Genomic DNA, 66086 nt, shown 5'->3' on the forward strand with positions numbered 1-66086 from the left:
ATTAGGACCATTAGGCTGACCAAAGGCAACAGTTAAAATTCTTTTTTTAATCAGGATATGGAGGCAAGGTTGTACAGTCCCAAATCTGGTCTGGTCCTATTCAGTGGTGGTTCAAGTCTGCAGTGGATCTGGTTCCAGGTGAAGCTTCATTGTTCTGCTCTGATTGTTCTCCAGGTTCTATCGGGTGCATCTGGTCCTAGTGAAACCCGACCACCTGCTAATGTTCAGCCTCACTGTTTGTCAGAGGGGGATTCCCTGGACTGTGAAACCGCCGGGAAACTCCACAAAGACTAAAAGAGTAGAAGGGCACAGAGTTTACATAGGACAGGGGTGGATGGTTTGGACTGAAGTCATTTGTATTATCTGGAGACTGGGACAGTTCTCTGTGATTATCTGTAATCTGAGGCCGTGAAACGTTACTACTCAGTTATCTTCACAGTTTGAATCCATCTGAAATGGTTATTTAAATGTGTAGTCATAGTTTTCACACATTTAATTTTTCTTTACAACAAATTTTTAAAAGTCCAATTAAATGGGATCCAGCAATTTCTGAATTTAACTTAATCCGACATGTTAAGAATTCTTGTGTCAGGGTTTGACATGATGGGAAAAGAATTGGACACATCCAGTGTCAGACATATTTAGACAATTAAATCTGGTCACAATTTGTGTAGGGTATCATTTTAATTTCACTAATAATATCAGTGTTACTGTTTCAATTAACACTACTCTCATTACATATGTGATTACATAGCCTCTACACAAAACAAGTCATTTTATTTAAATGTGTGTACCATCAGCAATGGACATGCCCATTAAGGACTCACCAAGCTCAGTTTGTGAACAGAATAAAGTAACTCAGTAATACAATACATAGTGATAGAATCAGTTCATCACTTAGTTATTAAGTAATTTGTCCGACACCATCAGTTAAAATCAGAAACACTCATCTGTGTGGGAGTCTTATTTACCTGCTCTAAGTCAGAAACCTGAAACTGTCTCTCCCACACACACTCTCTCTCTCATCCGTCCTCTGTCTCTGTGACATTTCGGCTGATATATAAACCACCATCAGATGCTCAAAGCCAGAAGATTCCTGCAGTGAAACACTGTCAGACCCACCTGTCTGCTCACCTGTCGTATGATCAGGGACCTGTCTGACTTCACAGCATCATGATCACCAGGTACGTGCCTTTAAAAAAGTACCACAAGCCAACAGAAACATCTGTGGATTTATCTGTCATGTTTAATTTGTGCAAATGTGTCTAGTTGAGAATCTTTGCAGACCATTTTGTGTTGCAAAGTGTTGCATTTTAGGACAGCAGGTATCAGTCTACATTCTGCTATATTTTCATACTTTTGATGATTTTTTCTGATGATGAGTCAAAAACCTCAAGTCAAGTTGTCTTTTAACTTTTTGTCATGGGGTTTAAGCCGAAACACGGTTTATCATGTAATTTTTTAAGAAATTCTCCATGTTAGTGTAATGTGATGCACACGTAGTATTTAGAAACGTGGAACATGTTAAATCTGTTTTTTACTCACTCCAACCACAGGTGATGACAAATGCCTTATTAATAATCTAAACTTAAATTAATTCAAATATTAATTTCTGTCAGAATAAAGCTAAAGTTTTTCCACTTATAATAGATGTATGTGTGCATACGTTGCAGGAGGGTTTTTCTTCTTTTCTCTCTGTTTGTCCTGATGGTGCAAGGAGACCTTGACTCCAATGGTAAGTTTATTACATTCCCCTCTTTTTATGCCCCTCACATTCAGCAGCACTGAGCTGAAAAGCTTTGTGTGAGCTCGGCATCAGTATCTGCTGTTGGAGTAAACATTGGGTGTTGGTTGTGTTGTGTTTGCAGATGTTGGAATTCAAACCATGTCAACAGGTAAATCACTGTCTGTCCTCTCAGTCTGTCTGTCCCACCTGTCTCTGACTCACCTGTCTGTGACATACGACTCTCTCTCTGTGACAGATAAAGACTCCACATCTGATGAAGCTCCTACAGGTGAATCACTTTGTACCTAGTGTGTGAAGCTCATCATTTACTCTACTCTCTGTTACTGAAGTGATTAATATTTTGATAAAACTGGTGTTGAAATAGAAAAAAGTGATCAGCAGCTTAGTTACATTCTGCCTACTTACTACAGTAATAAAGAAAAAACAAATTTAACTTAACATTTATAAAATGTTGAATGATGATGATGATGATGACATCCTTGTTTCAGAGAGCATGAATGCCGTCTCACCTGAGCAGCTCGGTAAGACTAAAACTCTTCTGTCTTCTTTATAGAACTAAAAATTCAGCAAACATTTAGTGTTTCTATAGTGAAACATTTTCCTTTGGTACTGTTTCGCTTTTCCATGTCAGTAAAAATGATGGGCAAGACCTCAAGTACTATGGACATTTGAAATGTTTGTTGAAATGGCCTATAGGGGTGTGTCTTGACAGAGTCCCCCTCAATGGATGGAACCACTGTACATTTACCTTCTATGGGAAAGTCCCATATTTTCCCATACCAATCCATCCCAAAACCTTTAGTCTGTGTAAATGTCAGTGACATGTGAGCTGACTAACAGGTGATTTAAAAAGCAGCATATATGTGTGACAAGCACACAGCCGACTGACTTTCTGCGTAGACAGCGTAAGATGCTGCTTTTATAACTTTAAGCTTTACAAAGATCTAGTCTTAACTTCCAGGGCAAACTTTATTATTCTAAGAGTTTTCTTAGAGTGCTGTTGCTGGGAGCAGCTCTTAGTGGAAGCTTAATTATTTTAAAGTGTTTATTCTAAAGTGCTAAAGTGGCTCTATGGAATAATTTAAGTCACCAGAACCTCCACCTCCTTATGCAACACTGACATCTAGTGTCCATCTTGACGAACATGAACTCTTGATGTGAATCACTGACCGACTGAGAACATGAATGAATCTGTTGAAGTAAACCATGAAAGTGACTCAGCAGGAAATATGCCAAGAAACTGTAACTGCATTCAATTACACCTGTGATTTACCTGCTCTCAACTGTCAACAGTTCTGATTAAATCATTGCTGTAGTTTTTTCATGAGAAACTTTGAGTATTTTGTAATATTTGGAAGTGATTCTAAAAGGAGCTCTATCTGTTTTCTTATATAAGCATTGTTTTGTTTTCAGAAGAACACTTGTACCATGGAAGAGGCCCGTCAGGTATGAACACAAACACCTTTGGTGAAGCTTTGACCGTCTGTCTTGTGAATAGTCTTAGAATAAAAACGTATGTGAATATCTGCTGCTCACCTGTTCACACCTGTTCATGTGGTGTTTAGAACAATAAATAGCTGCTTCACCTCGATGTGTTTCAGACACAAGCAGCTCCAGTTCAGAGGTTGCAGATGGTAAGACTGGGACATGAACACACAGAAGTTTTTTGGTCATCACTGCATGGGCTGGGATTCGACCCTGGACACTTTTGACTTGTCCTATCCTTGTTCCCCCATGTCCTAACATATTCATCCTTTCATTCACTCATGTTGTCATTTGCTCATCCATTAACATCTTCATTCATCTATCGTTTCTTTTAGTATTTGCTTTAATGATAAATACTTCATGCACTTATTCATTTAGTGTTGTGTTTGTTCGCAGCCCCAGCAGCCAATCAGGTGACAGTACCAGGTATTTACCTTTACTTTGATCCAAAGTGACTTACTGGTGAGATACAAGGCAGCATTCAATCAATCAAAGTCAAAAGTCAAGGAGGAAACATCATGTTTCCTTTTCATGAAAAAAGATTTAGGTGCATAAGAAGAGGTACAGAAGTCCTGTGTTCATTGATTGATTAAATGATCCATTCATTTATCATTCAACAATTTCAGAACCTGCTGCAGCAGCTACCAACAGTGTGGAGGAACAAGATGGTGAGACAAAGTATTATGTACATTATGATAAAGTATTGTGTTGTACTCTGTCACTGTTAATGTGTACTTTGTTTATTACTTCATACTTCACACTACCACATGTTACAGAATTTAGCTTCGATTTTGGACTATTGTCCACTTTTTATTGAAAATAACATTAGATACATTTGAATGAAATCACAAACAGCTGAGAATATTCATGACACATTATAAACAAACATGACTAAAAAACAACAATGGGAAGGTGGACACTTTATGTCTGTGCATCACCCAGAAAGTCACAGGCCAGCTCTACAGGGGCTCTAAGAACAGCCAGACCAGGCCCCAGTAGACCTGAGCATAATAAGAACAGATCCAAACTGTGATCCAAACCCAGTTACAGAGGACGGGTGAAACCCGAGTTATTGGAAAGTCGCATTTACCAAAACAACCCAATATAGTCCAGATATTATATTTCATTTTTAAACATATTCAAACACATTTTCACATTATGAGTGGGGGCAATGAACTAGAAGTACAGAAGTAGGAGAACATTAAGTAATGTTGCAGCCAACTGGATCTGGGCCTCATTAGAGACAAATTGTATGAACATACTTGTTCTGACTGAACACACATAAGCAGAGCAGTGTAGTATCTGCAGCCACACCTGGTCCCATGGTGGGAAAACGATACACAATTCTGTATGACAGATAGAACTAAAGGAATATGTTCATGAAACTCAAACATGTGCCATTCATCTCCAGCACAAGGCAGAGATTGTTGAAGTCAGAATTCTCTAAAATTATCTCTCCTTCATCTGAACCAATGAGATGTGATGTTGTCACTGTCCCTGTTGCTTTACACCTGAGCCGAGCTGGACCCAACCCGACTTAGGTTCTGGGTCAGGTCTTGGTTCTCTAGTGGACTCACAAAATCCTTTACTCAGCTTATTATCATAAGTAGCACAATCTAAAGTCAGCAGTGCTAGAAAATAACCATGTACATTTACTAATGTACTGTACAGGAAAACAGTTGTGCGATACTTCATTTCTGCTACTTTGTACTTGTGGCTTGATGATGACTTGATGTAGTGGAATTTACAGCATCATTGTCCAGTGAAACCCATGTGTGGTCACAGGCTGTTCTGAACAGGGACTATTCTGTGTACAGTTGACCGATAACACTTTTGTATTTTGAATTCAGTAAAACAAAAACAAACCAGGGTGTTTCATGAAACCAGTATCTGTAATTGTTGTTCATGCAGACGAGAGCGCCGACTCTGAAGAAGGGGGGAAAAAAAGGTTCAGCTCTCGGTCGTCCAAACCTCCTCATAGACCCACCCATATACAACGGAACCCCTCTCAGGCCATACCACACTCCTTCCTCTCCGTTCCAAGCCCTGCACTCAATCCTCAGCCAATCTTTCCCCAGTCAAAAACTCAGCTGAGGAGTCGGATGACCAAGAGACGATCCAGAACCAACCGCCATCAGATTTAGACATCAACCCAGTAACACACACACTTATTTGTCTTTCTATAGTTGTGAGGACACTCAGCCTCTAGTCCAAGGTGTCTCCACGTGTCAGACCACTGACCTGAGGATGGCAATGCGCCCTGTTACTCCACTGTACTAAATAACTGCTGAGGCTCACTCCAGTTTACCATCATTATGACCAAGACCATCAGAACTCAGTCTGTTTTGTCTCTCAGTGGAATTAAACAAATTGAACCACATCATCTGCAAAAAGCAGAGCAGAGATTCTGAGGCCCATGAACCACATGATCTCCTACCGCCAGTTGCACTTTAAGACACTGTCCATGTGAACCAGGTCAGTGACCTGGATTGAAGATACAAACAAACTCTCACTCTGAGAGTTCTAATCTCATTCCAAAAAGCTGAACCCTCAGACAAACATTTGAAGGTGTGACAACCAACTGTGTCCTCACAGTGTAGAAACGTCCTCACAATTTGTCCACACAACTATAAAAAGACATGCACTTAGTAACACAACATGTATGTAGGTCTAAGATGTGACGTGTCACATGACAGGTTCACACGTAAACATTTACTCAAATTAAAGGTGTACTGTATAAAAACGTGTGGAGACAGACATGTTAACCTCATATCAGTGTCAGAATGGTTTCTGTGTGCCACAACCCTTATGTTTGACAGATCACAGGAGTTAAAGAATTTATCCTCTGCTTTATTGGATCTAGCTGTAATATTGTCCTGATAAAGTCAAACATTTTGTGACTTTAGAGAAAAAAAGTTTGTCTGGTTGGAGCTTCCAACTCTTAATTCTCCTCTTCACCTTTTTATGTGTTTATCATTTCCCAGCTGAAACATTTAAGCAACTTTCTATTCACATATGCTGCTTGTTTCTTTTGTTTTATTTTAATAAAGTTTATTGAAAGAGAAGGAGTGGGTGATGTTTACACTACTCAGCCGGGCCCTGTGGGTATGCATTAACCTGAAATCACCACATCACCACATCACCTTTTCTGCAAGTTTGACTTACACTCTGTACTGACCCAGAACTCATCACTAAAACTGCACATGAGAACTTGCTTCACTAGTACGAAGACAAATGAAAGGCAAAGATTGAGAAACATTTTTTACCACAAAACACACACTGGAGCGAACTTATAATGGGGCTTTAGGAAAACCTGTAGCTACAATAAGATCAGATAAGTGGTTACACTTTTACTGGACTATTGTCTTCAAATGGCACCTGAAGTACCTACAGTTACCAGTAGAGGTTGCTTCACAGAAGTAAGTAACCAGTTGCCAGGGTGCCCATGGACTAAGTTGATGATTTTCTTCACTTGTACTGCTGTGCAGTACCGGTCCAAGCCCGATAGAAATTGGGGATGGTTGCTTCAGGAAGTGCATCCAGCATAAAAACTGTGCCAAATCAACATGGACACAACAATAACAACAACAATAATAATAATAATAATAATAATAATAATAATAATAATAATAATAATCTGCATGGATCCAAAACCCAATTCTTATTCACTTTCCACTCCAGATGTCATTTGGCTGTAAAGTAGGAGGTTTGACTTCATACTGGACATCAGAGGATCAGATAGAAAAGTACTTTACTTGTTATTAATGATATTAATCATTTTAGGAATCATATTTAAATTTATGATTAACATAGTAAAATAATCTAAAAAGCATGATCTTAAACTCTGAGCTTCATGTTGTCTTCTGCCTACTGCTTATGTAGGAATGAACTGAATATGCGCATTGCACCACCAATGCTCCCCAAAAATCCCCCAGTGGAGTCTTTTTTCACCCGCTTCACTTACTGTCCTGGACTTCTATTTTGAAGCATCTTCTCCCCTCTTCCTGTCCTATTGAGCTTTGGGCCACTTCACACACCTCAGTTCTGAGTAGTTTCACGGCTCTACATATCCCCACAGTCCCCTGAGAGATTGTCTCTCTGTGTTCTGCGTGCATCTGTGTGGACTCCTAATCTTCCTGATTTTGGACTGTGTTTCCCTTTTTTTTTGCTCTAAGCTTTGGTCAAATGTTTACCCCGGTCTGTTGGCCTTTGTTCATGTTTCCTCTTTGTTTTTTTATGTTTTTTCTGATCTGTCCCTATATGTGGTTAACATTTATTTCCTTCTCCAGATCATTTTGTTGCACACCTGACACCCCCTCATTTGTGTGCATCCTGTAACTGCTGTGTTTACTTTTTTCATTACCCCCTCATTTGTGCACTTTAGGATGTTAACATTTACATTTAGTCATTTAGCAGACGCTTTTATCAAAAGCGATTTACAAGTGAGGTACAAGGCAGCAAAAATCTAAGTCAAAGCAAAGCAAAATCCTATTAGAAAAGTGTTCACAGTTTACGAGATGCAAGTGTGAGAAAGAATACAAAGGAATTTTTTTTTTTTAAAGAGATTTAAGTGCATAGGAATTTTACAGTTTGTAGGTTGAAGCTGTCAGAAAGGTGATCATTCTACTCTTTGTTTAGGTCAAAGGTCAAAGTTGATTGTGGAGTTATACTAGAGTGAATTATAAGAATGGGTGTTTCTAATGTTTTGGGAACCTTACCGAAAATGAATTCATTCCTACTTGAGCTTATAATCTGTTTAAGAAACAACCAGGCCCGCTCTTATGCACATGGTTTTTTGTGTGTAGTTGTTGTGCATGTCGTGTCCTCTCTAAGTTGATTTCATGTAATTTATGTTGAATGTTAACTTTATGTTGTTCTGTGGACTTTATTTATCTGTGCTGCGTGATGTTGTTTCAATAGCCGATGAACAGGACATGTTTTAAATGGAATCCCTGATTTAAAAATATAATCAAAAAGACTGGTAGGAATTAATACTTTTTTATCCCCATGGTAAAATTGCTGTTACAAGGTAAATATTGATCGGGGCAGGGTTATTATGATAAACTAACAATGAAACTAAAATGATACACATACAGAAATTACTATAAATACTAAAACAAGACTACAAATTTTTACTAAAAACCAGTCCAATAAAACAAACTCACTCTGTTTAATGAGACTGGAAGGATATGTCAACCAGGGTGCTTGACACACATGGGTTTCAAACAATTAATTCAACGCTTCACAACAATAAAATTACTTTAACTGATTTCAATGAAAATTGTTGTAAATTCAGAATGACTCCAAAAGTACTATCCAATAAAAAGTACTTTGAAAGTGTGAAACTATAAGAACCTTGTTTCCAACTGAGCCACAGTTACTGTGTGTTGGGACATGGTTGTGTGGTCAGGCGAGTTGCTGCAGAAACACGACACCATTCAGAACAGAGAGACATCCTGGGGAAGATGGGTGTCTTAAAGTTACGTCTTCGTGAACATTTTAACAGAGCAAATCACTCATGACTATTTCAGGACAAAAGGACCCAACTGAGGATGAGGGTAGACACAGTTCAAGGAAAAACAGGTATCTGGTCCAAATGTTGAAATATAAGAGAAAGGGACAGCATATGCTAAATGTGTGTATGTACTTTAAAAAATAGTATGACCAGTCAGCATCACACCAATGACCCCTGTATTTGTGGACAACTGATCCTGTTGCACACATTATGAAAACACCACAGTTTCTGATCCACCACAATAATGTAGTAAAACTACTACGTATTTTATTAATATAGGTTGTGATTTAACAATGGACTTTATTTCCACACCCTGAATAATGAATAATCTTAGAAGCCAGTTTTTTTTTTAATGTTTCTTTGAATGCTTAAGTGGGACGTGAAGCTGGAGGATAGAAAAACACAAAAACGTGACTTGTGTCCATATTGTATTTCATTTGATTTTCAGTTCAAAAAGCTGAATGCAGGTAGTTTAGGGTTAAACCGGGGTGTGTTTGTCTTTAGGAACAGCTTCTGTTGTTCCAAGTTCCTGAGTCCGACTGAAAACACATCTCATTAGAGGCTGTTAGCATGCTCAAACACAGGTTGTCCAACAGATTTATGTCTGTGTTTTCCGTCCTGAGTTGACTTCTCAGAACTTTGTCTGAATTCAGGTTTTATTTTCACATTCAGTCTGATCCAGTTTGATTCATCTTGACAGTCAGTACAGCACAGGCCACACAGCCTACTGTCAAACAGCAGTCCACCTGAGAAGCAAGGTGAAGACAGCCCATGTCCACATTCTGACTGAAGCCCTAGTAACTCCTGGTGCTGTGTAAATGGGTCAGTGACAAGCAGCATTTGTTCCCTGCCGCCTTAAATCTGGGAGGCACACAGTTGGTTTGTCTAGAGTTAGAGTCGAGGAAAGATGAGAGGTCAGGGTAGACTGGTTTGTTCTGGTGGACTGCTCCCCCCAGTCTGGGCAGGCCTTAGTGCTCTATGAGCTGCTTGTGAAGGAAGTGAGGGGGCAGTGGGTGTAGGAACAGTGATCTAGTTCACACTTAACCCTGTCCTCATGTCCCTCATCTTGTTACATCCTTTGCTTTCGTCTGCCCTTTATTGCCTTTTCAAACATCAAAGCTAATTTTTAACTCTTTCCAGTGCACATATTGTTATATCAACTTAAGGGTCTTCAAGGAAATCCTAGATTTCCTAGATTTAGATCTGAGTGCAGGAAGAAAGCATCCATACAAAACTACCGCTCTATTCAAAACATTAGTCCTATGAATAACATATAGGTGTTACTGACCATTTAAAAAGCCACAACATCAATAAGGACATGTTGAGATGGAGCCCATGGGGAGTGGTTGGATGGTTTTCTCTCTAACTTTAACTACTTCAAAACTCCTGTAAACACAGGAAAAGTGACAGACACTAGGATGAAACTCTGGATATACCCACTCATGTTCCTTATGTCCCACTGAACCCATTGTCATAGCTCAATCACCACTCACACGCCAGTTCTCATTGTTTAGCCCAGATCCGGTCATCTCTGCCTCTTGTTGTTAGCTGACCATATTTACCCAGTTTTAGTCAGGGTAAAGTTGGTAGAGCAGCCGTCCATGAACCAAGGGGTCAGTGGTTCGACTCCTGGTCCTCCTGGGTTCATGTCAAAGTGTCTAGTGTTCTAGACAAAAAAACAGTAAACTTCAGATTTAATTAGTCCCTTGGGATTAAAAATACCTCTACAGTAAATCAACATGTGCCATTCATCACATTTTCATACATGAATGCTGGGTGAATGCTTGATGAATGCTGGGTTTTATTAAACAGCAATCGAGCAAAGAAACTGAACTAGGACCATACTGAGACTATTTAAGAATACATGCTGCTGTATTTTGGATCATCTTGGCGCATTTAATTGTGCTGTTGCTGGCACTGTAGCAGGACACTGCAGAAGACGCGTGCCTATTCAGAAATGTACAGTCTGATCTTTATAATGTTGTAGAGGACAAATCTGCTGCCTGGGAGAAAGAGGAGCTGTTGTCAATCAAGGTCAGTCGGCCATCAGTGATAACTCTCAGAGTTATGGTAGACTTTGTGGAGACCATAACTGAAAACCAGTGTTAAGTTGACGCTGATGTTGTGTTATATTGAAGGTCTGGCTGGGAATACTGGAACTTTGTTCTTGGAGAGGTTGAGCTGAAGATGTCGTTTTCTCATCCAAGCAGAGATGTCTGAGAGACAGGCAGAAATGTGTGGTGAGACAGTGGAGTCTTCCTGTGGAAAGGACCGGAAGAGCTGTGTGTCATCAGCATAGCATTGATAGGAAAAATGGTGAACGGATGACAGAACCCAGGGATGTATTATAGATGAAAAAAGAAGAGGACCAAGAAGTGAGCCCTGTGACACACCAGTGGAGAGGCTGTGAGAGTTAGAAATGTGCACCTGCCAGGAAACCTTGAAGGTTTGTCTAGATAAGTAAGAACTGAGCCAGGCCAGAGCTGCTCCACAGATGATCCAGAGCTGATCCAGAGGTGACCAGGGATGATCAAGAGATGATATAGAACTGAACCTGAGATGGCCAAGTCAGAGACAGAGCCTGCAGATACATCAAGTAGGATTGGACTGAAAGACTGAGCTGCAGCTTTTGCAGCTTTTGCAGCTCACAGCAATTCCATTACCATCAGGAGTTCAGTTTCTATAGAGTGAACACTATTGAAGCGAGACATGGTTGACATAAAAAAAGTCATTCAGAGAAAGGAAATCTAGGATTTCCTTGAAGACCCTTGAATGAGACTGCATGTTCAAGGGTCTTAGAAGAAGAGAGATATTTCTGTAACTCTTCACAAAGGAGGGGTTGACAGTATTATCCTCAAGTCGTGGGGAAATCTGGGCCTGTTTAAATGAGGTGGAGGGTGGATGTGTCGTCCTCGGTCATAATGGAAAAAAAAGCAATTTGGTCTCCACAACCAGTATAAGTCCCAGTCTTTAGAAACTAGACCAGATTTTGTGCTAAGCCTTAGCCTTAAGCCTTAGCCTTAGTGTAAATCTGATTTGAGTAATGTGATAAAATTATGTTGTTGTTAACTGAACCACATCAGTATATTTAAACTGGACCAAAGATCAGAGGAGGAGGAGGAGGAGGAGGTGGAGGAGTGAACAACAGCGAGAGTATAAAAAGCTGCTGCTTTCTTTGAGCTGAGTTCAGAAACTCAACAAAAACTGAAGTTTGTTCACATTCATTCAGTTTCCTGTGGACCTGCTAAAAGACAACATGTTCCATCGGTGAGTTTACTCTTCACTTTTTGTACAATTTTAAATAATTCACTGTAGTAAACTCTCACCGAAAAACAGATTATAATACAGATTTCTGTAAGTACATGACTACCCAGAGACAACTCACTGCTAATCATGGGCTCTTGCAAAACACTGGAAATTTTGTGAATGACGTTAAAAGATGATACTGTGGTGACATAGGGAGCTGACCAACGTCTGGATTTGACCATAATGCTACTTGATTAACTGCTGTCCGTGATGTTGCTCTAATTTTTTCACTTTTTTAATTAACTTTTTCTACACATTTCAAAAGATGAGAATTTGTCTCTGATGGTAGAAGCACTTTTTATTTCTGTGTGAAAGCTGCAGCATAAAGGAAACAACATGAAAATGAACATTCTGTTCTTCAATCCTGCTGACCGCAGCATTCAGCTTTTATTGGTTGGACTGTCTGTGAGCTGAATAAATCCTCCAGTGTTTTAGGATAAAGCAGCAGTCTTCTCTGGCTTTTCACCTGACACTCGACTCTCATAATGAACCTTAAAGCTTTTCTGTCTCTCTGAGGATCTGAGCCGGTTTTCTCTTGCACTTTGTTTCTCTCTATACGTTGGAAAAAAAGAGATGCTTTGTTTTTTTCTGTGGTGGAAACAAAGAAAGCAGTCATGTAACCCCTAAAGCTGGTTTCTCCCCCCACCCCTCAACGTACCTGACATCATTTGTCACTTTAGCTTCTTAACAATTGTCATACTATTTATTTAGTTCAATGTTCTTTGTGTTTCTAGTTGTTTGACAGAAATGTACAGTTTTTGGAGCCTGTGTAATGATTTGTATTACTTTTATTTTTAATTAACTTTTTATTACATTGCTTATCTGTTTTATAATGTGATGTTTTGTAATTCCTCCAGGTGATCCCTGCTGACAAGCAAACTTACCTGTTCACTTTGCATTGGAAACTAATAGCAGGTTTGTTGCAGGTGTTTGGTTCTGATGCTGGTTGCTGTTGCCGCTGTTTCTCTGGCTGCTCCAACCCCAGGTAACCTATGCATCAATAAATGAATATTATTTAGATTATTAACGGTTCAAATATCATTTACCTCTATAACAGATTTATTATTTATTGGAAAAATCAAAAATATTTTTTTGCAATCTATTTCACACAAGTGTGTTTGGTGTTCTGTTTATTTAAGTTAAGGTGAAGAATTTAAAAAATAATTGAAAATGTGTATATTGTGTGTATCAATTTTTGTTTCCACATGAAAATCTACTTCATGCTGTTAATCATATTATCACATCACATAATCCCATAACATAATGGTTATTGGTATTACTACCTCAGTGAGATAGGTACCCAAGTTTAATGTTTTTAGAACATGTATTAAGTGCAGTATTTGAATCTTGTACATACAAAACATCATTAGACTTAACTAATAACATTTAACTTTGTCAAATTTATGTATTTCAAACCACTCAATTTTTACTATCACATTTAACATAAATCAGTGTGAATCAGTAAAAAAAAGACAAATTTTACTGTAATTAATTGTGATTATTGAAACTTAAACATTTTATTTGGAATTACCAAATAAATATAAAATAAATACACAAGAAGTCTGTTTAAATCAGGATTTGTATTTTAATTTAAACTATTCAGTACGATTATTCTAAGAAAAACACCAGATGTACAACTGTAATGACTTAAAAAATAAGGTAGAAGCTAATCTGTTAATGTATAAACAGGAACAAAATGTTCAGTCTCAACAGTTTTTTCTTTCTGTTAGCACTCAGAGATTTTAGAGTTATCTTTCACTCAATGAACACCTTCGATATCAAAGGGACAGGCCAGCCTGTTGACATTATGAGAAGACAGAACAGTTGTCTTTGTTTGGATCGCCTTTCATTGGGGACTCTAATCGCACGTTCTAGAGCTGCTCGTCTACAATATGTGCCAGGTCAGGAACTAGTAACATATGTGTAATGAAAGGGACATTGATTTCACTAGGAGTTATCTGATACACTGAGTTACTACTTCCTTTGCAAATACAATGTACAATACACACACAGGTTTGTATTTCTATCTTGTTAGGACTCTCATTAATGATCTGAAACTTGTACTTATCCATTCTACAATAATGTTTAAAAAAGGAAAAAATCAAGTATAAATAAAATAAAATACATTCAAAATACCAGTTCAAAAATACTAAAAATTTACTGATATATGAATGAAATAACTAGGAGAATATGATGTCTGTAACTGATATGACAACTCACTGTGTGTCTCCACAGCGTGTGAGTCCGTGTAGCTTTAGCTCAGAACTCTTTGTGTCGCTCTGTACACAACCCAGCTACAGAAACTGGTTTAACCAGCAAGTCAGAGAAATTTCAAATTGATTAGTAATCAGTGTGTAGAGTTAAGCAAAAATAGCTTATAGTTTGACAGCAGAGGAGACCTCTGGCTACAAACAAGAACCTGCTGCTGAATGTCAGTGTCCAATGATGCTCATGCTGGGCTAAATAGTTACCATGGGTAGGTAGCAGGTTAGATAGCAACAATAGTTACTGTGTCATGTGTTTGTTTTAGACGTGGCCCCATTCGATTCCCACACTGTAGTGAGACATTTGCTCTCAGACGATAAAATACTTTGATAATTTAGTTCATCTTTGCAAAACGTGTATATTTTGTCCAAAGAGCCCGATTTAGAGTTTTTCCACTCCATAACTGATGGCAATATGCACTATTAGCAACTAGATGTTCATAAAGATAGAGGAAGGGTTAGGTAACAGCAGCCTATTGGGTCTGTAGGATCAAATCCCAAATCTGAGAGTAGGAGTAAAAAGCCTTATGAACATAAATTAACTCCTGCAAAAATAATCAAACTGGAGTTGGTAACACATTGTTTATTTTTGTTGTAGGTGAAACTACAGGTGCCCCTGTGACCTCACAGCCAGGTGACGGCCCTACTTACCATATATACAGTACACTGTGCACTCACTGTATACAAGTACACACACCATTACACTGTACAACACTAAATTATTTGCGTGTATAGGTACTACTGACAGCACTGACTCTACTGAAGAGATTCAAGGTAACGTGTCTGTTTGTATGAAAAACTGAAATAATCACAACAGTATCATATCAACATTAATTTATACATTGATTTGTCTCCACAGGTACGACTGATATCACAGACTCTACTGAGACTCAAGGTAACATGTCCTGTCTGTTGGTCTGGATTCAGTGGCATTTGCAAGAAAACACTGAAATAACTATCATCTAACAATATCCCATCACAGCATTATACATTTGTCTACATTAGGTACTCCTGAAAGCACCGACTCCTCTGAGGACACTCAAGGTAAACTGTCCTTACCTGTCTGTCTGATGGACTTTGAAACCTGAAATTTCAGTTCTATTTTTGTGCTGGGTGGGAATGAGGTCCAGCTTTGTGGGCTAGGGGAGCGGGGACCAGAAGAGTGCACAATCTCATCACAGAAGTTCCCCAGCTGGTCCAGTGGTTAATCACAATCACATGCAGTGTGTTTACATGGACTTAAGTAACCAGGTTACAGTTGACTTTCTTTGAAAAGCTGCTTTCTTAACTGTCATGTAAACTGGAAAGCTGGTTTCTGAAGTCGGGGTGGAGGATTAGGGACACCTGGTTTTCCCAAGTAGATTTCTGTTTGAGAAGGATGATTTCTCTGCCAGGAAAACTTCCAATCCAGCTCTTACCTCCTCATCCTGATGAGGGAGGCGTGTGAGAAAAGGTAGAATTGGTGTAGAGTACAGCTGGAGTGGTTGTTTTCTATGGGGGTATCCAGGTTTCTGTAAGAGCAAGCAGCTGAACAGCTAGGATGAAGTCAGAACTGCAGACTGGGAGAAAGAGGTGGGGAAGATGTCATCTTCTGTCTTGCATTTGTGGAGGGAATGGGGGTCTTCACAACACAGTGAAAATGTTTTTTAAGGTAAAGGGTGCATAGCAAAAAGATAAAGGAAGTACAAAAAGATAGATGCTTGTTCCAGCTGAAAAAGTGGAGATCTGGGTTTGAAATAGTCTCTCCACTTAATGCTGCCCCCTGTGGAAATCCAACTAAGTTTGATAACATCATTTCATGTCTCCACAGGTTCTCCTGACAGCACTGATTCTACTGAAGACACTCAAGGTAACATGTCTGTCTTTGGACTGGCCTGTTGGGTTAATGTCAAGATAGATTTGAGGTTCAAATTTTAAATTTTACTTAAAAAGGAATTTGCATCTTTTTATGTTCAGTAGAACATAGTACCAAATTTTAAAAGAGCAAAAGTATTGTCTCCCCAGGTACATCCTTTGATACCGACTGTTAAAATTAATTACTCTTGGTTTTAGCTGTGAAGACTGGTTGTTAAAAAGGAGAAACCACCACAAATCCAGAGAAATGTTTGTGGGACAAAAGCAGCCATTTAAAACACTGATCACAGCCAATACAACAACTGAGCCACGTCCACAGAACAGGTCAGCAAGTAAAAACAACAACACTTGATGACCGAAACATTATCCACATAGCAGGACTGAAGACATCACAGTCCACCGTCTGAAGAAAACTGAGCAGAAACGCAGAGGGCACAACAGAGTAGAAGGTTTTAGTCAATCAGCAAACCATAAGTCAACTATACATGGATTTTAGCTGCTTAAGAGGAGACTGACAAGATAAACCCAATAACATACAGCTACTAAAATCCTTTAAAAAAAAGGTGCCAGTGAGTCACATGTTTACAGTTAAAGAAATCAAGAGATCTACCACCAAATCTTTTTTTGGCCAAATTTTATTCTTTCAAATCCAAATATCTTCAGCTAACAGTAAAAACTAATGATGTATCAATCATTTTGGAGAGGACTAAGTATAAACTGGGTTTGAAGAAAATTGAAGAAGAAAATACTTATCATATAACAATACTACATCCACTTATGACAGTATTTGTCTCCACAGGTACTTCTGAGAGCACAGACTCTACTGAAGACACTCAAGGTTTGTTGGTCTTTTTGTATATAAAGTGTATTGAATCGCAAAAGCATTCAGTCAATCCTCATAAAACAATCACGTGTTTATACAACATAGATACGATTGAGAGCACGGATTCTACTGAACAAACTGGAGGTAACGTGTCTGTTAATCATCCTAACTGTGCATTTTTCACTAATACAAAGTCGCTTTATCACAAAACACTGGTTTGTTTACACAGACACACCCGACAGCACGGACTCTACTGACGACAGTCACGGTAACCAATCTGTTGTGTAGTATATTCAGTCACATATTAATATGAAACAGTCTCATTATATAACATTTGTCTGCACAGGGATTACTGACAAAACAGAGTCTACTGAAGACAGTCTAGTTAATTTTTTAATCACACTGATCAGCCAAAACATTAATACCACCTGGTGGTTTTAATATAAAACATATCATTACCTGTAAGCACATAGGGGTTACAACCTGCTCCACCTTTAACAACACTGACCCTCAATTTTTGTCAATCACTGTACATGTTTTCACATAATTACCATGATCATTATTGTTTCAAATACACTGTTTTCCTATTTTTTTTAAATGCATTAATGTTTATTACTTGAAGTAAAAGATAATCTGCTTAGTACTTTTACTTGGGTAAAAGATTTGAAGCGGTACTTGTAGTAATTTTTTTAAGCTAGAATTTGCTATTTGACTTGAGTATTGAGTTTGTGTACTACCACCTGTATACACAGCGTATCACATATGTGGCTGCAGACTGTTCAGAGTGGCTATTCTGACCCTGGTCCTCCATCACATTAGTAAGACCACCAGTACTAATGTTGTGGCTGATCGCTGTATAGTACATTAGCACATATAGTACAGGGCGACTGTGGTGCAGGAAGGTAGAGCGGTTGTCCACCAATCTCACAGTCAATCCCCAGCTCCTCTGGTCACATGTCAAAGTGTCCTTGAGCAAGACACTGAACCCCAACTTAGTTACTCCCAGTGAGTGTTGGCCAGCTGCATAGCAGCTCCCCCATCAGTGTGTGAATGGGTGAATAAGAAGCAGTGAAAAGCGCTTTGAGTGCTAATAGGTAAAAAAGCGCTATATAAGTGCAGAACATTTACCATTTACATTTGCTTATTTCACGTATCACCATTATCCAACATTTGTGTCTTTAGATACGACTGACAGCACAGATTCTACAAATCAAACTCAAGGTAACCTTTTTTTGTTAAGTTTCATACCAGTTATAGTATATTCGTATATATTCAGATATTTGAGCCAAAGACTCTTAACATGCACATCCATCACATAACATTTTCATTTAAGTTGTTTAACCAGCTAAGAGCTTAAAACAAAACAACTTATAATTAGCAAGAACATGCATCACAGGGTGTTGGAGTCAATCCTAAACACATTGAACAAAAAGAGCCATGAGAACTGTTTATAGGGACAGAAGGTGTCAGTATGAAAAAAATGCTTAAAATTAAAACTTCACAAAACCCATTACATGATTAATGCCCTTTATTGTTTGACAATAAATGAAGAAAACAAGGACACGCAACACTGCTGGTGCATTTACCTAAATGTACTGTATGTAAGTACAAACAATCAAATATTGATTATTTTGTGTGCAGATACTGACAGCACTGATTCTGCTCATCAAACACACGGTAGGTTTTTTGTCTTTTCACATGTTTGTTCTTAAGTCCATATATAGATAATTAGGGTTATACATATAAGAGAAGCCTGGAACGCCCATTAGTTTTGTGAATAAATACACACAGAAAAAAGACACAAGCCAGGTATTCAGTCATTCAGTGTCCATAGTAAGGAAAACACATATAACCTCAAATTACAATCTGTCAGAAGACATAAGGATTACAATCACTATAGTATTAAACAGCAGAAGTGATCTTCGCACAAAGAAAGTGAGAGAAAGATAAGGAGCAATCAATGTAAAATAATTGTTTAAGGCAAACAGGGATGTGATGATAGAGGGCTTGTCAGGTGACTCAGGACAACAATAGTAAAGTGAGTAAAACCTCATATGTCAGCAGTACTGGTATATTGTATCCATCACTTGGATAAACATCACTTAGATTTGCAACACCTCAAAAAGTCCTCCACCAGGTCACTGTACTCCCTGTCCTGTGTCTCCTTGATCCAGCCCACAGTAGGCCCTTTTGGATCAGAGCAACTTTTATAGCCCTTAGAAATATAACCAGATGTTCCCTGTTTTCCATGTGTTCAGACCACAGGAACAACAGAGCCTAAAGTTCTGAGGATGTTTTCTACCCCTTAGCTCTGCCTTGATAATAGTTTTTTGTGCTAATAGTTTTTCCTGAAAAGCATTAGTATGAATATAGTCAACATAAACATAATACACATGGACTTGTCCCCACAGACAGTGCAGAGTCTGCAGATCACACCCAAGGTAACCTCTGTTCTTTTGTTGTATATATACACTGTAGTATAATTAATATTTGGGTATAAAAGACTATTTAATAATTACCATATAACAATAAAACATATACAACATGGACATCCCCACAGATACTACTGACACTGATTCTACTGAACAAACCAAAGGTAATCAACCTGTCTGTCTGTCTCTGTCTTTCTGTCAGTGGTCCCTTTACCATAGTGACTAAAAGAAAAAGTAATGGCACGTTTGTAATTTCCTTTTTCACCACAGTCACAAATAGAGGATAGAAAGAATCACAATTAATTAGAAAATATATAATTTCTCTCTCCTCCTTATAAAAAGTGTTTTAGTACTTGGTTAAATCACTATTGGCAACACTAACCAAAAACAGCCATGGATTAGACCTGCACTGCGTTCAGAACGGATTTTGGACCATTTGCCCTCAAAGTTCTTCAGCTCAGTCATATTGGTAAGACATCTGGTGTTAACGTGTCTCCTGAGGTTATTTTGCAAGATAATGACCCTGAACTTTAATGTTCAGGGTCATTATCCTGCTGCATCACCAGCTTCTTCTGAACTTTGGTTACAAACCCACCCTGACATCGTGTAGGACACTTAGTTAAACTTGGCAATTCATTTTCCCTCCAAAATGGCAGGTGGTCCAGGTACAGAGGCAGCAAAGCCCCAAACCATGATGCTCCCTTCACTGTACATGAGTGTTGAGATGATTGTGTTAATGTTGTTACATGGTCTTTACACGATGTGTAGTGCTATGTCTTCTTCCCAAACTGTTCTATTTTTGTCTCATTGGTCCACATGACCTTTTCCCAGTTCTGTTCTGGAGGGTCAAGAGATCTTCACCAAATCCAATGAATCCGTCAGGTCTGTGTATTGTGTCTTTGGAGTGATCTTTGCAGGGCGTCCACTTCTATGGAGAGCAGCCCCATAACCAAATCCTACACATTAATTGAATATGTCCACCTGTGGAGAGATGTATATCTAAAGTCTTTGATATTCCTCTGTGACCCTCTCCAGCTAAAAATGAACAAATCTTGATTATAGGTCTCCTGAGGTCTTTTTTGTGAAGCATGACTTCCATCAGCTGATGGTGCTTGTGAACAGCACACAGTCACAGTTTGTATGGTCCTGGTAGTGTAGGTAGATCCATAGATGCAGCGAGGAAGCAGGAGGAAGTCCACTGGGGAAGATGTATTGGTCTGGATCTGTAACACAGAGGCAGACCTGGTAATGTGTGTTTGGAATCTCTCCATGGTGAATCTTCAATCTCTGATAATGAAAAGAACTCAAAATCCCTTTTAGTGAAAAATATCAAAAACTCCCAAATCCCTTTTGTGACAGTACACTAGTGCAATAGTCACTTAGCTCTGGATTCCATAATTCTCTTACGTAACAAACTTGGTTTTTAACATTGATACACATGAAAAGCCTTACAGTGGATATTTACTTGGTGAAGTCGTTGACACAGGTAACTATGGAATACTTGAACACATGATGGACACTCTTCTGAGCTCCGTATGTAGTAGTACACATGGCTTGGTGAAAACTTGAACATGACATGATTAAAGCATAGACATGACGTGATAAATCTTCTCCTTACAATCACGTGGTTACAAGGGCCTGTGATAATCTTGATTCCTCATGAGCAGATAACAGTATTCATAATCCTTAGTCATTCATTAGGCTAGTAACAGAGAGTCAATAGGAAGTGGTTACTCACAAAACCAGAGGGACAGATGAATGATGAACTTGATGAGGGCTGGAAAGTCGCAGTGAATAAAGCAGACAATCTGACAGCTTGGTGAAGGAACTGAGTAGGCATATAGACAGACTAGTGACAGCAGTTGAAACAGGTTACCGGTAATTAGTAAAGTGGAGGGAATCGCGAAGGCACCAGGAACAGGAAGTGACTGCAAAATAAAGGTCTTGAAGGGGTAAGTGAAGTAGTGATCCTGACACATTTCTTTTATTGGATTCATGGTTTGCCAACAATTGACTCCTGTTGACATTAAGTGACATCAGAAGCCTTGTGTTGGCATCACTAATACCTCTGTGTTTCATCAACTTAGAAATTTTTTTGTTAATAATTGTGACTTTATTGAGGAGTAGATCACATTTTATTAACAAATCATGAAGAAAACCAGGAATTTGCAAACAGTGCCAAATGTTCGTCAACAAAATTTGTTTCCATTCAGTGTGAGGCATGGCTTTCTTTCATCATGGGCCTTTTTTTTAAATGAGCCATGGTTTTGTTTTGTTTTGTTCCATGACCTTTTTTAATGTGAAGTATGTTTTCTTATTTCATTGTGTGTTTAAATTTCAGACATGTTTTCTTGTAGCTGGACAAAAACAATTGTATATGATGTAGCTAGTGTTGTTCAGTTGTTTATTTCAATCACCCATTACATTAATACCATCAGTTGTTTTAACATAAAAGTATGATATGGTTTTAACACATATTGTGGTTAAAATCAGCTCCACAAATTTATTTTTTATTAATTACTGTATATGTTTTTCCATAATTACCATAATTATTATTGTTTAAAATAGATAGCCTTCTTAGTGGAGTACTTTTATTTTGGTACTTTAAGTGTTGTATCTGTTTAGACTGGTTTGGTTGAATATCTGACTATTTTGGGGACATCCCATAGTCAACAACATCACATCATCATATATTTATTTGTCTCTATAGATACTCCTGACAGCACCGACTCTACGGATCAAACTTCAGGTAGGCTGTCTGTTCATCTGGCGTACAGTCACAGTGGAAAGTATTCACACTCTTTCCCTTTCTGCACATTTCTTTCCATTGTAAATGTATTTGAAAGTGGAAAAAAATCCAGATTTTCCCTGTTAATCTGCACACAATAACACACATTCTACACACAGGTCAAAATCAACATATACATAAAGATGTACATAAAGATGTATACGTTGACATGTGCAAGTGATTTAAAAATTAAAAGCTGGATCCTCGACTCATCTCAGCAGAGAACATTTCATGTTTTCTTATTGTGAACAGTTGTTGCTGGGTTGTTCCCAATCTGCTCCTTGACCAAGTTCCTTCTTGCCTGGTTATACAGGTTGGTCTGACAGCCAGTTCCAGGAAGAGTCCTGGTGGTTCCAGACTTCTGCCATTTCAAAATTATTGGAAACCTGTCAGATATTTAAAAATAATTTTATACCCTTGTCCTGATATGTGAGGTACCACTAAATGTTATTGTTGTGTCATTATGTATTATAATGATAAAAGTGCTTAAACACACATTTACAATCCAGCCAAATGAGCAGAAATTAAAGGGGTTGAATGCTTTCTTTTGTGTGGGCAGTATTCCGTGAGAAAAAGAAGAAAAGATGCAAACAATGACAAATTATTTGAATTATGTCACATTTTACCATTTGTGTATTTGTGTGCATAGACACTACTGACAGCATTGACTCTACTGAACAGACTCGAGGTCAGTTATATATGTGTGTACAGTATATTCTGACAAATAAAAAAGAAGAAACTCATTTATATTGACTAATATTAAATTATGCATTCAGCATCATAACATAACATCATAACACTGATTTGTCTCCATAGATACAAGTGACCACACCAACTCAGCTGATCACACCAAAGGTAAGCTGTGTCTGTGTTGGTCTGGTATATATTCAGGGATATTTGGAACTATGTCACATCCCATAATAATACAACATTGATTTTTCTGCCTAGATACTACTGACAGCACCAAGTCAGCTGATCACACTCAGGGTAACTAGTGTGTGTCTGTTTTGATATACATGGTACAAATTGTTGGTAACCTTCTAAAAAATAAAAAACATACAAGTTAATCAACTAAATTAGTTAACTAATTTAAATTCTGATGACATATGGTAATTTTATGGCTTGGTACAGTGCAGTTACAAATTATTCTTCTAAAGAACATCTCCAAGCAATTTTATGTCCCTGCGACTGAAACCAAGCTTCCCTTCAGACAGCTGCAGCACAGAAGAGTGGGTCAAACTACCTGGTGACAGTGAAATGTTGTGCAACAAAACATTAAGTTAAGGGTTCAGTCGATGTTTAAAATACTCTGCTGAATTCAAGTGAAAAGAAAAGTTCCTGTAGAGAAAACTTATGGGTTATTCTGATTTCATGGATTGGTACCAACCTTTTGGTCCATGTCTTGTATATATAGAGAAACCTGCAGTGAGGTACGTAGTCACAGTCATGAGAATAAATATTTTAGTTTTAGAGACAGGTGCCAGATTGAAAAGATAGAAACTGTTTTTAATGTTGTTTTTTTTAATTTAATTATCATATACCAATAACACATCACTATACAACATTGACTTCTTTGTGCAGACACTACTGACAGCACCACCTCAGCTGATCAGACTGAAGGTAACCTGTCTGTTACTATAAGAAAAACTACGGTAGTTATCATGTCACAATATCACAAATCATTGAACAACATTGATTTGTCTCCGTAGGTTCTCCTGACACCAGTGACTCTACGGAAGAGACTCTAGGTAGCTGTCTGTTATGTTTAAGACATCATCATATCACAATATGGCAACACATCATTATGTATTTGTGTCTTTAGATACCACCGACTCTACTGATCAGACTCATGGTAAGAAGTCTGTTGTTCTCGTATATATAGTAGAGTCAGTGAGATTTGGAGAAAGTGGCAAATAATCATCATATAAGAATATTACATCCTTAAACTAGGTTCTACTGACACTACTGATTCTACTGAACACACCCAAGGCAACCTTTCTGTCTGTGTGTGTCTACCTGTCTCTCTTTACCATTCTGTTGTTGAGGGAAATATAATAATAATATAATAACAAAATCTTGATTTTTCTCCATAGGTACTCCCATCAGCACCGACTCTACTGAAGAGACTCAAGGTACTTGTCTTTTGTTTTACCTCTAATGAAAATTTAGGGGGTTGTGTATTCACCATCTACCCATCATGTCCTCATGCCCTCTCCTCCCTTTATCAAACCTTTCTCATCTGTCTCTCACTCAACCTATGGACATATGCACTGATGACATTCATCATTACAGCCTTCATTCATCATTACAGCCTTCTCTTCCAGTGAGAAGACTATATCTTTGACTATACTTGGCCTTCAGTCTTATCTCTATGCCATGTCTCTTCCTGTCCATGCCACGGTAGAACAGTTTAAAACCTTTCACAATGTTCCTGGCTTTGGTGACCTTCCTCTTGGTTTATTGTACATACGGTATGTCTAAAGTACCTTTGTCCTCTCCATCATATCAGCCTGCTCCCTCCCTTTACCTGTCATAGTGCCAACATTCATGGTTCCTTCTCTCACCTCCATTCTCCTCTGCTGCTTCCTCTGCTTCCTCTTTCTCCTAACTTTGCCGAACAGTTGCTTAGTTTCCACAGGCACACTGGTAGTTAATTAGCATACCAATCTGGTATGGAAATGTGGTTAACTATCCACATATTTGATTTGGTGCATTTTTTACACTGACACCCTTTCTGATGAATCCCTACACATTGATTATTCACACTTTGGGGCTGCACTAGGAGTGCACTGTCTCAAATTGTACACATCCAGTGGATATAGCAAAGAATCAGCCCCTTTGAAGTTTTACGTTTATTCATGGTTTGTTTAATTTGTCTTTTCTGACAAAAGTTGTTTCAAAAATAGAATGTCCACCCTGGACAGGTCTCCAGTCTGTATCAAGGCCAATGCAGAGAGACATATGCAGACAGACAACGATTCACGCAAACACAGATGTATTGATCCGACCCACCAGGACCCACTTTGACACAGAGGAACTGAGAGTTGAAACTGTGGTGTAACAATGACCTACAGCCACCTTCCCCCAGATTCCAGCAGACATTGATACTGCACCACCTCTAACACACAGCTCTAACAAATTTCTTTTGTTAGTTATGTAATGGTTGTGTAAGTTAACCATGTATTGTTGATACTACCAGAAATTTTATTCATACTTCTTTTGGTTTTGGTTTGTTTCTGCAGAAACAGTAACTTTTTACTTTCAGTATAAAAATATTACTAAATACTTTGATACTTTAAACTCTTTAAACTATTTGTTTAGAACTAGCAGAGAGCGAGCAGGAGATGACCACAGAGGACAACACTGATAGGAGTGATGACGGTTTGACCGAAGACAATGACAATGGTGACACAGACAGCAACTCTGACAATGAAACTGATTTCGACAATCAGGACAGCAGTGACATGCTGGACTCCACTGAAGGTGAGATGTCCAATTCAAACAGGATGTTTGCACTGCTCTTTAAAAAGTTCTTTCTAGTATACAAAAAATTAGAAAAAATGTTAGTGTTTGTTAGATTTTCGAAAAGGTCAGGAGATTTTAAGTAATTTGTATAAATTAAGATGTTGGGTGTTAAAATAAAGAATTCATATATATTTTAAAATACATTAATAGGTTGGTTTGATGAATTCCGAGCATTTAATTCCAAAAGAGTGGGCGCTATGTCTCTAAACAAGGTCGATTCGTGAAAAGCATCTCTATAGCTCATTGATTGAAAGGATCTGTGGTCTGATATGACAGAGCCTCCAGTTCTGCAGGGGTGGCCTCATTTTCTTTATTCTCATCCGGGTTCATGTTGTTTCTTTTTGCAGCAACACCCTCTGACCACCCAGATGACAACACCCCCGACACCACACAGGGTAATTGGTCTCAGCCTCTGGTGCCAACACACCACCTCACAGCCAATTAGGCTTGAGATTTAGTCATAACCTTCAGAAACACGTTTAGCACTACAGCATCTTAGAATCACTTTTTATCCACTAAACCCCACCAGACATGAAGTGATGACAGACAAGTAATGATAGTAGTTCATTAGTAATTTCATAAACCAGACCAACAGAAGTAAAACTGGATTTTTTTCTGTATGTTTCTTCTTTTAGGTTTGAATTAGATGATCAGCCACTGATCTGTGGAGGCTCCACGACTCCAGGTTTTACCAAACGTTTTGCCATTACTGACATAAACCAACATTTAAACTTTTTCTTTTCTTTTCTTTTTCTTTTCTTTTTTTATTCTTTTTTATGGATAAGACACAACCACATGCTAAACCACAAAGTGCTAATTATATCTGTTTAATCAGTGATCAGCTCTTACATACACCACTGTGTGTGTATGTATTGTGTGAGGAACCACTTTTTCATTTTCAGCATTTGACTCAAACTTTCCAAATTCCATAACCACAAAAATATTGTTCAGTCAACATGAGTGTGAATTATACAAGGAATAATCATCTCATGAACCAAAAGCCTGATCTTTGTATAAGTGCTTCAAGTACTGTGTACATCTCTAATTAACTCCTAAGTCACATTCATTTGCTCCTGCTGGAAACTGTAGCAGTCTTGTGTGATAAAGACCTGTTGTTTTTACTAGTTCTTAGTGGACTGTGGTTGTCTGATGTTATTGTGTTGGTTTAGTTTCACTTATAATAAAAAATGTTGCACATAGTCACACAGATTTATGTCCATAAACACTAAAAATAATGATTTTGTCAGTTGTGGTTTGAATGCTGAATCCTCGCCCCCCTCCTCCTTACAATGACACAAACCTGACTGGGGACTAAAATATATATCCTGTCGAGGTGTCTGTGTCTGGCTGTCAAGTCTAAAGTCGATTTTGAATGCTGCTAATTTCACAATAAGCATCACCTCTTGTTCAGTTGGGAAAATATCATAAGCAAACACCAAGTCACTTTGGGATGTTTGGAATGAGGTGAGATGGTGGTGGGACATCAAAGTCCTGAATAACAGCAGCGTGTGATGATTTTGTGTTTTCTCTGTCAGAGACCCAGCACTTCCACAGTGGAATTCAGTCGCCATTATAACGACAGCAACAACAAGCTAAACTGCAACTAAACCTCAACCTCCAGCTTTCTTTTGTTTCTCTTTCTAACTGGATGCTGTAGTTCTCATCAAAGGGATAAAATATATGTGTGTGTCTCTGCAATGTCCTTGAACTTTAACCTGTTTCACTCTGCCTGAATGTCTGTCCACGTTCAGTCTAATACAGAAACATGCTCTGTGTCTCTGTGTTTCAACGTTGAAGTGTACATACTATTTTTAAAACCAAGTGATGTCAGAGACAAATGATTGTCTGTACACAGAGCAACTGCTAATAAAGTTTGAACTGTCAGAAACTCACTACTTGCTGAGTCTCTGATTTGTTATTTAATTCAATCATTAATTTCACATACGTATCTGTCAGGTTGTTCACTTTTAGATGAACATGAAACTTTAGAGACAGTTTGTTTCTTACACAACACAGGACATTACAGGACTGAAGACTCTGGCCTGACCACTACAACCTGCACAGTGACATTGCATGTCCCACGTATAATCTCAGATCATTTCTGTTTCATTAGTCATTAACTAATTCTTTAGGAGATGATTTTGTGTTAATTCCTTTGACTGGGAATCATGTGATCTGCGTTATCATTAAACTTTACATAAATGTCTTTGTATGATCATACTGATATGTACCCGATCACTATAATGAAGCAGTAAATGTACTCTGAGGCTATGCAGAGGAAGTAGAGAAGAAAGGGGTCACCTTGCCATGCACATATGTGAAAGCGAGGATCTTCTGAGGTTGGGAAAGCAGGAGAGACAGAGATGTGAAATCCAGATCCTTCATACACCACATGTGTAGTGTTGTCTTTTATGTGACTACTAAACTATTATGTGAGAAAGATTAAACTGTGTTTCACAACATGATGTCAGTAATGGATTTGTTCTCAGCTGATCAAATGTGTCCATCTTGTCTTTTTTAAATTAAAATGCGGAAATCTACATGATCACCTGCTATTACATGAGTGGACTTAGGTCACATGACTACACCTGACCAAAGGACGGCTTCAAAAAAACTATTAAACATAAATAGCAAAGGGACATAAATAGCGAAACAAGAGAAAATTACATTTGGTTCTTGTACACTCTTGGTAACATTCAGCAGCAGGAACACCCGACAGGACAGTTACAGCTGCACCAACCTACACTTGCAGCAACTCTAACAACTTAATAATTCTTGTATTTGTTTAGTAGTTGACGAAGGAAATCATGTGATCTGCATTATCAGTCCCCTCCAAAAGCATTGGAACAATTCTCTTGTTTTTGAGGTACACTAAAGACTTACTGGCTTAGAATAACAAGAAGCTAAAGTTTAGTTTCACCTTTTATTTGATGGTTTTTACACAAGTCACATTTGAAGTCTAACTCAGTTAAAATCCTACTTTTCCCTCTGATGAAGTCTCTTGTTGGGTTGAAACTGTGTTATGGATCATTATCTTGCTGCGTATCTTCCTCTACATTAGTTTTGAGTCATTTCTCTGTACATTTGCAGACAATGTGTTTCTGTTCACCTCTAAATTCATTCTGCTTTTTACATCATGAGTTCTATCAACAGATCTAAAGAGCAGTGAGTCTGATCCCGAAGCCGCCTGTTTTGCAGCATAAGCTGAGGATGAATCAAACTACTGGACATACGCCCCTCAACAAAAATCTGCCTCATTATTCTACAGAGCGACCCCAGTCAAAAAGTTATATACTATTATTTTTGGATGTTTATGGGCACTGAGTGTAGATTAATGAGAAAGAATGAATTTAAACAACTGTAGTACAAGTTTGAAAAAAGTGAAATGGGTCTGAAAATGTTTTGAATGCACTGTATTGATGCAGATCCTTCATACTTCACATTTGTACTTGTACTATACTGTGTATACACACTTCGTTGTGTTATGAGGGAGGAGTCAGGTTACCTGGTGCCACATGTCAGTGATGTGGGAGGCTGACGCAGGTGAAATTTCTCTTAGACGATGAATGAAAACTGACCTGAAGGTTAACCAGCTCACACACACACCAGTGAAGGGGGGGGGGAGGGTTACTTCCTGCCAGATAAAGAGTATTTGTTTTAAAAAACACTCCTGATTGGTTAATGGGGGTTTCTGACTGAGGCCAATAACAGGGGCCACATTAATGCAGTCTGACAAATGACTGTGTGTGAGAGAGATAAATGTAACATAAAACTCTGTTCTGGTGAGTTTCACATGGAAGCAGCTGATAGGTCGATATCTGTGAGAAGAGATTTACCTTTACCTGAGACACACACACCTGAGCAGAGGTAGAAAAGGTGCTGGGGGCAGGATTAGTCAACCTCTTGTAGAACTAATGCCTATTTTTTTTAGTTTGATTTGTGTCACTTGCTGTAGCTCACTGTTAGTGAAGATGAACTGTAGTGCTCTTTTATACAACAGTGAAGGCTGATGAAAAACCAGATGACTAACTACAGCCACAATATTAGTACCTGTGTCCTCACAGGGACATTAATAAACATGTTTTTCGATCTGATCGGAGAAAATGTTGTACAATGTGGTACACTTGACATGAACAGTATGATTATTGTTGACCGTCTCCAGTCTGGATCTGATCTTAAGGGTTTCCATGTTCTTTTTATGTTTCATCAGTATTTATTCAAAGGTTTGTCTCTGCAGTTTCTGGAGTCTTGCAAGCTTCACGTTGCTCAACTGTCCCACAGCTCTTGGTTACAGTTGGACATGAAGATCAAAGGTCCTGGTAAACTCTAGTCATTCAGAACCAAGCTGGACCAGACTATACTGTACCTCAAATGCTCCTAATTCCTCTTCTGGACCTCATCCCAGTGTCCGAAATGGCTCCAGGTGGGTTCTGGTTTCAGGACGTCCTGTTGCAGATGGATGAAGACTCGTTCTGCCCCGGTTCCCACAGACAGCAAGAAACTCACTTCAAAATAAAAGCACAGAAGGTTACTGGGCTTTTATTTTACCATGTGATGTTTCGTTCTGACAAAAAAAGATTTCTCTGAGATTCGTCTGGGTGTGACTACACTGTTTTCTTATTCTAATATGAATACAACAGGGCTCCACTACATCAGTTTTTACCAGTAACATCTTTCAAGATAATGCTATTATTATTATTGTTGTTGTTGTTGTTGATGGTAAATTCAAAGTGAAGAAAGTGTTTTCTGCAGCAGAGTGGGGGAGGTGGTCATGGATGTTGCTCAGAGGAATGTTGGCAGCTCTGTGTCCCGGTGATAAAGCTTTCTTTCTATACGTCCTCTGAACACACTAACACAGAGCTGGAGCTGTGGAGCTTCACTGAGGTGAAACTGGAAGAAAAGCCTAAAACAAGCTGCTCTTTTTCTCCATGAAACTGAATCAGTCTCATCTATATGGACTTCTCACACACTTTTACTCTTGAGTTTGACCACATCTCAATGAACCAGGCAGTAGTTTTTAATGTTGATCTGGTTTGTGGTGATCCTGTAATTCAAACTTCACCAATTTGACCAGTGATAGAAGTATATTCCAGCTGTTCTGTCTGTCTTTATATTGGGGATTGGACATATAATAGATCGGCTAATGCCTTTTTAGTTTGGGGTGTCGTGTACTAACAGCACACGTCTTTAACCGAGATGTTTCTGAAACCTTATATACTGAAGAAGATGAGGAGGAGGAGGAAGAGTTATGATACTGAGATCAAAATGTCATTAGCGTAGGTACATCTGTCTTGTGTACATACTGAGACATATATATCACTTTTCTTCCATCCTCTCTGTTGTGTGTTTGTGAGCAGCTATGTCCTTCGTGTGGCCAGTCCTCAGTCAACACAGTCAAAGCAGACTTTCAGTCAGGATTTAGAGTTCATCATAGTACAGAAACAGCACTGGTAAAAGTCACCAACGATCTTCTCGTGGCCTCAGATAATGGGCTAGTCTCTATACATGTTCTGTTAGATCTTAGTGCTGCATTCGATAGCACTGATCACAATTACAGACACTGGAACATGAAATTGGTATTAAAAGAATCTGCACAAGGTTGGTTTAAATCTTATTTATCTGATAGATTTCAATTTGTTCATGTTAATGATGAGTCCTCCATGCACACAAAGCTTAGCTATGGAGTTCCACAAGGCTCTGTGTTAGGACCAATACTTTTTACTTTATATATGTCTCCCTTAGGCAACATTATTAGAAAACACTATATAAAGTTCCATTGCTATGCTGATGATACCCAGCTATACCTATCTAAGGAACCAGATGAAAAAAATCAGTTAATCAAGCTTCAAGCATGCCTACAAGTAATAAAGACCTGGATGTGTAATTCTTTACTTTTAAACTCAGACAAAACTGAAGTCATATTTGGGCCCAAAAATATAAGAAAATGATGCCCAACCATATCGTTACTCTAGATGCCATAAGTCTGGCCTCCAGTACTGCTGCAAAAAACCTTGGAATTATTTTTAACCAGGATTTGTCCTATACCTCACATATAAAACAAATCTCTAGAACAGCCTTCTTCCACCTACAGAACATTGCCAAATTAGAACCTTAAACCTAAAACCTTCCTCTTTAATAAAGCTTATACTTAGTTATAGTTATGCTGCTATAGGCTTAGACTGCTGGGGGACCCACCTCCTCCTCTCCCTCTCTCCTCTCCTCTCACCCCACAGTTGTCACTACTTTATGACATTAACTCTGTGTGTTTTCTCCCGTAGTTGTCTTTCTCCTTCTCTGTCTCCCTCTCCCTGTCCCTCTCTGCAGGTGTTCCTGGACTTTGAAGCTTTGTGTTTTCCAGTGTGCAGCTACCCATCCTACCAACCTGCCCAATGTTTTGTTTTTGCTTTTGTTGCTCTCTTTCTTTTCTCTCTTCACTTTCCACTCACCCCAACCGGTCCAGGCAAAAAGTGCAAAGTGCCAAAGTGTAAAGTGCTTTGAGATGATTTTGTTGTCAGTTGGCACTATATAAATAAAGTTGAATTGAATTGAATTGAATCAAACAATTAGTCAGTACATGACAGGAAGAGATTTGTTTTATGTGAAATCGGGTGTCTCGTGTCCAGTTGAACCAGCCTGTCCCCCAGTGCATTATGGGATACACTCCAGCCTGATGTTGCTGGGGATAGAAGTTACTACAGGAGTAGTTAGTAGTACTGTCTGTTTAGCTTCAGGTATAGCAGTACATGCAGTGGTAATAATACTTGTAATAGTAATGTTGGTGGTAATGGTTGTAATAGTTTAGTAGTAGTAGTATTAGTATGACCCATCCCCCCTACCACCCCAGTGTGTATAAATATGAGTGTTTGAAGGAGGAGCTGCAGCTCTTCAGTAGAAACACTCAGACAGCAACATGCTGCCACCGTGAGTAATACCACTCTTTATACTACTACTTATAGTACTAGCACTACCCTTTACAATTACTACTTCTTATATATTATTATTTATACTACTAATGCTTCTGTTACTGCTGGTAATTGACAATGTATTTTAAATTTTAATGTAATGCAATGTAATGTTGCAGTCTTCTGAAAACAACAGGGTAGTCTTGTTTGTATTTTAGTGGTATTGTAGTATTGCTGTAGTGCTGTATAATATCTCACTACCTGTGACTGTAATATTTTTCTGTCTGTCCAATCAGTGATCAGCTGTTCAGTACCAGGTGTTTGGTAGCTGGACAATAATTGATTACTGCAAACTTGTCAGATTTAACTAAAATTATTTTTGTCAATGTTTTGATCAGTACACAAAATGTTTACCACCTGATACTGGTTGGGTGTTATTCACTTTTAACTGCTTCTAAAGTGATGATTATGTTTTGATCACTACTGAATATTTTTGTTCTTTAAGGACCTGACCACTGAGCTGTGATATTATTGATTCATATTGATCAGTAGTGATTACTCTATTCTGTCACCACAGAAACCTGCTGATAGTGTCGATGGTCATCTTTCTGGCAACTACTGTTTCTATGGCTCCTGTGGAGGGTAAAAATGCATACATTACCTTTCCTTACTGCTTATACTTAGTCTTATTAGCGGAAGTAAGAATTATTGTTGTGTTTTGCAGAAAAGGAGCAAGAGGAGGTGGAGGCCACTGAGGAGGGGGAGCTTTCTGAGGAGGAGGAGGGTAGGCCTTGCTTCAGAGTTTTATAAAATAAATAGTCTATAATTAATGTTAATTATTAGTGAGCATTACTGCAGTTTACCTGACAAAACATCTGATATGAACTATCCAATCATCAACCAGTCTAAAACCCAGACATATAAAACATCACTGTTTGCAGAACTTACAGACTGGTGATCGGACTGGACCAAACCATACAAGCAACATCTTTTGTTGTGAGTTGGGGTCACACCGCTGGCTCTGATTGGTGGTATAAATATTAGGATTTGTCTATGTGGGATCAATCAGACTGATTTCCAAAGCACAGAAGAACTTAGTATGGTCCAATGTCATCAGGAAATGCACTTAGACATAGCTACAGTGATAATATTAACAGTAAAAAGAGTGTGCAGTAAATATGGAATCATTTAGACTCTGTATACTGGATTGTAGGGAGCCACATGTGGAGGAGTATTGGTGCATATGTACAGTGAAGGTTAGCCATGTGTCTGTAAAGAAGCTGTGGAGGTGTCAGATGATCTTGGTACTGGGGGCTTCAACCCTGGAGGTGAGGTGCAAGGAAAGAAGGAGTGATTTTGTTTATGGAGCAGTTCTATACAGGACAACCACAGATCCATGTAAAGGTTCAGCAAACAGCTCATTGCTCATGGAGCTCCAGCATTAGGCTGTTCAGGTTGTCGTTAGCAGGTTGTAGAAGTCATGTTGCCGGTGTTAAGCTGGAGGTGCAATAGAACAGGACCTTGTATAACTGGCAGCTAGTAGTAGGACTAGTTGAGCCAGATTAGGAAGGATAATGGTTGGACTGTTCCAATGAAAATACCTCTTAAAGCACCCGGGCCAACCACAGCTGTGGACTGTAGGTCTGAAGTGGTCTAATGATGGTGTGGTCTCTTCAGTGATGGCTCAGTCATAGATGAAGCATCTATGGGAAGGGAACAACACATACCTGGAACCACTGAGCAGCCATTTTTGAGCCCCAAAATGCTGGGGTGTGTGAATAAAAATGTCTGCAAAGTTCATCCAATATTTCTGAACAAATACTAAAATTAAAATCAACAGTTTACACTTTAAGCTCATCCAAAATGATGCTCTTGCTGTCCAAAAGTCAGATGAACCATTAGGGTGAACAAATACCAAATAACTAGAGACAACAACAACCACGTGACCTTAGTAAAAAGGTGGATACCATCTTATCACCGATAAAAAGTCTTTAATTAGAGAAATAAATGTTGGATGTTTTTGTCTTTCCAGATGATGATGACTCCCAGAGTCAGGATAGGATTGAGGGTGAGAGGATAAAACACACTGACCTTTAACTTGACTTATAAACCTGCATAAACCCAGATAAATGGAAGGGTTAACTGGAGAGTTGATGAAACCGAGATGGCCATGTTTGAACCTAAATTCTACCTAACGACTTTTTAATGTAGTCATGTTAATGACACTGATCCTTCACAAATCTGTTTTTAATTAACTGTCAAGTTTCTTTTCGTAGTTGGAAACAGAAAGTTTGTTCATTCTGAACACATGATACCTATCGCCCCCCTGTCATCCCCCATCTTCCCCCCTCCTCACCCTGCTAACAGGACTCCTTGGCAGGCAGCAGACCACCACGGCAGCAGCGTCTGGAGGTTCAGGTGAGTCCATCCTGATCGTGTTTTTCCCTGAAGAACAGTTTGTTTGTTCCTGTTTGGTTTCAGGTTTAATCCAGATTTCCTGGCTCGTATTCAGACCCAGATTAACCTGATTCGGTCTGATCCACATCCTGAAGTTTCAACATCGCTCTGCCCGGAAACTCTGATGCTGCAGGTCTCAGGTGTCGAGGGCTGGAGCCACAGCGCAGCCTGCTCAAACAAAAAAAAATAATAATAATGCCGCGACACTTCACCTCTACTTTTGATCAAATAGTAATAATAATAATCAGATAACGATAATAATAATACTCATCATCATCATCAGATAATAATGATAATACAAATAATACTAATAATAATCAGATAATAACATTACCAAACAAAGAGATTCATGAAATTATTCTAATGAATCTCAAACTCTGAAAAAGCTTGATCAGGCCTGCTTCTGATATAAGCATTAACGTAGGAACAGAAAATCCTTTAGAATTCAGTAATGGGGCAGAGATCAACACAACCAACCAATCAATCAATCAACCAATCAATCAATCAATAAATTAATCAATCAATAAATCAATCAATTAAAACTTCTTTTTGGTTTAGCGCTTTTCACACTCTTTAATGCAAATCAAAGTGCTTTCCCATGACTAAAGACGGGGTAACATGGCTAACAATCGAAGGCAATAAAACATATGAAAAATGAGACGCAGATGAATAAAAGAGAAAGAGCAAGAATAGAGGAAAATAGAAGACAAAGTGAATTAATGCAATAAATGAAAAGTATATGAAGTAATTTATTAAAAAGCAGTAGAAGAAGGACGGTTTTAAGTCCTGTCTCATTCATGTGAGGACAATGATCATGTCTCTATAGTTGACTGTCTACTAGGACAAAGGTCTGCACTCATGAACTTTCTGAAGTGCACCCCGTGTTTCTGTGCAGGTGCTGCAGCAGGTGTTTCCTCCAACATCCAGGACCTGAGCCGTACGTTCTTTGTCTGATGCTTGTTTCAGTGTCTCTCACAGAAACACAGGAATAAACACGTTTTGTTTGTGTTCAGGTCCTGGAGCTCAGGCAGGAGGAGGACAAACACAGGAGGGAGCAGCAGGAAGCTCTGCAGGTACGTTTTTAAATCACAGCCTGCAGCAAATGCTGAAAACACGGTGCACCTGAGGCAAGGTGCTGAGCCCAGTATCTGTAGGAACCACAGCATAAATATGCCATGTTCCTGTTGGGACATGAACCAGACAGTTCTCATCAGCAGCTATTTCACAGAATTTCTGTAACTGAACTGTCAGGCATGACCTCTGACATGAGACCAGGTTTTAACACAGTACAAATGCAAATTCCCCTTATTTACTGTGAGAACTGGCTGAATGAAAACACAAAGAACCACATATGACAGAGGTGGTCTGCAGAAAACAAAACCCATGAAGAAGTCAGGTTTCTTCATTCTGTGTTTGTGCTTCAGCAGCTGTAACTCCGAGCAGTTCAGCCGCATCACAACCAACAGGTAATCACTGATCAATATGTCATAACTAATCAATAATCAAGACTGTCAGAGGATCAGAGTATGAACAAAACTGGTTTCAGCTGTGACGGTGAGAAGCAGCCACTGTGTACTCCTATACAACTACTGTGTACTACTATACAGTACTGCGGTTCTGTTCCCTTTCAGACTCAAGGAACATTCTTCTCTTCTTGTATCAGGTTCTCCAGGTTCTGCGGAAGCAGAAGCAGAACACCTTAGTGTGCCTGCTGGTCAGCCCCAACCTGCAGGTAAACTCGTTTTCTAAGTGTAGTTTTTTGGCAGCTTTCAACCATCCCCCATGGCCTTCTTCAGTCAGGAGAATGTTGTCAGCTGTTGACTGTGTTTAATGAAACTCAGAAGGTTGTTTTAATGCAACAAAAACTAAATTTTCCAATAATTAACATCAATTGCATGTCTTCAGGATCTGAAGGAGTCCGTTCTGAGTCCAACTGTAAATAAACAAAACTTCATGAGTAAGCACGTCCGTTTAAGAAATCAGATGGTTTTGTCTTATTGTGATGTGTGTTTCAGGTAATGGACAGAAGCTGCTGAATGGAGGAGGAGGAGGAGGAGGAGGAGGAGGTCAAGCTGACACTCAGACAGGTGATGTGCAGGGGGTGGGGCTACAGAAAGACAGTGACAGCAGTCACATAATTCAAATTGTCTCTCTGTTTACCTGACTGTCTATGTGTTCTTGTCAGTCTCTGGTTACCTGTTTGTCTCTGTGTTCCTGTCTCTATATTTCTGTCTGTCTCTGTTTACCTGTTTGTCTGTGTTTCTGTCCATCTCTGTTTATCTGTTTGTCTCTGTTTAACTTTCTCTGTGTATGTTTTTCTGTATGTTTCTGTTTACCTTTCTGTCTGTTTACCTGTCTATGTTTCTGTTTACCTGTTTGTCTCTGTGTTCCTGTTTGTCTCTCGCTCAGATTTCTTAGGTTTGTTTGGGGGTGAAGATACTCACCTGGAGTACACAGGTAAGAAGCTGGGGAAGGCGTGTATGCAATCTTTTCTTCTTCTACAGAAACATTACGTGTACTGGGCCACATTGAGACATTGACCAGTCCTCAGTTGGTCCTAACTACATTGTCTTTCCACAAATTGTTCATTTCTACTTTGAAGGTGAACTGAATGTGTCTGTCTGCTGGCCACTAAAGAATGTGAATGTTTACAGGGGAAGTGTGTATGGCTGACACTTTGTTCACTAAATATTTGTTTGTGAATCTGACACAGAAATGTTGCTGGTGGGTCTAACAGCCACTGAGACCATGACTGTGTTTCCATTCAAACATATTTTGACTTATTTTCAATCCTAGTTCATATATTTTTACTGGATAGTGGCAGAAAACACTTGTTTTTGACTTTCCTTTGTGAGTGTGTGAATGAGAAACATTGTAAAGCACTTTGGATAAAAGTATTATATAAGCAGAACATTCACCATTTAATTAAAACATTTGGCTCATTGATCATCTTTATTTTCATTCTTTCATTCAGAAAGACAATTAGACACCTGGTTACACATATACATGGCAGAGAATTCTACAACAGAAATCTAACTGGGGAAAGCAGGTCTCCCTAATCCTGTAGCCCAAATTCAGAAACCAGGTTTCCAGTTTACATTGCACCTAAGAAATTAGCTTTCCTAAGAAAGTTTAACCTGGTTACTGAAGTCCATGTAATCACAATGTATGTTAGACCTTCTGCTGAGAAACAAGACTTAAACACATGTAGACACGTGGGTCCCCTGCAGCTGTTCCGCTACATTAGACCCCCTGAATTTGAAGTCTTCTTGCTTTAGGAATCTGATGTCAGACGTGTTTAGTCATGTCAGCTTTATGTCCACCCTGCTCGTCCATCCTTGACTCATGTCGCTTTTCCTGCAGGAACCATGGATTCATCCACTCATGACTTCCTGCTCGGACTCATGGGTATGTTTTTACCAGTGGGGGTACCCTGAAATTGTTCAGTCACAAACTGTAATGTTTAATGTAAATATCACACGCAGCAAGTTTTTTAAATTAAACATGAATTTTATTGTTTTAAAATAAACTTTCAGAGTAAAAGTTTAAATTTAAGACTCACAGCAATAAAACCCTGTCTGTTTGTGTTTCTAGGAGGAGGCAATCGCTTCGGTCCAGAAGTCCATATAAATGTGCCAGGTCTGATCTCACAGCTCTTTCTGCCTTAGACCAGAACAGGATCAGCTTGTTAACTAGCTTGTCATAGAGTGTAGAACACAGAGACCAGAACGACCACAGTCTGACGGGTTTTAAATAACCCTGTTTGTCATGAGCCTGCTTCTTTAAACTGTATACCACCAATTGAAAGTGAACACATGACCCTGTCCACTCACTCAGGTGTGGCTCTTCTGATTGCTTTTCAGTGATCACCTCAGGTGTGACCGCAGGTCCTTATTCAGATCAGAGCAGCAGCTTCGGCCTGAACTCATCTGTTAGTACTGACCCTGCCCCCACAGGTGTCAGATTTTCAAATTTGAACTGCTTTATGAAAGTTTTTCAACTTACACACAATTAAGTAAGGTCAGCTGTTCTGACTCTTTTTCTTTGTTTCATGTTTAAGATCCTGGTCATCACACAGACCAAGCCAGGCCAGGTCCCACCTCTCTGACCTTGGGACCTGACTTATCACAGTCCAGCTCTTTCCCAGGTTCCTCTGACTCTGCAGTAAATGGTAAATGTTGTATACTTTATTTTAAATTACTTTACTATATTGCTTTACATCCACCCCTCCCCACACAGACATTTAAACACCAATGAACAAAGCTGACCTGCCTGACCCACCAGCCTCCCTGTTGGGGTTTCAGACTAAAAGTCTGTTCTCCACTAGTAGAAATTCTTTTACTCTGGAAAAACAAAAAGATTTTAATTCTTAAAATATAAAAAAACCTAAATGTTAAAAACCTTTAACAGTACACATATTGTATATTTTAATGTGTAAATAAGAAGGAGCTTGAAAATTCAGGCTTTAACCTAATACCTGGTATGTGATGCTTGTGTGTTTCTTCATCATCAGGTTCATCTTCTTCATCACACAGTGAAGCTCACAATGAACAGACAGGTAAACTCATGGCTAAACACTAAAAGTATTTTATATTCCAGCATTGACATTTTTTATTGCATTCGTATTTAGTTTTAATAGTGACTTAAAAACATTCCAATTACTGCCAAAATAGCATCAGGTTTCAACTTGTTCAGATCCTAGTTTACTTAACGCTGCAGCCGTTTGTACTCAGCGTCCTCAGCTTTCTTCCTAATCATCTCCCTGACTGTATGACTTTGTTGTCTCCTTTCAGACATAGCCAACTCACCTGATGCTAATTATAGAAGTGTTTAACTCTTGACCTGTAACTGATCTGAGGGCGTTTTCTTTATTTGGGAACATTTAGAAGCAGCACTCTAAGATCTACAGTTTAATATTGATGGTGATGATGAAGTCTGTGTGATGTTTTTTAGGAAATGGTCCACAGACTCACCTGACTGACACGAATGCAGGTAAACAAAAACAAACAAGCAGTGAAGCCTCAGATGTTGGTTTTGGATACAATGTTTGACTCATGTCGTTGTTTCCACAGCGACTGATCGACCAGTTTCCTTCACAGAACTCACAGGTAACACTTATTAATCAGCTCTTCCACTGCATGTGTCACCCAGATGATGATGTAATCAAATGTATAATGATGCCGCCAGGTGGAACAGTGAGCCGCATTCAAGTCGACCTCACAGCTGTGATGGCAGCTGATCGAATAATAAATCAATACATTGATCACGTAAATCTGACTCAGTGTTCTGATTGTTCCCAGCTTCAGGTGGCAAACTGGGACATGATGTTACAGGTGAGACTTCATTTTATCATCATTTTATCAACTACACTTAGGATTCACCGGTGGAGACTCACTTCATCTCATGTGATCATATTGTAGAGTCCCCCATCGTCTTGCACACAGACTCTGTCAATGCTTTCACAGGTACACCTGTTCACACACGTCAGTGCATCCACATGTCTCCCCTTCCTTCAGTCATGCTGGGTTTTTTTCAGTTTCAGGTGTTTATTCCCACACAGATCTGGTCACTGTAGCAACAGATCTGACGGGCACAGAAACAGGTAAGCCCCAACACTCCACTTGGCTTAGCTGGTAAATGTTACATGTAAAACTTGTTGTGTTTGCAGTTTCAGATCCAACAGGAAGTCCACTGGACCACAGTAAGTTTCTTATATTTATATCATTTAACTTTTTCTTTCTGAAATATTCTGTGTGCATTTGAACATGTGTGTCCATTCAAGGTCTTCTAGCTGTGACAGATTACACGCAGACAGCTGGTAAGTTTTATATGTGTTTAACCATTCTGAAACAGGATGTGTTGAGTGGCTCACAGTGTGGTTTGGGTTCACTGGTTTTACTCCCATTTGACCTGAGTCCAGATACTGAATCGGTTCTTTCTATTTTCTTGGTTCTGCTTGTTCTCTGCAGGTTCGGTCACTGAACAGTTCAACACATCTGGTCAGGGTCCTGAAGGTTTGTACTGACTCACTCTGACCCTCTCTGTAAACCTCTGATCCTGTTCAGTCAAGGTTGTGCTCTGAAATATTCTGTTCTCTGGTTAATGTGCTGAGAATCAATTGAGATGTGAAGCTTATGTGAAATGTCAAACAGTCCACAGGGAAAGAATTTATTAGGCTCCTTCACTCAGTATTTAGCAGCAGCTCTAAGCCTGTGTGGTCTCGTCTTTGTAAAACGGCTGCAGCTTTATCAGGTGGCCTGAGGTCTAGATTCTGACTCACAACATGGTCCTTGATATCTTTGATTCTATGGAGCTTGACCTGTGTCCATGGGCTCATTCTCCTCCTGGAAATCCAGGATTCTTCTTGTTGACTTCAGAGCTGGGAGTTAATCTGAGCTTTGTCTCTTTTTGTCCACTCTAAAATTTTAATTAGCAAAGAACCAGGCAGCAGTTGTTGTCAGTACAGTCTCTGTCCTTCAAAGGAGTCAGAGGGGTCTTGGTGGTACGGTTATTGAATTTTTGAGGACAACCTGCTCTGGGCAGATTTCCGTGTGTCACAATGCCTTATTTCTTACTGATGGGTTATCCTGACTTTAAGGGGCTGTAATATTTGACTTCATCATGTTAACATAAAAGTGTTGTTACAAGCACTGATATACAAACCAGGTATATTATTATAAACTAAAATAAAAACATGAAAACAGAAATGAAATACTAAATAAAAACCTATAAACGATCAGTAAAAACCTGTAATAATGAAAAACAGAATAATTGTTGTTATTGTTCTGTATATCCTGTACATGTGTAGTTCTAACCTACCGCATCTGCTAGAAGCCAGATGGAGTCATAGGAGACAAACTCATGTGAAGACATGAAGTCAGGATGTCAGGGACGAGACCTGTGTGGGACTATTTCAGATCAATGTTGATGGCCCAGCTACAGAAAAAGTATCTGAAAGTTAAAGTCAAGCACAGCAGATGAACAGCTCCAGTCAGTACAAGAAAACACACTTATTAGTTGGTTCGTTGAGACTGGAAAGACATCCACCAGGTTTGTTTGACACTCAGGTTTACAAAGAATGAATGCTACACTTGTGAAACGTCAATCTCGCTTTATTTGATTACATTTTTAAAAAAGTGTTTGTAGTTAAGTGCACATGCCTGTTTGTAACGTTCCATTATTCACTTACTGTCTTTTAAAGTGAGATCTGCCAGTCTGAAACCAGGGTAGTGTAGTTTTTAATAATAATGAAGTGCAGTGTTGAAATGCAGATGTGTCCTGATCAGTACATTTACATTTAATCAGTCAAAAATATATAGGAGAAAACATTAAAACAAAGTGCTATTAGAAAAAGACAGATTTGTTTAGCAGCTCGTTCATAGTGAGCTTTGTTTAGAATCTTTTGGGTTTGATGGGACCACTAGGAGTCAGTGGGAGAGAGGGACTGTAGACCTGGATCAGGGAGTTCAGGTAGGAAGGTTCTGTTGTGAGTAAGTGCCAGTGCTTTAAACTCGATGAAGCCAGTGCAGAGATCAGAATAGTGGGGGGGACACATGTCCTTTTTGGCTGATCAGAAATGAGATGTGCTGCTGCATTTTGGATCATTTAGAGGGTTTGATTGTGCTGCAGGCTACCCAGTCAGCAGGTCACTGCAGTAGTTGAGGCAAGACATGACGAGTGTCTGTATTTTCAGTAAGGTGGGATCTGAAAAAGCAAAAACGAAATAAAAACTATTTGAAAGACATTCTCCAGACACACCAATCCACTGGATGACATGTTTCTCCATTCCAAAATCAGCAACATTTCTATTTTTAACAAACGCTGTATTGGAGCTGGTAAAACCACAAACGGACAACATTTAAGGTGGTATTACAGAGACAATTAAGAGTGTGGACAATATTTACAAGGGTCCTGGTTTTTGGAATAAAGAAACATGATTCATTTAGGGCAGATAGAGGCTTCGTTGATTATTGGGTGGCTGCCAGCTGCTCACTCCACCTTCACTTCCTACAGCTGGCATTTAGTCAGTCTGTGAAGTGTAGCAACTGCTGCCATCTACGGGTTTTAGATTGAATCTGGTTACAAAACTAACTGGAAGACAAAGTATCAGTTGTATCAGATATTTCCATCTTATTTTAATATAAATAATTAGAAGTTTTTGTGACTTTGTTTCTCAGGTGCAGAAAATGTGGAACTGGAGGATACCTGCTGACTTCCATATCAAACCACAAGTTCGATTCCTGCGCTATCAATTCCAGTGTACCGGAAAGTCAAATTGGCCAGGGACATCTGACCCCTCCCTCTAACTGTAGACCCCGCCCCCTGAGCATCGCATTGATGTTTGTTTTTTTTAAATATGAAAATATTTAAAACTCTTGTTTAAAGAAGATTTTGTTTTAGAATTAATGAGTAAATAAAGTTTTAACATGATGACATCATACAGAATGTGACATCAAAGTCAGGACTGTACAATGTGATTTTAAACTTCACAAATAAATTTTTGTGTGTATTTTGAACATCAACCTGAGCATCTGTCACGAATAAGTTCATTAGTTCATTATATCATGTTGGACATTTTACAATAAATGTTTCCACAAAATTGAGTTTTAAAACTTTTTATTAAAGTTTGGAGAATATTCTGAACGTTTTCAAAATTTATCATACCACCATTTAAAATTATTCTCACAGTAAACAAGTAATTTGAGCTTTTTTTATTCCTTTAAATAAAAAATATTGATCAAATGGAAATATATTATTGACATTATTGCCATTTTCTACTGAAAGGCTGCTTGCTGTTTACTAAACAGATTTAGTGGCAAAAAACGTCAGGAGGTCAAGAGTCAGTTTATTATTAAATAACTAAACTCACAGAGATATTTGTGAAAATGTTTGGTTCTTATATTTAAAACTAAGACAATGAAACGTGGTAATGTTCAACAGGTTACATCTGCTAATCACTTACTAATAAATATCTTAGTTTTTTAACAGTGGTGACCCAGTAATGTACAAAAAAAAAAAGCAACCTACTGAACACAGAACCTGTTGGAACTCATGCCAGTTAATGGCTGATACTGATTCAAGTGCATGTCGCTGCTATTAGTCACTGGACAATTTAGTTTTAATTTTCTGTCAGAAAACCTGTGCAGCACATCCTGAAAAACGTTGTACTGTTGTGTAGTATCAGTTGAGTCTGAGTTTGCTTCTCTGGTTTAAACAAATCATTTTATTGTTACAGCTGATACAGACTTCAACACACCGTGTAGAAAACGGCAACAGTCCTGTTGCAGTCTGATCTGTTGGTTTATTTAGTCTTTGTTAGGCACTGCAGAGTAAATTGAATATAACTCCCGATGACCTGCAGTTGATTTTAAGTGACAAACCTGCTGCAGCCTAATTTAAGTGGATCTGATGACAGGGATAAAATTTGGGTCTGGAAGCTCATGAAAAACTCATGAACCGCTTTTGAATCTTTGACTCCAGACATGGATGTTTATTAATTGAAAAATTGGTGACGTATAAAAATCAAAGCTGTTACCAATACTTACTGAACAAGGGCAACAGGATATGAAAATTATTCAGTTGAAGTATTCATCATGAAGTGTTCATCTTGGGAACTGAGTTTGTTTAGTGCTGGGCTACAATTATAGCTTCATAATATTCACTAATCTCTGTTCGACATCTGGCTTGACCCTGATGTCGCACAAGATGAGACATAACAGAACAGTGCTGCTTTTTAAAGCTAAAACAGCTGAAAAACAGAACACGACAAACCTTTACCAGCAGTAGAAAAAGAACCCTGACTGCAGGAGTAACAACTATGACCTGCAAAGATCCAAAAAGGAATTAAAATCATTCAGAAGCTAAAAACACTCATGTCTATTGTCACTCATGCAGCCTGTTGGGTGTTATCTCTTTGGAAACAAGGGCTGGGGCCGGGATAACATTATATGACTAATTTTTGATAAACTTTTCCAAAAATATTCTTCATTATCCTTATATTTACTCATGAAAACAGAGACAACCATAAACTCTGATGTTAACATGCAGAACAGAGAGAGAACACCTGGCTCATGTGATCCTGCCTCACCTGTCCAGTTGTGACTCTGGTTCTTTGAATTTTTACAGCATCAAACAAACCAAAAGCTAAAATAAAAGAGTAGAAGAAAAGGGTACAGGTAAATAAACAGGTAATTAACAGAAATAAACATGACCTCTGATCTATTGATGAACCTATTGATCAGACTGTTCTGTTGTTGTTAGGGTTTCTGGTTACATCATCACATCAATTATGAAATCAGAGGCCAGATTCTGTGTGGATGTGGCTTAACAGGTCAGAGCCCAGGTCATCAGTGGGTGGGTCAGAGTTGAAAAAACGCTCAGCCTCCAGCTCCAGGAGTGAGGGCAGGTCAGCCCCCCCTGGCTCCATGTTGATTGGTTCTGTCAAGACAGGTGTGTACTGCACCAGTTGTTTCCCTGGACCAAACAGAGAGACAGGTGCATTTTTGCATGGGTCTAGAAAATGATAAAACTTGACGGAACAGAGAGGCAGGTGCATTTTTGCATGGGTCTAGAAACCTGATAATACGTTTCTGCGCTAAGAGAGCAGCACTCAACATCATTTACCTGTCTGTTGCTACATACAGCTGACATGTTGAGTTTCCATTGAATTTCCCATGAAAACTATGTTAGTGGGAAATAAACTAAACTAAACCAATTGGAATCAACGTTCATCACCAGGAGATTCTAATTTTCAGCCACTAAAAGTAAGCCAAACTACAAACTACAGTGAAGCCAGAGAGACAAATGTGTCAGCTCATTTTTAAACAGCTAGCAGTTACTTAAATTTTTATTTATTCATGTGTTACGCATTATGCCGACAATTCTGTTATATTTATGTTACATATAGTTATTTACATACATAGAGCAAATCAGCAGGAGGTGGTCACACCCTCTGTCACTGACTGTACACTGTGAGCATTAAACGAGTCTGTAAGTCAGAGCTATTCGGGTTTAACTGGCTCAAATTCAGCAGGACAAAACAAGTTCATTTCAGGACTGTGTTCCTTACCTGTGTTGTTGCTGCTTTCATCCCCTCCTTTAGGAGGGTCTTCAGACAGTAGCTGAAATTGACATCACAATGAGACAGGTGTAACTCATTTATCAACTCAGATACCTTTTTATTCAAATATGTATCTAATTAAACCCACCTCTATTAATATTCTGCACTTGATAAGTGGTCTGCATTTATACAGTGCTTTTCTACCCATTGGCACTCAAAGTGCTTTACACTGCTTCTTATTCAACCATTTGCACTCACAATCACACACACTCACACACTGATGGGGGGGCTGCTATGCAGCTGGCCAACACTCACCGGGAGCAACTAAGTTGGGGTTCAATATCTTGCACAAGGACACTTGACATATGACCGGAGGACGACTGGTCTACCTTCCTTCACCACAGTCGCAGGTGCCTTAGAGGCAAATAAAATCAGAGGATAACCTGAACATTGCATGAGTCCACGCCACGCTCTGTGTTGTCTTTGTAGTGGCTGTGTTTATGTCATTTGGCTGAGCTGTGCCGAATTTTAATCTGCATCGTACTTTATGACCATTGCCTCCCACTGAAAAAAAGATGACGTCTAAACTGAAAGTTTTAAAGGTTGGCTCCAAGAAAAAGGAAGATGCTGGTATGTATACTAGATGGAGACCTCTATCCTCCTTTATAGGAGCAAACTGGCGCCGACCCTAAGACCAAGAAGAAAGACAAAGACAAGGACAAGAAATTCATTTGGAACCATGGCATCACTTGCCCTCTAAAGAGAACACGGAAGAGAAGATTTAGGAAGACTGCAAAAAAGAAGTATATTGAATCCCGAGTGAAAAAGAGGTGAAGAGATTGCTGAGCACAGATGCTGATGCTGTCAGCGTTCCATGGGTAGTAGCAGAAGATGAGTCCAAAGAAGCAGACCAGCATGGCTCTCTGGCCAACCTGGACTCCTCACCAGGCACCTCTGGACACAAGATGGTTCATGGATCCTCTGCACAGCATGATGAAGTGTGGGAGATCTTTAGTGACATCAGCAGCTCCAGTGAGGATGAGGTGGACGAACAGGATGATCTGGTCTGACAGCTCTAAGACAAACTCAATGAGTCTGATTCTCGGCATAATGAAAGTGACAGAAACAAACACATAGTTATGGAGTATCAAGTGCAAATCAACATTAAGGCTAAGCTTCAGGACACCCGTGCCCATATAAGCAGCCAGAGAAGCTCATCATGAAAGTGGAAAACCAGGTCCTTAAAAAAAACGTTTCCAAGCCCTGTTGGATTAGATTATTCAGCAGGAGGAGCTGGGACCAGCTGGGACCAGCTCCCAGTTCAGATTCGGGAAGCAGACACCCTCTCTACTTTTAAGTCTAGGCTTAAAACCTTCCTATTTAATAAAGCATATAGTTAGTTATAGTTATGCTGCCATAGGCTTAGACTGCTGGGGGACCCATCCCGAGGCACTGAGCTCCTTTCCTCCTCTTGACCATCACTCCTATCCTCTCACCCCGCAACTGTCACCACTGTATGTCATTAACTCTGTGTGTTCTCTCCCGTAGTTGTCTTTGTCCTTCTCTGTCCCCCTCTCTGTCCCTTTCTGCAGGTGTCCCCGGCTTTAAAGCTGTGTGTCTTCCAGCGTGCAGCTACTGGTCCTACCAATCTGCCCGATGTTTTGTTGTTGCTTTTTCTTGCTCTGTTCTTTTCTCTCTCCCCTTTCCACTCACCCCAACCGGTCGAGGCAGATGGCCGTCCACCCTGAGCCTGGTTCTGCTGGAGGTTTCTTCCGTTAAAGGGAGTTTTTCCTCTACACTGTTGCCTATGGCTTTCTCCAGGGGGAATTGTTGGGTTCTCTCTATACATCTTTATAATCTTGACTTTATTCTGTAAAGTGCCCTGAGATGACTTTGTTGTGAATTGGCGCTATATAAATAAAGTTGAATTGAATTGAATTGACAAGTGACCACCAGGGGGCAGCCTCTTGTCATCTTTAGCCACATCCACACACACATACACATCATGAGGTTCCTCCTCAGGAGAGCCTTTATCCAGGGAGCAGGAAGTTTTTATTAGCTGACTTACTAAGACATACTTTTCTGATTATCATTTTCACACATTACAGGGTTTACTTTAAGAGAATGAATATTGTTTGTTTTCTTTGTCAACTTGAATCAAACTGATTTTTTATATCACTCACCTATGAACCTAATCATTCCCAACAGTACCTTATCACTCCCACCTGTAAGCTATTGCACCTGTTGTGCCTTATTATCATTTATCTGTATCTGTACCAGGGATGTGCAATATGCCCAAATACACACACACACACACACACACACACACAGACACAAATACCCCGATAGTTAATTTTATATCCCGTTAAAGATATATATCACAAAGGAGCATTTTCTGTTAACTCAATGAAATTTCTTACAATTTGAATTATATACTTGACCAAAAGGTACTTTCTCAGTAAGTAAAGGGTTAAATATTGCAAAACACAAACTATTTGTGTTTATTCTTTGCATATCTTGCTTATTGCCATGCCACTTCATGCCATAGTATCACTTATATTGTTTATACGCTTATACTGCTCCTGTTCTGAATTACTACACTGTGTGATACTCTCAGTCTCTTCTGTGTATGTTTGTGTTGCTACCCTGCTGCATTCACACCATGTGGAAGAAAGGCTTGCACTGCCTAAAAAGGGTGACTGGCAATGTAACAACTAAACAATAGATCATAATACAAAACAACAGACATTCACTGCACAATATTTATCGTTATATTGCACAACTCTAATCTGTACCTATCACTCCTTTATATGCTTTTATATATTTATAAAAGTAGTGCTTTTATTCTAAAAGTGGCTTAGAAAGTGCAGTGCAGAAAATTAAGAAGATGTATGGTAAGAGCATGAACTTACAGTGTCCAAACTGTCAAGGTCAAAGTCTCCAGACTGACAGGAAGAACTTAAAAACTAAACACACAGAAATAATAATGCATATATATAATACTGCATAATTCACACTGGATCACATATTGCTAGCATGCTGACTTTAACTGTAAGACTGACCTCGATGAGCGGCGATGTGTCAAAAGTAAAGGTTTGTGTGTTTAACATGTTCTGCAAATTTTCTAGACTGTTGTCAATACTGTCGATGTGATCAGACAGTTCAGACCTGACAAACGAGCAGGAGAGAGATAGACAAACATGATAAGATATTAATTCATCAGTTTAGTGATTTTCTGTATTCTCCTTCTTGGCAACAAACCAAATGTTTCTGACTTCCTGTAATTGGTTACTACTGCACAGTTTTAAACTAGACAAGCATGTCAGTAAACTGAGATTTTAAAAACTGCTCAGTAATACTCATGGGGGACTTTTTTCAGTGGTGGATGCATCCATGTGTTGTTCAGCTCCTGGACACTTTTCCCATTTACATGTTAGCAGAATACTTTCAGGGTTGCTTTAATTTTGCACCGTGACAAGAAGGAAAATACAAAACATCACAAGTTATATGTGAAACATTTATATTCTGTTAATAATAGATTTCAGTGATTTACTTGTCAGATTGTGTTGACAGGAAGCTCCAAACATCAGGTGAGACTCCTCCTGCAGGGGGAAGAGCACGGGGTCTGAAGGAAACACACGGATTATATTGGCACACTGTTCAATGAAACCCTTAAGAAACCACAACAATGATAGCAATACAGAAAGACAACATTTAAATGCTAAATACAATACTGAAGGGGTGAAGTGTAAAAGCCTCAACACAATGACAGAAATTGGTAAGCACAGGTGGGACAGGTGTTAGAACAGGTGGAGCAGGTTTAGAGAAAGATACCGTACAGTTATGGGGACATGTATTGGGCAGCCATTGGCTCAGGAAGAGCAGTAAAGAGCAGTTTTCTACTTGACTGAAACAGGTATAGGAGACTTACCTGTCAATACAGGCAATGGTCTGACATTTTGGCTGAGTTGTGGTGGGGCTGGTGGTGTGAACAGATGTAGGTGATTGGTTGGTTGGAGATTGTTGGGGAGGCCCAGAAGAGGCTGGGCTCATCACTACAATGGGAATGGCTAAAGAGGAGAGAGAATGAGAGGTAAGATCTAAACCAGGTGCGTGGTTGGTAGTAAATGGTAAATGGTCTGCACTTATATAGCGCTTTTCTACTCAAAGCTGCTTCTTATTCACCCATTCACACTCACAATCACACACACCGGTGGGGGAGCTGCTATGCAGCTGGCCAACACTCACCGGGAGCAACTAAGTTGGGGTTCAGTGTCTTGCTCAAGGACACTTCGACATGTGACTGGAGGAGCTGGGGATTGAACCAACAACTGTAAGATTGGTGGACAACCGCTCTACCTTCCTGCGCCACAGTTGCCCTCATAGTGGAGGTGGTAGTGGAGGTGTTGAACTGTGCTGAAGTGTTTACCTGTGCTGGGGGTGGGCATGTTGGATGCAGGCTGTGTCTCATCCTGCAGGATGGAGTTGATGAAAGTGGTAGGGGAGAAGGGCGTGTCCACAGGTGTAGCTCCACCCACCTCTTCCTCAGGACTGGATGGCTCCTCTTTGACGTTAGTTGACTGACTCTCTCTGCAGGTTAAAAAAAAACATTAGTGGCTACTAACCAACCAGCTGCTGAGTAGAGGAACCATAAGTGACAGCTGACTGGTTCTCACGCTGCGTCCATCCAATCACTAGCTATGACTTCAGTGTCGGGTGAGGCCACATCTGTGATATCAGAGATGATTGGTCCAGAGGTGACGGGCGTGTCAGCTGAGAACAGACTGGCCGAAGCCTGAGGAGAGGAGGAGATAGGTTAGAGAGGCAGGAACCACATATAGTGATGCTGGAAAATTTGTGAGCCACCTTAGAATTATTCCTGTTTCTGTTTCTGCAAAAGCATGGAAAAATATGTTTCTGTGTTAGCTTGCTAAATGTAAAAAGAACAATAAAAGTAAAAAGAATAAAACTGAGCAAATGATAATTATCAAGCACAATAATAAACATGCAAAAAGAATTCAGAACTTTTTAAATGTAAACAGTTAATTTTTTAACTGTTTACATTTACAGTTAGAATGTCCTAAACACACACGTCATTCTACTACAGAATCATTAAAACAGACAAAGCAGAGCAGGTTCACTGGTTGTGGTGCAAGTCCTACAGCAGCATTAGATAATCATTTATAGCTCTGTAGCACACTTCATTGTAAATCACCATAGCCGTGACATCTCAGTCATCATAAACATTTGAAGTTGATTATTGTCTTTTAGGGGGGAACAAGAAAGAAACTTTAGAAAGCGATGGGTTCAAATTAAAAGAGCACTGACAGGAAAACAATGGCCAGTACCAGTGTCTAGTCTGCGAGACTCCTAATACAAAGTCCGGGTATTGTGCGTGAACCTGTGGGTGGATAAAGCATGCTGCTGTATTCTGAATTTTTGGGAGGATTTAAAGCAAACAAATGCCCTTGTTGAAACAAATATCTGAGGTGGTGGACACAACCATTTTTTACTCAGAGCTTCAATGTATTGTAAACACTGTTTTCTGCAGCATATTTTTGTTATCATGTTAGAACCTACTGCAAGCAGAGTTTCCCCCTATGTCAGAACGCATCTCACTCAACCAGTCCCCTGCTGTGTGTTAAATGTGTGAAACAACAACTCATTCACTTAATATAATGGGGTGTTAGTCTGTGTAGTCTGAGTCTGTGTGTCGAGATGCCATCAGTGCCTTTACATGCACTTAAGTAACATGGTTACAATCGGTGCAGTCTTGGAAAGCTGATTTTTCATGTAACTGCGAGAGCTGGTTTCCAAAATGAGGGTAGAGGAGTAGGAAAACCTACTCAAGCCGATTTCTTCTGGAGAACAGAGCCTTCTCAGGCAAAGGCTGATCGAAAGGGAGCCCATTAATAGGGCGATGCCTTCTGTTTAAAACTAAGTCAAGCCTAAGACTGGCTGAAAATGAAACTAACACAAAGTGAGGTCAAATTATCTATTTCTCCATCACGGATTAAGAGTTCAGTTAGTTTTTGATTGTCAGCTCACTCTGACTGTTTTGTCCTCTCTCACTGCAGCTAGAACCTAATACAAGTGAGTCTGTTACCTGCTTGTGCTCCAACGAGAAGGGTCGGCTATATTTAGGGACAGAGTGGGCCGAGCTGGAGTCCAGCATCAGAGGACTGCAGATAAAACAAAACTGCATCAGCTGCAATATCACATAATAATAGCCTGCTTCTGAAAATCTGTTGCTTTTTAAAATGTTAAGCACCCCCCACCACTTACAGCTAGAAACTACAGCTACAAAAAAAGTTTAATTTCTTCTGGTTTAACCAGAGGTGCTTAGTGGAGGACATTTTACACTGTGCAGTACAGTGTGTCACATTTAAACTGTATTATCTAAAATATTTAGTGAAATATGAAGTACAATTAGCCGTAAATAGTGCAGAGCTTTGAACATCACTATCTGCTATACATTGTATTAGGATCAATAAACTGTGCAGTACTGTCTACAGCACCGAATGCAGTATGTATTAATATTGGCAGTGAACTTTGTGATTTTGTGTGCAGTACTGTATGCAGTATGTAAACTTGCATCTTCCTCTTGACTCCAAGAATCCTGTTGGTTTGGATGAGCGACACCAGAAACTGGATAAGCTGCAGAGAGACAGGTTATAGTTAGTTCAGGTGCATGCTAAGCTATCATGCTAACTGATACATATTGGCTGATACATGACCACCTGCTGACAAACTTAGATTTAAATACAGTCAGGTTCGTATATATTTGGACAGAACCACAGTTTTCATCGTTTTACCACTGTATGCCACCACAGTGGATATGAAAAGAAACAATAAAGAAATGCTTAAATGTCAGCAATTAAAAAATTGGTTTACAATATTGGATGAACTGTGTAAGAACTACAATGAATGACAGAATATTATTTCCCTGGGAAAGTGAAAACCCCTTTAAAACAGTTGGAATGATCAAAAATAGCATCAAGAAAGGTCAGTATGTTGTGTCAATTTCAACAATCAAGAGAAGAGAGTTTATCACAACGTTAAAAACATTTGGTTAGTCTCAATAATGGGAAGACCAGATTAGTTTTCCAAATAAATGTAACAAGTTTGTAGTGTTCTTGAATAACTTTCTCTAGACAGATAAGACCAAGATCAACGAAGTCAAAATGTGAATATAAGTGTTATGCTGATGATACCCAGCTATATTTATCTATGGAACCAGATGAAAATAATCAGTTAATAAAGCTTCAAGCATGCCTACAAGACATAAAGGCCTGGATGTCCCACAATTTTTTACTTTTAAACTCAGACAAAACTGAAGTCATAGTATTTGGGCCCAAAAATTTCAGAGATATGATGTCCAACCATATTGTTACTCTAGATGGCATAAGTCTGGCCTCCAGTACTACTGCAAGGAACCTTGGGAGTTATTTTTGATCAGGATTTGTCATTTAACTCACATATAAAACAAATCTCTAGAACAGCCTTCTTCCACCTACAGAACATTGCCAAAATAAGGAGCATCCTGTCTCAAAGTGATGCCGAAAAACTGGTCCATGCATTTGTTACCTCTAGGTTCGACTACTGTAATTCCCTACTTTCAGGATTCCCCAGTAACTCCCTAAAGAGCCTGCAATTAATCCAAAATGCTGCAGCAAGAGTGCTGACTGGAACTAGCAAGAGAGATCATATTTCACCTTCACTAGCTTCTCTCCATTGGCTTCCCATTAAATTTAGAATAGAATTTAACACCCTGCTTCTTACATATAAAGCTCTGAATGGTCAGGCTCCATCATATATAGAAGACCTCATAGCACCATATCATCCCAGTAGACCACTTCGCTCTCAGAATGGAGGCCTACTTGTGGTTCCCAGAATTTCCAAAGGTAGAATGGGAGGTAGACCCTTTAGCTATCAAGCTCCTGTCTTGTGGAACCAGCTCCCAGTTCAGATTCGGGAAGCAGACACCCTCTCTACTTTTAAGTCTAGGCTTAAAACCTTCCTCTTTAATAAAACATATAGTTAGTTATAGTTATGCTGCCATAGGCTTAGACTGCTGGGGGACCCACCCCCCGATGCACTGAGCTCCTTTCCTCCTCTTGACCATCTCTCTTCTTCTCTCACCCTGCAATTGTCACCACTGTATGTCATTAACTCTGTGTGTTCTCTCCCGTAGTTGTCTTTGTCCTTCTCTGTCCCCGTCTCTCTGTCCCTTTCTGCAGGTGTCCTCCGGCTTTGAAGCTGTGTGTCTTCCAGCGTGCAGCTACTGGTCCTACCAATCTGCCCGATGTTTTGTTGTTGCTTTTTCTTGCTCTGTTCTTTTCTCTCTCCCCTTTCCACTCACACCAACCGTTCGAGGCAGATGGCCGTCCACCCTGAGCCTGGTTCTGCTGGAGGTTTCTTCTGTTAAAGGGAGTTTTTCCTCTCCACTGTTGCCTATGGCTTGCTCCAGGGGGAATTGTTGGGTTCTCTTTATAATCTTGACTTTATTCCGTAAAGTGCCCTGAGATGACTTTGTTGTGAATTGGCGCTACATAAATAAAGTTGAATTGAAAATTGAATAGAAAAGAAGATGCATGAGCATCTGTAAAGGATGGTGAAGGTGGTGTTGTAGGCAAGTAAAAATGGAACTGGTTCTTTATATTTACTGTTGTCATCATCAAGGCAGTGGCCAAGTCCGTTGTGGAAACTGGTTATATTATGCTCTCATTAGTCTGTGTCTCTAACATGTTTCCATTGTGTTTCTACTGTAACACTAGAAACCAGACTGCGTAGGTCACGTAGGTCATGTTTGTACCTTGTTGACGACTTTCTGCTGCTGAGCGTGTCTCTGTCTCAGACTTGCCATCTCCCTCCACAGAGCCTCATTCTCACTGAAAAAGACACATGGTTAGTGATGTGGATGTGGTGTATCCCTAATGCTGCCAGCTGGTCTACAGGAGAAATGTGCAGGGTCAAGAATCTCGCTGAGTCTGGACTACAGGGGGACTGGGTTTGGTCTTACTGTTTCATGGCAATAATCCTTGAGTCAATGGTCTCCTGTTTTCCCTTCATCATCTGGACATCGTTCAGGATCTTGTGGACTTCGTCTGCTGAGATCTTCACCTCTTCCTGACGCACGGAGGACACCTGGACCAATCACAGCACAGAGACAACATTACTATGGAGACCAGTAACAGACACGGCAGCCCAAAGTTTATAAGTATATTCATATGTGTACAAATGGGGTGTAATTTGTAACCTGCAATACGTTCATGATACTGAGGAAAAGTGGTTCCAGGGTTTGAATCCTATATAAATACATTTTTAGGTTGAGGCTGCAGTGCAGATGTGTTTTGTTTTTGTTTTCTCAATCAAACCAGAATAAAGCTGAGCAAGTTAATCTGAATCAGAACTAGCTTATTGGCCAAGTAGTCTTCCCATTCAAAATATTTGACTCCCGTTTCTAGTGGCTCTCATCATACTCACACATAGTAAAAAGGAAGATTCATGGCAAAAGATGTGAAAGGATTAAGTTGAAACAGTTTGAAAGGAGATAATTCAACTATGTGTTTATTATAAATGTCAACGTGGGTGACAGAGTCATACTGGAATGCATGTCCTGGCCCCTCAATAATTTTATATAGCATGGAATTAGAACAGTTGAACCACCTCTTATATTTCCCTCGAAATCAGTAATGTATCTCTCTATCTATCTATCTATCTATCTATCTATGGTAAATGGTCTGCACTTATATAGCACTTTTCTATTGGCACTCAAAGTGCTTTACACTGCTTCTTATTCACCCATTCACACTCACAATCACACACACACACATGGGTATGAGTGTGTGGGTACACAACTGCTCTATCTTCCTGCGCCACAGAAATCTATCCATCTATCTGTCTGTCTATCTATCTATCCATCTAGCAATCTATCTATCTATCCGTCCATCTATCTATAATACTCTCCAGTTCAAATTCCACAAAAGTGGTTTCAAGGTTTTGTCTTCACTGCTAACAACTTTCTGTTCATCTGACTGTTACCAGTCATTTAGGAACCTGTACAAGAAACCCAGGTTAAGTGAAGCTTACATAAGCAAGACACTTAACGAGTTTGCTTTCAATTAATAGCAATTAATTACTAAAGTAAATATTGATATCAGATGGCAGCATAAGAATAATCTTTGCAAACAAAAATACTGACACTATTTTTTGTTTTTTTCCCCACCACTATTACAGAATTGTTTACATGTTTGTTACATGGACATACATTGGTGACTTTGCGTTTAATGTTCTCCAGCAGGTGTTCTTGCCCTCTGATGAAGAATGGATGCTGGAACTCTGTGTCATCTCGTTCTGGTTTCACCAAACCACCCTGCTCAATGTGGACCACCTTCCGGAATCCATCTGTACAGAATACAATTCACAAAGAGAATATCGTTTATAAAACAGTAGATTTAACATGAACTGGTACACCTTAGATCAGGGTTCTCAATTTCAGTCTTCAGGAAATCCTACCCTGCTTCTTTTACACCTTTTGTAATTACCTGGGTGAGGTGTGTTGAATGAAAAGGAAGCTTGAAGTTTCTAATTCACTTTTTATTCTCTCACTCTGCCCTCCTCTAATGAAATCCTTCAGCTTCTGACTGGCTGAACAGCCTTGATCCAGGTATATACCAGCAGGTAGGACAAGAATAGTTGGAAAACAAGCAGGGCAGGGGTCCTTAAAAAGTAGAATTGAGAACCCATGCTTTAATCTCACACTTCATGTGTCGGGAGTTAATCCTTAAAGGTAAAGCGAAACAGTAGCCCCACTCCCAATATTAGATGAAAAAACAGTTTTTTAAATAACTCTTCCACTCCTGCTGATCTGACCTGATATCAGTTTTTGGTACTCACACATGTTGAGCTGCCGGATGAAGCTTGCCATGTTGTTGTGTTTGAAGAACTTTGGCAGAACCTCTTTGGAGAACCGACCCTGATCAAAAACATGGAAGCTGGTTCCATTCTGACCAGGACACAAAAAAACAGGACATTAATACGCTGAATTTTAAACCAAACTGCGATCTGTGGCTCAAAGGACTGCCGAAGAAAATTATCTGGAACTACAGTCTTTCAGACTGAACAAGGTTTCCTAATTAACCTCCTCTAATTCAAGTAGTGATTCTCAAAATCAAGATCTAATTTTTGAAGCTACACAAAAATGTGTCAATGACAGTGACTGCATCTCTAGCTGCAGCTTATAAAAACTACTGATTTCCTATTTTTGTTATAAGAACTTAGCCTTTTTTTTTTTCAAAATTAAAGTATAATTGAGTAAATTTTCTCATGCATTTATTTTTGTTGTAACCCAGAATATATCATTTGGAATATGCTACTCACTGCAAACATCTGTACATCATCTACACAACCACTCTGCTTATCAGCTGAGTTAGACAAAACACATTGGTCTCAGACAAATCTTCAGGTTATAATACAGACAGCAAAATAAATGAATTTGGAGGTAATATTCATGCTGCATTAGAGTGGGTTTTTTCTAAGAGGAATTCTGCATCTCCTCCACAGACACCTTAATTCTATGTTGTGGTAGAACCAAACAGTTAAAATACACATGGAACTGCAAGGAACCTGTTCACCTACTAAAATCAAGCCTTTGTATTATTATTCTAGCTGCTCTACTAAATACATCCTCTTGTGTTAAGAGTTCTGCTGAGCTCAGCATAAAACTGGTCACACAGAAATCAAAACTACACATACATGTACGAATACACAAATGGTTTTAACTTCCAGGTCACAACAAAAGCTAACTAAATAAAAGCACAGCAAGAAAGAAATTGTCAACAAACATATTTTAATTCTTACTCCACAAATAAAGACATCAAATTTGGATAACAGCTCATTTTATTTTTCATTTTAGTATTAGAATAAAGAGCAAAAAAATTAGCTGTTTGGTGTTTAAGGTTACCTTACTTCTAAAAGAGGTTAAACATGATTGAGTTTTGTGATTTTAAAATAAAACTCTGCAGAGTAAACAATTCTTAACTGCTGACATACATTTTTAAAAAAAGATGAGACAATTTTAGAAGTCTGACAACCTGAGAAAATGTTAAATATTGTTAGAAAATACTGACCCGAACCGTTCTGGTAACACGTTCAGAACTGGACTGGACTGTGAACTGTACGGTGATAACTATCCACCGTCTCTAACTAAAAAAATGCTTAAATTCACTCTGCTGTGTTATTAAATTAACCACAGTTCAGGTAAATGAAAACTTTTGTTTGTTTTAATTTAAACTAGTTCCCCAGGGTCAGTGATTCCTCTCGGTCGGTCTAGCTACAAGCTGAACTGTCCCTGGGCAAGAAGCTGAACCCCTGAGTTGTTCCTAGTGTCTGCTGCTTAATTGTACCTCGCTTAGGATAAAAGCGTCTGTAAATGACTAATTTTAATTGTAAAGACTAAATACTTATCTCTAGCCTCAACCCCCCAAAATATTATTGTCTCAATAACAGACACTGAGAATTATTGGTTAATTCTAGTCAAATTAAGGTTCTGTAGTATCAGTTTGTTTATCGCATTAGCAGTTAGCATGTCAGTTCAGAAGGTAACATTTCTAAAGGTTACAGTTAGCATCAAGTGTCTCGACTGGGCTAAATGCAGACAAGCGAGTACCGGGCTCCAGCAGATGAGTGGGTCTGTGTCCGGATCCTCCACTAGTGTCCACAGTTTGGTGAGGAAGGCTGGGACGTTCCCTCCGCTTAGCACCGCCCCTCCTCCTCCGCCGGGATACTCCATGAAAGGTACAAAATCAAACGCACCAGATTATCACACTGCTGCTAATCGGGACTAACAATGCTAACGGCTAGCAACGCCCGCTGAAGAAGATCAACAAACTAAAGAATAAACCGCGACAAGGAGCCGAACTGTAGTCTATTCTGGATCAAACAGCACTCGGTTCTTATGCTGAACTCTATCGGTCGATAGACAGTTTGATAAAGTTTATTTCTGCTCAAAGTTTGCGGAGCAAAACCACAACAAATCCACCAGAGCAACAGCCTACTGCGTAGCTAGCTGGCTGTCGCCTTCTGTTGACGTCAGTAGGAACGTAACGTGGACGTTTGGTCGCGTTGTGATGCAAAGCATTAGTGATCTGGATTATGTCTAATTTAAATTTAATTTACATAATATATAATAAACTGGGGCAGTTTATTATCTAATTTTTATTTTGCAATACGGTTCTCTTATGCTACTTTACACATCATTGTGTTTTTAAACCATATTCTGTTCTTTCAGACAATCAGCATACAGCCTGCTGCAAGACAGAGAACTCTACCGCAACTAAGTGGATAAGCCTGGGGTCACTGCGAGGACCAGTTTTTTTTGTGCCTTCATCTAACCCTGTCTTCTGTATCCTCTTCTCTCACACCAACTAACTTCATGTCGTCTCTCACTACATCCATAAATCTCCTCTTTGGTCTTACTTTAGACCTCCTGACTGGAAGCTCCAACCTCAGCATTCTCTACCAATATAATCACAGTCTCTTCTCTGAACATGTCCAAACCATCTCAATCTGGCCTCTCTGACTTTATCTCCAAAATATCTAACATGAGCTGTCCCTCAGATGTACTCATTCCTGATCCTGTCTATCCTCGTCACTCTCAAAGAGAACTTCAACATCTTTAGCTCTGCTACCTCCAGCTCTGCCTCCTGTCTTTTCTTCAGTGCCACTGTCTCTAAACCGAACAACAACACCTTTAACTTTCATTCTGGCTGATACTCTTTTATCACACAACCTGACACTTTTCTCCACCCATTCTAACCTGCTTGCAATCGCCTCTTCACCTCTTTTCCACACTCTCCATTGCTCTGAACCATTGACTCTAAGTAATTAAAGTCCTACACTTTTTTCACCTCTGCTACCTGTAACCTCAGTGTTCCACTTGGGTCCCTCTCATTCACACACATCTATTCTGTCACATCTGTGGCTTTCTTTAAGTCAGGTTATGGCTTTCTTTTAACCACTCAGCTCAGCAGCTGAACTTACCTAAAAGCACCAAGGAATGACTCAATGCAAATCAACCTTACAGAACATACACACAGTGGTCAGGAATCTAATTAGCAAGTATCTGAGACTACTTGTCCCCTATCTGTTTCCTGGTGGGACAGCTTCCTGATGAAGCTCTGGTCTAAAGACAGTGCAGACAGGTCTGCTGAGGTGCAAATGTATCATTTGGTCACCATAAACAGACATTTTGCATTTGAAGGAAGACTTCTCTCACACATCCCCCCTTTTTATCCTTCTATTATAAATAAACATGGTCAGGATTCGTCAAGAATAAGCAAAAGTAGGAAAAGTTCATCAGAAGTGTTAAGTCACAAGGATTTTTAAAACATTTCATCATCCTGTTCCCACAATTATGTTCAATTCAATTCAATAGTAAAGATGTGTAGAGGAAAAGGGCATCCAACAAATCCCCCTTGAGCCAACCCTCATCCTGTGCACAGGGAAAAAGGCAACACCCACACAGTGTCAGTGCAATAATGCCTATAACAACATATGTTAAGAGTGATAGGGTATAAGCCTTCCATCTCCAAAACACAATGTCAAATCAGCCCCAGGTGTCATCATAGCCAGAATAGAATGTCTTTTCAGGTCATGTAGCAGTGACCCCAGTCCCTCCAGCCCCCATCTAGGTTGTTTGAAATGAAGGTGCAACATATGTTTTCCAATATTGGTGCAGACTCTTCCCTTGTCAGCAGGCAACATGTCAGTTGCCATTCTGTTCTCCCATGTCATCTGCGATGTTGCTGTGTGTGTAACCAATGAGCCTGTGTTAGCTGCAATACATGTAGTCGATACATTGCATCCACAGGCTGTCAATGTTCCATGACAGAGACCATGTAGAAGAATATTGACCAAGCAAGTGCGGGTCCAGCCACACTTCGCTGACCGATCCCTCAACAGTGCCACAGTTCACTGATCATCCACAGGACCGCTGCAACCATGGCGAAGAAAACAAAAGTGCAAATTCTTATTTTCAGGTTCCACTCCTTCATTCTGAGTGGATGTTCTTGCCGTGCAGGATTCTCAATCGTTGGGCAACATGGTTGCCCACATGATTTCATCATGTGCAAACAACAACAACAAAAACATTGACCATGCACCACAGCAAACGGGAAAACTTTGCAATTCATCTGCAAAATGGTGTCATGCCAAGAAAAAAAAATCATCATTGTTTCTTTAGTCATCTGTTTTGGAATATTTTGAATTCCGGCAATTCATTTTTGCAACAGTTTTTCTTTGGGGTGATCACGTGACCCAGATATGTCACTTCAGTCGGTAAACTTCAGTTTAGAAAAAAATACTTTATGGCCCCAAGGTGTTTTAACAGGTGCACCATATTCATTTTTTGCATGCTTCTTCAATTGACAAATACAAATTAGCAAATCATCTACGTACTGTAGCAAACACAAAAATCTGTCAAGTTTGCTGCTACCAGAGGAAGAATGATTTGTAGATTTTTTACTTAAGCACACACCCTGCATTCACCTCCTGTGAATTTGAATGTAGTGCCACTCAATTGGTTGGTCTCTTAATTTAAAAAGCGATATGCTAACACGCACTAGAGAATTCTCACATGAAATTGTTACATCTGCAGTTAACAGGGGACTAAACACAGGCTTTATGCCATTGATGGCTTCCTGTATTGGTTTTGACATGATCTGTACTCTAATTTTGGATAGACTATCAGAGGCCCTGCATCTTTCTTAAGACTTATGTCATATTTATGGGCTGCCCAAAGATTTTGGAATTTGGTCGAGCTCGGATAGTAAACTAGTTTCTATGATAGTAAAGGCTGCAGCATGTGCAGTCTTATGGCTATCAATGAGCTCAATTCTCCAAGCTTGTCCAACTGATTGCATACAATGTACATCACCCTTCCTGATGTATTCCATCCTAGGATCTGATGCTGGTGATTGGACTATCTGCATTTTAGAGGAACAGAGTGATTTTTATTAAAAAAAAAAAAAAATCTACCACTGACTGAATGAGTCAGAATAGAGCTTGTAGCTCCTGAATCAACTTAAAGATCACATCATGATTATTCAACTAAATAGCAAAGCTCTGGGAATAGCTTAGACTTATCAGAATGACAATACATTGTAAAATAATACAGTTCCTACCTGGATTCTGTTCCTGTGTGTGAGTGTGTAAGTGTGGGTCACCTGATCTGACATCTGTGCCTGTATTGGTGTCGCCTGAACTGGGGTCTGCTCCCCCCGCTCTCCCATCCAGTCAGTCTTTTTCATATCTACAGAACACTCCCCTGCCCAGCATCCTTTCTCACAACACTGAAAACAGGCTTCTTGGTTACAGTGACGTCTTCCTCCTTTGCCTCGTTCCCTTTCTTGTACTTTGCCACAAGTTCTTTGGTTGGTCATGAGTCTGGGCATGGTGTGTTGTGTAGTTAAGCTTCTGCTGATGGAGGAGTGCTGGCTTAGGTCTCCTGTCCATTCACTGTTGGCTCTGGCATGGTGGGGAAGGGAGTGGAGGAGCAGAGTCCAGACCTGGAATCACCTTATGAAACTCTGTTCTGTGCTCTCCTTTTCTGTTTTCCCAATTGACACTATTCAGTCAATTGATTAAAACTGTAAATTTCTCCACACGATTGTAACAATTCAGTTGGTAAACTGTGCCCAGGCCTGGCGCTCACCTATCTCAGTACCCAGTATGCAGTGCGCTGCATACAAGAGTATTCAATAACACAACGGTTCAACTAAAATGACAACGTCTTGTCACCTACCCAACCAAGTAAGTTTTTATAGAGCTCAAGTTTTAGAGTTTTTATAGAGCTCTCTTACCTTGTTCCTTGCTCATGTTTCTCCTTTGCTATTTGGTCCGTATCGCTCCGTAATTGGATCGGTGGTCTGGCCCCTCAGGAGGACAGCATCTCAACCATAGGGAGGAATCAGCTGTTATTTGGTGCGCACCGCTACTGTTTATCACTCAGCGTCCAGACCACTGTCCATCCCACTTTTCTGACACCAAATTCTTCAAATTTTCCTACTCTAAACAGTAACATTCTGGTAATCTTTTTCAAAGTAGGAGTGAGAGTGCTGCATACTAGAGTCTGGAGAGACCTTCAGCCTTTGAAAGGAAAGTTCTGCACATTTAATGACATTTATCTTCTTTTGACTTTTCTGTTCCCTGTCCTTAAAGAGGATAAAGAAGATGGTCATGACGTGAGACGACCAGCAGATGGCGTCAACAGAAACACTGCGGTTGTGACGTGTGACCTTTCTCCACCCGCATGGTCCCACGTGGTCTAATGGCGGAGAGCAGCAGGAACGTGCGGAGCGGCCAGAAAACAGAGCAGATGAAGAAAGCCCGAGAGAAAACAATGAGGAAGAGGAGTAAAGAGGAGGAGGAAGGGGAGCAGGTAGAGAAGCAGGAAAAGGAAAAGGTAAGAGTGGACACACATGAGCAGGACAGGCTTTTCTTGTAAGACTCTGGTGGTTAGCTAGTAGCATGCTAACTGCTCACTGCTCATAGTCTGTTTAACTATCAGGTAAAAGCTAAATATGTTACGTCGGTGACGGGTTAATTTTCAGAGACATAAGACGAACTGTGGACCAAAGCAGACCGAGTCCAGATGTTCAAAGGCAGCGGAGCATCTTAAAATGTTCAGACTCTGAATGGAGACGCAGAAGCCTCTCCTGGAAATAAACATGCTAATCGGAGCTCTCATGCTGTTCTGGGATAATCGTCGTCGGTATTAACTTTACCCAGATAACAGTAAAAAGCAAATGTTCAATGGGCAGAGAAGCTCTGTTCAGGATGCGTCCTTTTTAAAAGACCATAAATGAACCGAGTTAAAACGTCCGAGAACTGTTCTGCGTTAGGATATTTCGAGATTCATTTCAGTTTATATATAATTTTAAGTAAGACTGGTAAGTCTAAAATGTTTATGACTAGGTAATTAGTCGTCACAGGTTAAAACGGGCAAATTCTGAATGTATTAAATGTTTTGCAGTGGAACCTTGGAGCAGCTAATGCTATTCAGAAATAAACAGCTGACCAAAATCATAACAGACAGCTAGCAGGTAGCTAATTACGCTGACGTTTTCAGTGTAGCATCTGCTACGTGTGGCATTACCATGTGTAGATCTCTCAGCAATCCTCACAAATGTGCGGAGGTAGACTCACACCCAACTCCATTCTGTTTAAATTTGATTTTGGATACAGACCAAAATAAAGTTCATGTTCTCGCATTAAGAGCATTTAATGCACTCATCTGAAACAAAGGCCAGTCACTGCCAAAATTAGTAGGTTTTTGAATGGAATCTGTTGTTTGTGATCATTGAAATAAGTGTCTGCTACTTCTTCAGATCTTTGACTTCAACAGCAAGCCTGTTGAGGAGGATGATGAAGACCTTTCAGACAGCGAGGACAGCGTGTACTCCGGCCTAGAGGATTCTGGGAGTGACAGCAAAGATGATGGTGAGGAAGAGGAGAAGGAGGAGGGATCAGATAATGAAGATGATGAGGGAGCTCAGCAGGTAGTGTTTAACCTGGCATTCTGACTTATTTGTTCTCTGTGTTCTACATGTTCCACATGAACTTCATGTGTCTGTTCTTCCTGCAGACCGGGGAAGAGAAGGAGAAGGTCGGAGGAGTGACAGCAGGAAAAAAGGAAAGGAAACAAGATGAGTACAAACAGGACTCCTCAGACGAGGAGGTAAGATCAGAGTAAAAGACAGGTCCTTATGGGTTGTCTAATGTTCCTTGCGAGGTCCGATGCTCTGTCAGACTTTCCAACATCTAATACTTTATCCAGACCTGTTGTGTTTTTAGTATCCTATAGTTTATTAGTACTCTGATGTTCTTGAGGGTTTACCAGAGTCTGTCAGATTCTTTAATGTGCCTGTGTAACATATTTTCAGGATTGCTGATGTGCTGTTGAATATACTTTAGCAGACCCCAAAAAGCCTCATTGAGCCTATATCACATTTCAATCTTAATGTTTTAGGCCAGTCACGTATTTTATTGGATTTATATTTATTCCTCGGGGTAATTTCTAGGTTCTAAACTCTGTCAGGTTCTTGCTACAGCATCCAAAATGCTGCAGCAAGAGTGCTGACTGGAATTGGCAAGAGAGATCATAATTCACCTTCACTAGCTTCTCTCCATTGGCTTCCCATTAAATTTAGAATGGAATTAAAAACCCTGCTTCTTACATATAAAGCTCTGAAAGGTCAGGCTCCGTCATATGTGTGTGTGTGTGCGTGTGTGTGTGTGTATATATATATGTATATGTATGTGTGTGTATATATATATAGAGAGAGAGAGAGAGAGAGAGAGAGAGAGAGAGAAGACCTCATAGCACTATATCATCCCAGTAGACCACTTCGATCTCAGAATGCAGGCCTTGTCGTGTTTCCCAGAATTTCCAAAGGTAGAATAGGAGGCAGAGCCTTTAGCTATCAAGCTAGTTATAGTTATGCTGCTATAAGCTTAGACTGCTGGGGGACCCACCCCCCAATGCACTGAGCTCCTTTCCTCCTCTTGTCCTTCTCTCCTCTCCCCTCACCCCACAATTGTCATTACTGTATGACATTAACTCTGTATGTTTTCTCCCGTAGTTGTCTGTCCCCCTCTCTCTGTCCCTCTTTCAGGTGTCCACGGGCTTTGACGCTGTGGGTTTTCCAGTGTGCAGCTACTAGTCCTACCAACCTGCCTGATGTTTTGTTGTTGCTTTAGTTGCTGTTTTTCTTTTCTCTCTTCACTTTCCACTCACCCCAATTGGTCAAGGCAGATGGCTGCCCACCCTGAGCCTGGTTCTGCTGGAGGTTTCTTCCGTTAAAGGGAGTTTTTCCTCTCCACTGTTGCCTAGGCCTTGCTCAAGGGGAAAATCTTTGGGTTCTCTCT

At 39.6% G+C, this 66086-nt stretch overlaps 5 protein-coding genes and 1 pseudogene across 24 annotated transcripts in view; 5 read left to right on the forward strand and 1 right to left on the reverse strand.

Annotated features, from left to right (window-relative positions):
- Window positions 1–1095: 1095 nt before the first annotated feature.
- si:ch211-133n4.6 (uncharacterized protein LOC797776 homolog) lies at window positions 1096–6287 on the forward strand. 4 transcript variants are annotated; one of them, XM_067476947.1, is made up of 10 exons: window positions 1096–1184; window positions 1674–1735; window positions 1869–1895; window positions 1983–2015; window positions 2236–2268; window positions 3164–3193; window positions 3349–3381; window positions 3629–3658; window positions 3859–3900; window positions 5144–6287. In XM_067476947.1, exons 1-10 carry the CDS (start codon window positions 1174–1176, stop codon window positions 5374–5376), a joined length of 534 nt encoding a protein of 177 aa, XP_067333048.1. In that variant the 5' UTR covers window positions 1096–1173; the 3' UTR covers window positions 5377–6287. The 4 variants fall into 4 exon arrangements, with proteins under 4 accessions (XP_067333048.1, XP_067332197.1, XP_067334643.1 ...); XM_067476096.1 differs by having other exon boundaries at window positions 3161–3193; window positions 5144–6285; XM_067478542.1 differs by lacking the exon at window positions 3349–3381.
- Window positions 6288–11874: 5587 nt separating this feature from the next.
- Window positions 11875–27631, forward strand: stm (starmaker). Of its 11 annotated transcripts, XM_067480537.1 has the most exons (27): window positions 11875–12014; window positions 12980–13038; window positions 14916–14951; window positions 15053–15091; window positions 15177–15212; window positions 15323–15361; window positions 16128–16166; window positions 16971–17009; window positions 17100–17138; window positions 17224–17262; window positions 18177–18215; window positions 18636–18671; window positions 19406–19435; window positions 19555–19590; window positions 22137–22175; window positions 22864–22902; window positions 23031–23069; window positions 23163–23201; window positions 23796–23834; window positions 23924–23962; window positions 24037–24066; window positions 24165–24203; window positions 24308–24346; window positions 25536–25697; window positions 26087–26134; window positions 26375–26424; window positions 27275–27631. In XM_067480537.1, exons 1-26 carry the CDS (start codon window positions 12004–12006, stop codon window positions 26383–26385), a joined length of 1080 nt encoding a protein of 359 aa, XP_067336638.1. In that variant the 5' UTR covers window positions 11875–12003; the 3' UTR covers window positions 26386–26424; window positions 27275–27631. The 11 variants fall into 11 exon arrangements, with proteins under 11 accessions (XP_067336638.1, XP_067335809.1, XP_067339906.1 ...); XM_067479708.1 differs by having other exon boundaries at window positions 26375–27631; XM_067483805.1 differs by lacking the exon at window positions 24165–24203 and having other exon boundaries at window positions 26375–27631.
- A 4991-nt stretch (window positions 27632–32622) lies between these two features.
- On the forward strand, window positions 32623–43627 carry si:ch211-80h18.1 (uncharacterized protein LOC555593 homolog). Of its 6 annotated transcripts, none has more exons than XM_067490961.1 (24): window positions 32623–32660; window positions 33219–33283; window positions 33366–33425; window positions 34674–34709; window positions 35009–35059; window positions 35994–36035; window positions 36112–36171; window positions 36762–36830; window positions 37114–37185; window positions 37508–37555; window positions 38462–38506; window positions 38693–38737; window positions 38962–39054; window positions 39159–39269; window positions 39612–39656; window positions 40052–40090; window positions 40171–40206; window positions 40399–40431; window positions 40519–40563; window positions 40635–40700; window positions 40767–40799; window positions 40881–40916; window positions 41068–41112; window positions 43276–43627. In XM_067490961.1, exons 1-24 carry the CDS (start codon window positions 32650–32652, stop codon window positions 43308–43310), a joined length of 1221 nt encoding a protein of 406 aa, XP_067347062.1. In that variant the 5' UTR covers window positions 32623–32649; the 3' UTR covers window positions 43311–43627. The 6 variants fall into 6 exon arrangements, with proteins under 6 accessions (XP_067347062.1, XP_067347500.1, XP_067350042.1 ...); XM_067491399.1 differs by having other exon boundaries at window positions 40659–40700; XM_067493941.1 differs by lacking the exon at window positions 40519–40563.
- A 70-nt stretch (window positions 43628–43697) lies between these two features.
- hsf1 (heat shock transcription factor 1) lies at window positions 43698–59235 on the reverse strand. 2 transcript variants are annotated; one of them, XR_010911973.1, is made up of 16 exons: window positions 58828–59235; window positions 57057–57165; window positions 56428–56564; window positions 55180–55304; window positions 54973–55048; window positions 52753–52814; window positions 52264–52339; window positions 50834–50952; window positions 50587–50747; window positions 50089–50227; window positions 49711–49782; window positions 49220–49325; window positions 49070–49123; window positions 46473–46571; window positions 46167–46218; window positions 45484–45571 (listed from the first exon to the last, which is right to left on the reverse strand). XR_010911973.1 is itself a non-coding variant. In XM_067489233.1 (15 exons), the coding sequence occupies exons 1-15, from the start codon at window positions 58948–58950 to the stop codon at window positions 45393–45395; spliced, it is 1590 nt and encodes a 529-aa protein (XP_067345334.1). In that variant the 5' UTR covers window positions 58951–59235; the 3' UTR covers window positions 43698–45392. The 2 variants fall into 2 exon arrangements, 1 of the variants encoding a protein (XP_067345334.1); XM_067489233.1 differs by lacking the exon at window positions 46473–46571 and having other exon boundaries at window positions 43698–45571.
- Window positions 46782–47632, forward strand: LOC137130323 (transcription initiation factor TFIID subunit 7-like; annotated as a pseudogene).
- A 4221-nt stretch (window positions 59236–63456) lies between the features above and the next one.
- bop1 (BOP1 ribosomal biogenesis factor) overlaps window positions 63457–66086 on the forward strand; it is a 9570-nt gene continuing 6940 nt past the window's right edge. The window contains exons 1-3 of the mRNA XM_067498448.1: window positions 63457–63621; window positions 64547–64717; window positions 64804–64896. Coding sequence (XP_067354549.1) covers window positions 63469–63621; window positions 64547–64717; window positions 64804–64896 — 417 coding nt within the window. The 5' untranslated portion in view covers window positions 63457–63468. The remainder of the gene's footprint in view (window positions 63622–64546; window positions 64718–64803; window positions 64897–66086) is intronic.

This window comes from Channa argus, chromosome 1 (assembly GCF_033026475.1).
Source record: "Channa argus isolate prfri chromosome 1, Channa argus male v1.0, whole genome shotgun sequence".
Lineage (NCBI taxonomy): Eukaryota > Metazoa > Chordata > Actinopteri > Anabantiformes > Channidae > Channa > Channa argus.

Bases quoted from the DNA above. Each gene is read 5' to 3' on its own strand.
- stm (XM_067479708.1), top strand. The intron at 19,591-22,136 runs GTAATCAACCTG...TTGTCTCTATAG, and splicing joins TTCTACTGAACAAACCAAAG to ATACTCCTGACAGCACCGAC. The intron at 22,176-22,863 runs GTAGGCTGTCTG...TTGTGTGCATAG, and splicing joins CTCTACGGATCAAACTTCAG to ACACTACTGACAGCATTGAC.
- hsf1 (XM_067489233.1), bottom strand. From the start codon at position 58,950: ATGGAGTATCCCGGCGGAGGAGGAGGGGCGGTGCTAAGCGGAGGGAAC. The intron at 46,219-49,069 runs GTAAGTTCATGC...TGTCAATTTCAG, and splicing joins ACCTTGACAGTTTGGACACT to CTACTGTCTGAAGACCCTCC. The intron at 45,572-46,166 runs GTAAGGAACACA...TGTTTGGTCCAG, and splicing joins TGAAAGCAGCAACAACACAG to GGAAACAACTGGTGCAGTAC.
- si:ch211-80h18.1 (XM_067490961.1), top strand. The intron at 36,036-36,111 runs GTACGTTCTTTG...GTTTGTGTTCAG, and splicing joins CAACATCCAGGACCTGAGCC to GTCCTGGAGCTCAGGCAGGA. The intron at 40,564-40,634 runs GTACACCTGTTC...GGTTTTTTTCAG, and splicing joins CTCTGTCAATGCTTTCACAG to TTTCAGGTGTTTATTCCCAC.
- si:ch211-133n4.6 (XM_067476096.1), top strand. The intron at 3,382-3,628 runs GTAAGACTGGGA...GTTTGTTCGCAG, and splicing joins CAGTTCAGAGGTTGCAGATG to CCCCAGCAGCCAATCAGGTG. The intron at 3,659-3,858 runs GTATTTACCTTT...CAACAATTTCAG, and splicing joins CAATCAGGTGACAGTACCAG to AACCTGCTGCAGCAGCTACC.